This window comes from Impatiens glandulifera, chromosome 1, assembly GCF_907164915.1.
Source record: "Impatiens glandulifera chromosome 1, dImpGla2.1, whole genome shotgun sequence".
Classification (NCBI taxonomy): Eukaryota; Viridiplantae; Streptophyta; class Magnoliopsida; order Ericales; family Balsaminaceae; genus Impatiens; species Impatiens glandulifera.
This window is the reverse complement of record NC_061862.1, coordinates 69524440-69596160: the sequence shown is the minus strand read 5'-3', so window position 1 is coordinate 69596160 and position 71721 is coordinate 69524440. Positions and strand designations below refer to the sequence as shown.

At 33.6% G+C, this 71721-nt stretch overlaps 8 protein-coding genes across 8 annotated transcripts; 1 reads left to right on the top strand and 7 right to left on the bottom strand.

Annotated features, from left to right (window-relative positions):
* The first annotated feature begins 15729 nt into the window (after nt 1–15729).
* LOC124918831 (lipid phosphate phosphatase epsilon 2, chloroplastic-like) lies at nt 15730–16894 on the top strand. The gene is made up of 4 exons (XM_047458890.1): nt 15730–16018; nt 16121–16346; nt 16437–16510; nt 16601–16894. The coding sequence occupies exons 1-4, from the start codon at nt 15884–15886 to the stop codon at nt 16838–16840; spliced, it is 675 nt and encodes a 224-aa protein (XP_047314846.1). The 5' UTR covers nt 15730–15883; the 3' UTR covers nt 16841–16894.
* Nucleotides 16861–18620, bottom strand: LOC124918830 (mannan endo-1,4-beta-mannosidase 7). Its single transcript, XM_047458889.1, has 5 exons — nt 18254–18620; nt 17971–18165; nt 17783–17905; nt 17476–17684; nt 16861–17395 (listed from the first exon to the last, which is right to left on the bottom strand). The coding sequence occupies exons 1-5, from the start codon at nt 18575–18577 to the stop codon at nt 16993–16995; spliced, it is 1254 nt and encodes a 417-aa protein (XP_047314845.1). The 5' UTR covers nt 18578–18620; the 3' UTR covers nt 16861–16992.
* Nucleotides 18621–23115: 4495 nt separating this feature from the next.
* LOC124918829 (GTPase ERA-like, chloroplastic) lies at nt 23116–27334 on the bottom strand. Its single transcript, XM_047458888.1, has 9 exons — nt 26835–27334; nt 26581–26726; nt 25982–26122; nt 25785–25898; nt 25165–25290; nt 24812–24910; nt 24630–24731; nt 24218–24298; nt 23116–23579 (listed from the first exon to the last, which is right to left on the bottom strand). The coding sequence occupies exons 1-9, from the start codon at nt 27280–27282 to the stop codon at nt 23493–23495; spliced, it is 1344 nt and encodes a 447-aa protein (XP_047314844.1). The 5' UTR covers nt 27283–27334; the 3' UTR covers nt 23116–23492.
* Nucleotides 27335–28743: 1409 nt separating this feature from the next.
* Nucleotides 28744–32646, bottom strand: LOC124918828. The gene is made up of 4 exons (XM_047458887.1): nt 32443–32646; nt 31450–32249; nt 30135–30578; nt 28744–29130 (listed from the first exon to the last, which is right to left on the bottom strand). Exons 2-4 carry the CDS (start codon nt 32240–32242, stop codon nt 28934–28936), a joined length of 1434 nt encoding a protein of 477 aa, XP_047314843.1. The 5' UTR covers nt 32243–32249; nt 32443–32646; the 3' UTR covers nt 28744–28933.
* Nucleotides 32647–37049: 4403 nt separating this feature from the next.
* Nucleotides 37050–37742, bottom strand: LOC124922332. Its single transcript, XM_047463065.1, has one exon. The coding sequence runs from the start codon at nt 37701–37703 to the stop codon at nt 37290–37292; it is 414 nt and encodes a 137-aa protein (XP_047319021.1). The 5' UTR covers nt 37704–37742; the 3' UTR covers nt 37050–37289.
* A 5918-nt stretch (nt 37743–43660) lies between these two features.
* Nucleotides 43661–44173, bottom strand: LOC124922400. The gene has a single exon (XM_047463133.1). The coding sequence runs from the start codon at nt 44137–44139 to the stop codon at nt 43756–43758; it is 384 nt and encodes a 127-aa protein (XP_047319089.1). The 5' UTR covers nt 44140–44173; the 3' UTR covers nt 43661–43755.
* Nucleotides 44174–45771: 1598 nt separating this feature from the next.
* Nucleotides 45772–46223, bottom strand: LOC124922721. Its single transcript, XM_047463436.1, has one exon. It carries the CDS (start codon nt 46212–46214, stop codon nt 45840–45842), a length of 375 nt encoding a protein of 124 aa, XP_047319392.1. The 5' UTR covers nt 46215–46223; the 3' UTR covers nt 45772–45839.
* Nucleotides 46224–47426: 1203 nt separating this feature from the next.
* LOC124918827 (gamma carbonic anhydrase 2, mitochondrial-like) lies at nt 47427–51533 on the bottom strand. The gene is made up of 5 exons (XM_047458886.1): nt 51290–51533; nt 50805–50948; nt 48395–48520; nt 48147–48298; nt 47427–47930 (listed from the first exon to the last, which is right to left on the bottom strand). Exons 1-5 carry the CDS (start codon nt 51399–51401, stop codon nt 47634–47636), a joined length of 831 nt encoding a protein of 276 aa, XP_047314842.1. The 5' UTR covers nt 51402–51533; the 3' UTR covers nt 47427–47633.
* Nucleotides 51534–71721: the final 20188 nt, after the last annotated feature.

Below are 71721 nucleotides of genomic sequence, written 5' to 3'. Positions count from 1 at the left end.
TTTGTCAGTCTAGAGACTCATCACCACTCACCAGTTCAGCACTCAGAAACTAGCCAGCTAGTGATCATATTCACCGCTTTAGCCTTCAGCTATCCGTAATTTGAGGCGGCGAATGTAATCCGAAGCTTTATTCTCTTCAGGTATTTCGTATTTAAATAGTCGAGCAATAACAATGGTAGACGAAGAAAAAAATGAGAACTCATCACTAATTTTCATCATTATCGCGTATAATTTTTTTGTGAGGTATTATAATAAAGTTATTTTTTTTGTTTATTATTAATTTTATCATAATTTTGAATTTTAATGTTAGGTTGTTGATTTGATTATGTAAGACATGAATAATCGTTTTTAGAAGTTAATACGGAATTTCTTAGTTGCATATCATGTCTTCATCCAAAAATTCATTCTCCCAATTTGATGTTCGTAAACTCATTCGTCTTGCTGAACTTTATCCCAAAGATTTTAAAGACACTGATTATTTGTTTTTGAAATATCAACTTTGGCTTATTTATTTAATTTACGGGATGATCCTCATTTTTTTTCAATTGAAGACTTGAGAATCTTTCTCAAACACTTATTGCAGCAGAAAAAGATTTAGGCTGTGTTTGATAAAACTTAAAATTAAGATCTAAATACTTAATACTAAATTTTAAGTACTTAATGACTTAAATATTAAGAGATAAAAAATTAAATTAACAATCAGAATCAGAAACATCTTAAATTTAAGTATTTCTGTTGGTTTGATAATATTTAAAACTAATATCTGAACAAATACCTCTAGACTATTATATTCTTATATAATATTTATATTAGTTAATAAATTTAATATAATATGTTGAAGTATATAATTTAATATATTAAATAAAAAAAATTAAAATAAATATTATATTTTATTAACTAATATATATTAAATTATAATTTGTTATTGTAATTAGAAAAAATTAGAAAATTAATACGACTTTATATTTATATTTATATTTATATATATATATATATATATATATATATATATATATATATATATATATATGTATATATATATATAAAAGAGACTAACGAATAATAAAAAAAAATATTTATCACAGAAGGAAGAAGGAAGTTTTGTTTATTAATAAGAAAATTGAAAAATTAATACGACTTTATATTTATATATATAAATAAATATAAAAGATAATATATATATATATATATATATATATATATATATATATATATATATATATATATATATATATATATATATATATTCCTCTTATTTTTTATTTTATAATTAGTTTAGATATAATCCTATTTTTATTCGATAATGAAAATGTAATCTCGTAAAAAATAATTAAATGAATTATAATAAGGAAAATAAAAAAAATGAGAAAGTAATACGAATTTATAATATATAACAGTAATTTTATTAAATTTAAAAGGATATATTGGTCTTTTGATGATTTTATTTTTAGAGTAACGCGCTAAGTTTTTTCCCTCTTTTAAAATAAACTTTATATTTGAGCTTATTATTTTTACCGTGTTTTCACTTAAGTCTATAGTAACAAGTGATTATAAATATGTGTTATCAAACCTACTTATTTTAAATAAGTCCTTAATATATTCAATTAAGTTATAAGTCAATAATTTTTCCATTGCAACTTAATTTTTTTACCAATAACACATTATTAAAAGTAAAATTACTATGGACAATATTTTCCTTACCCACGATTTTACCTTTCGAGTTATCACTGAAAGTGATTTTTGGTCTAGTACATTTTGATATGTCTGTCAACAGTCGGTTGTTTCCTGTCATATGCCTGGTACTGTTATTCTTCTAAGTTGTTGTCCTGTTTTACCTGCATATATAAACATTGACAACTTTGGTATTATTAGATTAAGTTAAATAAAGAAATATGTAAAATTAAATAAAAGAGAAATAATTAATTAAGTTGAAATAAGAAAAATTCATTTAATTGATTAAAATGAACTTAGATGAATAAAATAAGTTTAATCAATACGACATAGTTTTAATAATGTGTTCGTGAACAAAACTAAGTTATGCAAATGTTCAATGCGCAGGTACTGTTCAAGAGGCGCTGTCAGCAACTTGAGGAAGCGCGAACAGACGTCTAACTTCATCAGCAGAGCTGAAAAAGCGCGAGCAGACGTCTCACTTCATCAGTAGAGCTGAAGAAGCGCGAGCAGATGTCTTGCTTCAACAGCAGCCTAAGGAAGCGCAAGCAGACGTTTCACTTCATCAGTAGAGCTGAAGAAACGCGAGTAGACGCCTTGTTTCAAAAGCAATCTGAAAAAGAGCGAGCAAACGCCTTGCTTTAGCAGCATCTTGAAGAAGCGTGAGAGACGTCTTGCTTCAGCAGTATCCTGAGAAATCACGAGCAAATGTCTCAATTCATCAGTAGAGTTGAAGAAGCGCGAGTAGACGCCTTATTTTAGCAATAGTCTGAACAAGCGCGAGTAGATGCATTGCTTTAGCAGTAGCTTGAGGAAGCGCGAGCAGACGTCTCTCTTCATCAGTAGAGCTGAAGAAGCGCGAGCAAACGCCTTGCTTCAATAGTAGTCTGAAGAAGCGCGAGAAGATGACTTGTTTCAGCAGTAGTCTGAAGAAGCACGAACATCAGTCTTACTTCAGTAGCTGTCTAAAGAAGCACTTGCTTATTTGCATATCTCATCAACATAACGAATAACAACGTTCGTTATCAGTAGTCTACCAAGTCAACTTAATATGCCAAAATTATATAACTGCCACGTACTCACTTATTCCACTAAGCCCGTGCAGTACCTTTCTAGTACACCACGTTCCAACGAATATTCCGCGCACTTCCATCTTGTACGCCACGATTCAACGAATATATTCTTGTGTACGATCCCGTACATTTGGCGTACATCTAACGGAAAACTGACACATATCCAAGACTCAGATTCGACCGTTACTACGCTTCAATATATAAAAGAGCAGTAGAGTAGAACGTCGAATTTCTCTGATCTCTTCCGAATTCTGAATTAGTGGCTTAGCTCTTTGACCTACACTCTATATAAGATTATTCTGTAATTTAATAAGCTAAGTTGAAATATAGTTTACTGGTCTACATGAGTGTATTTTCAGTATTGTAAGTTGAACAGAATGTTGTTTGTTCAACAGAGTGATAACTAGGACTTTAGAACAGACAACTGTTAAGTCTTGTTCTCTGACTGAGTTTGTGTAGGCGTTATATAAATCAAAGTCTTCTAGTGAAATCCTTCTGAAAATAGAAGAAGGGTGACGTAGGAGTTTTATCTCCGAACATCTATAAAACTCTTGAGTTATTTCATTTCTGCATCTAACAGTTCGTAATCTGCCGCTTCAAATCTAGAAAGCATTTTCGCACTTGAATTCGTTCAAGAGCTTGCGACGATTTGTGAAAAATAAAAATAGATTTTCAATCTCTAACTAGATTAAAATTGAATTAAAAGTGATAATTAGTATAACAATATTCAACCCCCTTCTATTGTTGAAGTGGTTAATTAGTCATTTGGGGATCCATACTTGAGTTATTTTTATGGATCTCTCATTTTGTGTTTTTAATAATGTGTATGTTTTAGAATTGGCAGATTTTTTTCTGCCTACTGATGATCTATTAATTTTAGAAAATGATTTTTGATAAAAATATTATTGGTTTTCTGTCAGGTTTGTGCTTACCAGACCAACTAGCTGCCCTATTTTTGGGCTTAAGACAGCTTGACTTTTAGTTAGTTGGCTTAACATATATAATTTCATCTTAAAAAGTCAAATTATTACAGTTTTGATTAGTTCGAATCTCAATTAAATTTCTCTTGACGAAACTTATGAAATTAAGTTTGTCTTTTACCGGGTTCAACTTGTTGCAGGACTTAGTTGGATTGTCCCTAACAAATCCCAGACCAGATTTGCAACCGGCATGCCTTTACTGCTCATGCAATTTCTTGAGAGCATTTCCAGACTTAGTCCATGAACCAATCACATAGTTTAATCTTTAATTTTCAACAGATAAACGCTGAACTGTTTCTTTGAGCTTCTCATTCTCAGTTGATAGCTCATTCATTTTATTTTTCAAAACTTCTGGTTCATTATTTTGAGTTGAGAAATTTGTATTATTAGATTTTTTTTCAAATTTATTTCGTTAAAAAGATAGGACAGTTTCTTGTACTCAATGATCATGTCATTGAATGCAGTAATTAAATCATTTCTTGTGAATTCATCAGGGGTGACATCAAATACCTTGTTGTCATCTTTCATGAGATATTTGACAATTTCTTCCTCACTTTCACTTTAGGAGCTCTCATTGGAATCACTTTCAGCCCATTTGATCTTGCATTCCTCAGCAAGCAGAGCCTTTTGTTCCTTCTTGTTCCTGGAAGATCTGCGATCCTCCTTGTACTTCCTCTTGAATGGCTTCTTGTCATCCCTTCTGGGTTTCTTGCAGTCATCCATGAAGTGACATGGTCTGTCACAATTAAAACATTTTAAATTAGCATTAGACTCATTTTTATAATTATTTTGTTGATATTAGAGTTAAAATGATTATTCTTCATGAATTTGCCAAACTTTTTGACAAATAATGACATCGCGATATTGTTGATCTGTTCAGAAGACTTGGCAGATGTCGAAGCAATTGACTCTTCAGCAGTCATCAATGTTTGTGTTGTGATGGAGGTGGACGACTTCTCCTCATTTCTTGAGTTTATCTCAAACGCATAGGCCTTCAGATCGACAAAGAGATTATGCAGCTCGATCTTGTTGAGGTCCTTGGATTCCCTCATAACCATCGTTTTGATATTTCATTCTCTGGGCAAAGCTCTCATAGATTTGATAGCAACTTCCTTGTTATTATATACATTTCCCAAGGTTGAGAGTTCGATGACTATGTTGTTGAATTTTTTGTCGAACTCAGTCTAGTCTCACCCGGGCGCATCCTGATGCTGTCAAACTTTTGTGTGGAAACCATCAACTTGTTTTCTTTTGTTTGGTTATTGCATTCACAAAGTTGAGTCAGCTTCTCCCAGATCTATTTGGCAGAGGAACATGATTTGATCTTGCTGAACATGTTCTTGTCCAAAGTTTTGTAAAAGATGTATTTGACCATGTTATCGAGGTTGTCCTTCCTCTTGTCTTCAATAGTTCACTCGTAACTGGGTTTCTCCGTCATTTGATGAGCACCCTCAGATGTATTTGTGGTTGTGTTGACCTTTAATATCTTAATGGGATCATCTGTGATGACACACCACATGTCATCATCTTGTGACGATATATGTAATTGCATTCTGATCTTACAGTCATCATAGTCTTCATCATAGTCTTCATTTGAGAACATTATAATCTTGTTTAGGTAAGACATGATTCAGATATCTGTAGTAGCTTAAGAATAGAAAACCTTCTCTCATACCACTTATTAGAATCGAAGACAAGAGTAGAAGGGGGTTGAATACTATTGTTTTTTTACTTAAATACGATTTTAATCCTGTTAAGGATTAAAAATCTGTTTCTATTCTCGGACAAATCGTAGCAAGCTCTTGAACGGTTTCAGGTGCGGAAAATGTTTGCAGGATTTGAAGCGACAGATATAAGAATGAATGAAATAATGAAAAGATAACACAAGATTTTATGGATGTTCGGAGATAAAAACTCATACGTCACCCCTTCTTCTGTTTCTAGAAGGATTCCATTAGAAGACTTTGATTTGTATAGATGCTACACAAACTCATTCAGATCACAGGTCATAACACTTGTCTGTCTGAACTTTTAGCTCTCACACTTGTTGAATAGACGACTATTTGTTCAACTTACACAAGTAAAATGATTATCGAATGATACAAAAGATTATCGAGTAAACTATCTTGTGTGACCGTCGTGTATGTTCTGCGAACTACTTTGTATATCATCTTGTGTATGCGTTACGTAGTGACATTACCAAAGAACTAGAACCCTGAGGTTTCACCGTTTTTTTCTGATGCCTTTTTATACTTGAGACATGGCAATGGTCGAATCCATTTTGTCGATACGTGGCAATGGTACGTTCGTATGCCTGACGTATGAGGTTTTTGTGCACAGGGGAATGGAATATTCGTTTATCATTTTACGTGTTAGAATAGAGAGTTGGTTGTACATTTTTTCGTATTGCAATTTATGAGTGCTCAGCTATTTGGCTTATCTGATAAGCATTCAGCTGATGTGGAACTTAGCTTATAGCGAGCTCTACTGATGATCAGCTTTGCTGATGAGCTACTTTGCTGATAGCGAACTCAGTTGTTGATCAGCTCAGTTGCTAACGAACTTTGCTTATTGAGTGACTCTACTGTCAGCGAACTCTACTGTCTGAGCAACTCTACTGTTTGAACAACTCTACTGCCAACGAACTCTGTTGTTTGAGCAACTCTACTGCCAATGAACTCTGCTGTTTGATCAACTCTACTGATGGCGAACTGTTTATGATCAGTTGCCTAGAGCAAATGTCTTTGATTTTACCTGTGCATTAACACATTGCTGAACTTAGTTTTATTCATTTATCAAAACCATGTGTGTTCATTTTAATTATCCTAAGTTCATTCTAATCAATTAAAATGTTTTTCATAATTCAACTTAATTTAATGATTTCCTCTTTTAATTGAAACGTTTGGATTTGAATTTATTGAGAAATCGAGAAATAAATTTGATACATTTGTATTAGTTGAGAAAAAATAAAATGAGTTTGTTTGTTTATGGTTTGGATTTGAATTTATTGAGAAATCGAGAAATAATTTTTTTTATATGTATATATTTTTGGCTAATTTAATATTGAGTATGATTGGATATGGACGCTCAAATGACTCTTTTCTCTTTTTAGAAAAATAAACTCTAAGAAGGCCAAATTTTCTTATTCCTTCTGATGGCTTTATTAGCATTCTCGGATTTGAGTTGATGTTGCATTTTCGATCTGATATCCTGTTTATTTGGATCTGTTTTTTCGTCTCAAATTTTTATAATTCGAATAATATTTTCCATCATTGGTTGGTTGTTGACTGGTTATACCATTCGATTATGTCGGTGATCTTTCCTCGAGTTCACATTCGTTCCCTCCTTAGCAGCAAAGTAGACAAAATAATCGAATTTATAGTTATTTTTCATTTTTTCAATAAAAAGTTATCCGATTTGATCTTTCCTATAGATGACCTCTTACAAGTATTCTCCTATGATTTATATAAATTTCTCACTATTTCAACTTTATATGTAAATGGTCAATTTTCACTTACCATGACATTTTCTGGCATTAATTATCAACCATTGGTTAAGGATAGTTTTAATTAATGATTAAAACTTTTGTTAGAGATTCTTTCAACACCGTTTCATTAGTTCATTCGATTTGCTCTACTTCAACCTTCATTGTTTTGTCTTCGAAGAATCCTTAACAAATCACATGAATCATTTGATCTTTTCTATTGGGAGTTTTATTTTTGTAAATTATTTATGCAATTTGATATGTAGATCATCAATTATATTTTTTTTTTAAATGTTATCTTATATTATTTATTAATTAATTTCTCATATTTAATTATTATTTGAATTTATTATGAATTAATTTCTTATAAAAAAATGTTTAATTGGATAGAAACATTACTTCTAAAAAATAATTTTTAAATTTGAATATATATTCTTATTTTTTTAATTAATCTTTTTAATTGATTATTTATTATTATTATTTAATATATAAAATACAAAGGATAATATTATACTTTTTTTTTTTAAGTAAGGCGTATATTAAGTTTCTCATATTTGACATGTATGCTCTTTTCTTTTTTTTTTCTTTTTTATAATATTATCATTAAATTTAGATTTTTCTTACAAAAATAAATGATGTAGATATAAAATTTGACTAAACTCGATAGACGAAAATTAATTTGAAAAATATTTAATTCTTATTAAATGAAATAAAAATTTTAAAAACAAAGTTTTTTATTATTTTATTATAAATTTTAACAAATTTTTTTTAAAATTATTATTTTGTCATAATTATAATTATTTTTAAAATTTATAAAAGTAAAAAAAAAAATAATTTATCATAATTATCATCATAATATTTTTTTTGAAAATTATCAAAATAAAAAGTTAAAATATTTTTATTTATATTTAATTGATAAAAATTATGATGATATTTTGTTTATAAAGTTTTTCAACATGAGTAGTGATAGAAAAATTTGATTAAATGATCCTATTTTTATATTTAACCTCCAAAAACACTATTTTGATTTTTTATTTTTTTTATAAAAAATTTCTAATTTTACCCTTACTAAACCTTTTCCCTTTTTTTTCTTTTTTTTTCTTCCTTCCTTTCCCTCTCATTCACGAGTTGGTCCTCACATTTCCCCATTTCCCAAACCCAATCACTTTTCTCTTCTTTCCACTGCGACCCCACCACCCTCCCTTCCCCCAACTGCCATCCACCGAACTCCGAGGGAGACCCAACTGCCATCGCCGCCACCGTCGACAACACAACTCCGCTAAGACCCAACGATGATACCTAAGACCCAACTAAAACCCCGCGACGAGACCAACCGACCAACATCTAAATTGGTACGTTCATTTCTTTCATTCTCATTTCATTCACGTTGAAATGCTGTCAAAATGTTACGGTTGAAATGCTAAGAAATTCTACGTTTGAAATGCTGTCAAAATGGGTATATTACTATATGCCCCACGCCCACGCCCAAACCCAAGTCCCACGCCCACGCCCATGCCCACGCCCACGCCCAAGCCCAAGCCCAAGCCCCACGCCCACGCCCACGCCCACGCCCACGCCCACGCCCACGCCCATGCCCCACGCCCAAGCCCCACGCCCAAGCTCAAGCCCCACGCCCAAGCCCCAAGCCCCAAGCCCCAAGCCCCAAGCCCAAGGCCCACGCCCCCCACGCCCCCCCATGTCCCATGCTCAAGCCCCACGCCCAAGCCCCACGCCCCACGCCCAAGTCCCACGCCTAAGCCCCACGCCCCACGCCCAAGACCCACGCCCCCCACGCCCCACGCTCAAGCCCCACGCCCAAGCCCCAAGCCCCACGCCTCACACCCAAGCCCCACGCCCAAGCCACACGCCCCCCCACGCCCAAGCCCCCCCCACACACACATCCCACGCCCAAGCCCCACGCCCCACGATCCATTTATGGTAGGTTTTGTTTACTACACTAACATTTAAATTTCTATCAATTGCAAATTCCAATTTATATGTTAGTTGTTTTGTCCTATATGATGGTGAGTAGCTGAAAGATGATGACGGTGTTAGTTCTTTTGAGTCAAGTTCTTTAGTAGGTGTGCATCTATCCCGAAATACTACATATGAAGAATTAACTGAAAATTGTCTATGATGCTATTCGTGTGGACAAAGTGAGATATGATTTAGTGTTGAAAGTGAAGTATAATTGTCTTTTTAAAAGAGCTCATTCTGTTGTTATTCAATGTGATAAAGATGTGATGTTCTATGTACACCATATTTCGACTTCACCCCAAGAGCAAAGCATGGGGCGTGGGCGTGGGGCTTAGGCATGGGTCGTGGGGCTTGGGCGTGAGGCGTGGGTCGTGGGGCTTGGGCGTGAGGCGTGGCTCTTGGGCGTGGGGCTTGGGCGTGGGGCTTGGGCGTGGGGCTTGGGCATGGGGCGTGGGGCTTGGGCATGGGGCGTGGGGCTTGGGCATGGGGCGTGGGGCTTGGGCATGGGGCGTGGGCCATGGGGCTTGGGCTTGAGCGTGGGGCGTGGGGCGTGAGACTTGGACGTGGGGTTGGGCGTGGGGCGTGAGACTTGGGCTTGGGGTTGGGCGTGGGGCGTAGGGCGTGGGGCGTGGGGCTTGGGCGTGGGGCGTTTACATATTATTCTTTGAATTAATTTAAGGTTTTGTTATACATATTATTCTTGGAAAATCTCAGTCATTTGAATCCAACAAAGACAACAATAATTAACTAATTTAAGAATGAAACTTGAAGCCAACAAATTAACTAATTAACTTTTTATATTCAATTTAGATTAGGGGTCTATAATTTGGTGGAATAACCTTACTGCCCATTTGTTTCTCCAAAAATTCATATTTTTAGTGACCACATTTGATATATCCAATGAGGCAGTAAGGTATTCCAAATGCATAATAGTAAAAACCCCACAGTCTCCACTTTTGGTTGTCTTTGGGACTGTTGGGTGTGGTATTATGAAATATGACATCCTATCCAATTTGATCTGTGGAAACCTTTCCTTATCGCCTATGGTGAACCCCTGATCAAGCAAGTACGGCACCATTACACACATCGGCTTCATGAAGTCGTCATATTCATCCTTTGGGAACATATTTTGTTTGTAGTCATATATGTAAATGCACCAATCTTGTAGATGAATCTTGCACAGGACCCAGTGCTTCTGCTTCAGGTTCAAAGGTACATATATCATATCAACAATATTCTAAGGATTACTTCCTTCACCAATTACGTATTCCATGAAATCTTCGAATTGGTAGCCTGTAGGATTCGGGGTAAACATATCATAGCGATTCTTCATCTTCTGAGAGAATTTAGAGTCAACAATTGAGAAATTTCTTGGATATGTCTTAGGGAACTCCGCAACCCTTCGTCTCATTAGATGACATATTGCATCTATCTCTTGCGAAAAAAATTATTGATTAAGCAAAATTATTGGGCGTGGGGCTTAGGCGTGGGGCGTGGGGCTTGGGCGTGGGGCGTGGGGCTTGAGCGTGGGGCATGGGGCTTGGGCGTGGGGCTTGGGCGTGGGGCGTGGGGCTTGGACGTGGAGCATGGGGCTTGGGCGTGGGTGTGGGGCGTGGGGCGTGGGGCGTGGGGCGTGGGAATTGGGCGTGGGCGTGGTGCGTGGGGCTTGGGCGTGGGGACACAAAGAACAAAAACAATGAACAAAAATACTTACCATATCGTGTAACCATTCTTGAGGCTTGAGCAATTTGTTGAATAAAGAACGATCTCCATCGCAAACCGTCAAATCCATGAAATCCTTTCCATCACTCTTTAACCATTTCTTCAAAGTCTTCATCTTTTCCTCGTCAATTCGTAACAACGGATTAACCTTAACCAGATCATTTAGTTTAAACCCTTTCCCACCAAGGTTGGTGTAGTCCCCCAATTGTTTCGACTTCATCTTCTTTCTCCGAAAATTTTTACAAATAAATTGTGATGGAGTCAATTGTTTCACATCATTCACCTCCTTCTCCTTATTCTTCTCTTTCTTCTTCTTCTCCTCCTCAGTCTCCACAATCACCTCCTTCTCCTTATTCTTCTCCTTATTCTTCTCCTTCTTCTTCTCCTCCTCACTCTCCACAATTACCTCCTTCACAATCTCCTTATCCTTGTCCTACACAATCAAAAAATCAGATAAATATACATTGTGGAACGTGGAGCGTGGGGTGTGGTGCAATACCTTGTCATTCTTAGTCTCTTCCTCAACCTCCTCTTTCTTCTCTTTGTCATTCTTAGTCTCCTCCTCCTTCTCCTTATTCTTCTCAGTTTCCACCTACACCTCTTTATTCTCCTCCTCCAGCACCTTCTTCTCCTTATTCTTATCCTCATCCACATCCTTCAATTTGGGAGAGGATTGGGGCGTAGAGAGCGAATCATCGTCCTGCACATCATCATTCTTCTCCTCCACCTCCACCTCCTTCTCCTTATTCTTCTCAGCCTCCACCTCCACCTCCTTCTCCTTATTCTTCTCAGCCTCCACCTACTTCTCCTTATTTTTCTCAGCCTCCACCTCTTGTGGGCGATCCTTGTCATGCACATCATCATTCTTCTCCTCTGGATCAAAACTCAATTTGTGAGAGGCTTTTGGCGTGGGGCGCGAATCATCGTTCTACACAATCAAAAAATCAGATTAATATACATTATAGAACGTGGGGATTGGCATGTTCTATACCATACTTTGTTATTCTCCTCCACCTCCTCCTTAGTCTCCTCGTCCTCCTCAGTCTCCTCGTCCTTCTCCAAGTCTCCTCCTCCTCGTCCTCGTCCTCCTCCTCATCGTTCTACACAATCAAAAATGAAATTAGATTAATATACATCAAAAATAAAATGAGATTGGGTTGAGCGTGGGGGTTGTGCATTGAGCGTGGGGGTTATGCGTTGGGCATGGGGGTTGGGCGTTGGGTGTGGGGCTTGGGCATTGGGCGTGGGGGTTGAGCGTGGGGCTTGGGCGTGGGGCGTGGGGCTTAGGCGTGGGGGTTGGGCGTGGGGGTTGGGCGTGGGGCTTGGGCGTGGGGGTTGGGCGTGGGGCGTGGGGCTTGGGCGTGGGGATTGGGCGTGGGGCGCGGGGCTTGGGCGTGGGGCTTGGGTGTGGGGAGTGGGGCTTGGGCTTGGGGCTTGGGCTTGGGGCTTGGGCTTGGGCGTGGGGCTCAAGTGTGTGCGTGGAGTTGTGCGTGGGGTGTGCAATTATACCTTTTTTGACTTCCTCTTCTCAGCCTCCCTCTTCTTGGCCAACTCATCAGCCTTCCTCTTCTTGGCCAAAAACGCCAGCCTCTCTCGCCTCTCCTTCCTCTCATTCCTCTTTCTCTTAATCTCATCATCATCCTGCTTACTCTTCTTCATCTCCTCGTCATTATTCCTCTCAGAGTTCATCAACTCATCATTCTTCCTCTTCGTCCTATTCTTATTATCAACATCATCATTCGTCCTCTTCGTCCTATTCTCATTAACAACATCATCATTCTTCCTCTTTGTCGTCCTCTTCTCAACAAGTGCAAGATCATTATTCTTCCTCTTTGTCGTCCTCTTCTCATTAACAAGTGCAGCAGTACCTGCCTCTTCTTTTTCTTCTCCTCCACCATTCTTTTGTTCATTTATTTTCCCCAATAATGTGATTATAAGTTGTTGATTCTCCTTCATGAACTTGATTTTACTTTTAATCTCATTCACATCATTTGTCACTCATCAAGTTTGGCAGTTATGGCTTGAGACACTTGATTGGGTGCACAAGATGTAGAATTGTCTTCATCAGTTGAAATAGGAGTCGTCGCAGAAGGGATTTGATAAGAGCTTTCTTGGCTAGTTTCATCATTAACTTCAGGGACCTTGGGACTAATATGTCTACTCTTCTTGGCCGGCGGTTTGGGAGTCCTTTCATGTTTCTCTTCTTCTTCAAAAACTTCAATCTTTCTCTTCCTCGTATCAAATTCAAAGAATTCATCATAAATGTTGTCTGTCATATCTTCAAAGCCGTCCCTAGAGTACATCCGCTTCTCCTCTGCAGACTCATGAATTTTTTTTCAAATAGTGCACTTCTGGATGGCTGTGGATACCTCAGGTCCTGTATAACTCCTAAAAGATTTATAGAGCACTATCTTTGGGCTTGTAAGATCATCTTCCAGTGTCTTTTCAGCAAAATTGGGGGCAATATATTGATAAGCTCATAGGTCCACACTTGGAATGCTAGTGCGAACCCATGTAAAGTATAAGCGACATCACATATGCTTTTCTTGTTCCAGTTTTTCTTCTTGGCGAGATATAACCCACGGAGGTGTTTCATATCTTTGTCAATACTCTACAGGGTTGCTATGAAGGACACCTTTCCCCATGGAAATTGGAGGAACGTCTCCATGTCTTCCACCATGTGTAAGATTCTCAAACTTATCTTCCTCCTATTATCAGATGCGAACATATACTGGTAAATGAGAAATATGAGCCTCGTCTTCCATGAATCCTCCTTATCAGAGCATCCGACGAAAATGTCTTCAAGCTCTTTCAGTCTAACATCCTTTTTACCCTTAAAATATTTGAGGACAAGAGGTGGACATTCTTCAACCTCCCACCAAAGAAAATCTGTCAAAGTTGAGGTTTGTCACCAATGCATAATCTTTCATGCCCCAGCAGACCTCCTTACCATTGACCAAGAACCTTATCTCCTTCGAATCTGAGTTGACTTTTCTGATAAACATCTGATGGAGTATGGTTCCTAGAAAAAATAATGTCGGAGCTTGGAATATATACTTGAATTGGGTCTGCAAAGCCCTATCCAAAAGATCATGGTGAGTAAATCTCTCCTTTATCTTTGCCAAGCTGGGACCGGTGTATTTCCATGAAACACGGCCATTAAAATCATTAAGAATGGTTTCGTTTGGTGTCATCTGCAAAAACAGTCATTAAAATCATATACACAATTTTTTGTGGATCAAAAACAGTAAAATCATATTAATAATTGCAGCCACGCCCCACGCCCACGCCCACGCCCCACGCCCCACGCCCCACGCCCCACGCCCAAGCCCCACGCCCCACGTCCCACGCCGCACGCCCCACGCCCAAGCCCCAAGCCCCACGCCCAAGCCCCACGCTCAACCCCCACGCCCAACGCACAACCTCCACACCCAAACCCCATTCACGGCCAAGCCCACGCAATTTAATTACCCCACGTGAAAATGTTCCCGTAGTCATTTGATCAAATTTCCCGTAGTGATACAAGGAATTTGGGAGACAATACAAGGGATCACTAGTAGAAAATAAAATAAAAGGTGAGGAGAGAGAAAATAGAGAAATTTTGTTATTTTTCGGTATCACACAATTCTCTCCCCATTTTCTCTCTCAAATTCCCTCATAAAATCGTTTCTTTTTTTAAAATTGTTAAGATAAAATAAAAATCATTTTATTTATATTTATTACTAATGATAAAAGTAATTGAAATTATAGTAGTTCCAATATCAAAAAGTGTGTATATTTTTTAAGTTCCATTTTACTTATAATATTGAAAATTGTGATGACACACCAACCATGATCTTCATTTTAACTTAAATCATATCTTGATTTTAACTTAAGACGGTTTAAATCGGTTTAAGTGAGTATTGAACTCGTATGATTTGATTTCTTAATAACAACTCTGGTCACTTACCTACCTTAGTGGGTTAGGTAACGCCATAATTTTATTTCATTAGTCGGCACAAGTTACCTTGTCGATCATGAAGATTTTCGTCTTTGGTTGAAGGGCCCGGTGTACCTTTGATCCGTTGAGCGAGAGCCATTTCACACGAGACTCCTGGATCACTATGGCCGACTTTCGTCTCTGTTCGACCAGTCGATCTCACAGTCAGACATATCTATACCATTACGCTCACGACTCACGAGCTAAATCTTAGCTTGAGCCTACCTTCATACACTTCCATTACTTTTTAGGAGTTTTATTTTTATTAATAAAGAATTAAGTAAAGGTTAGAATATTAAATTGAATTCCTATTAAATTTAAAATTATAATAATAAAAGTAGAAGAAACCTTTTTTTATATATAAAAAGTGAATAAAAAAAGAAAGGGATAAATTTTTTATTTAAGATCTTGTTATTTTTAGGTTTTTAAATAACTTTCATAAAATTCATTTTCCAATCAATCACTTCCACCAATCACATTACTCATTTCATTAACCAAAATATTAAAATACATTTTATTTAAAATTATTATTTTTTATTTTATTTATATAAATCAATATCATTTAAGTCTTTTTATTAAAAACAATCATCACTCCCTCAAAATTATCAATAAATATTATTTTTTTCCTTTTCTAAGTTATTTAAATAACCCCAATTCTTCGAAGTTTTTTTTTTTTTTTAGGAAATATATGATAGAAATTAAGTTTGAAATGATAATTTTTTAACAAATGAATGAAATAAATTAATGAGAGATTCTAAAAAGGCCAAAGTATTCATTTTCTTCTGTAAATCCTATTTGTTTGTCTGCATTCAAAATCCCACTGATTTTGTGTGTTGTTTGTTATCTATTGCTCCATTTCTTTCTTCCCTCTCTCCGCCACATCTTCAATTTCTTCAACTTGAATTCTTCTCTCGCAAGACCCAAAAGTCTTCTTCTTCTTCTTCGAAACCCCATTCATTCTGCGCCGGCTTCGATCTATCATCGATTCATCATCCTCATGCCCAAGTCCAGTATTATTAGACTACACGCTTCCAACGGCAGCAGCGCTCTTCAGCAAACCGGCAATGATTTCTCCTCCCACAGCTTTATTAGTACTGCTCCCACTGGATTCCAATCAACTCTCAATCGTCTGGTTCGTTTTTTCAATTCTTCTATCGGGGATTTTTTTGATTATTCATCCATCCATCAATCAATCAATCAACTGAGTTTTTGTTTTGGTATTTGGTCTTATCAGAGCAAATGGGTTGTGGTTATATTCTTCACATTGGTCATCATCATCAGACACGATGCAGAAGCTTTGTGGGCAACAATGGGGTCAGTCTTAAATTCATGGCTATCCACAAAACTCAAGCGTATTCTCAATCAAGAAAGACCATTTTCCAATTCCAGATCTGACCCTGGAATGCCTTCTTCACATTCCCAATCCATCTTCTTCATTCAAATCTTTGCTGTTATCTCATGTATGTACATCCATCCATCCATCCATTCCTTCTATCTGTTTCTCAATTTCATTTATATATCTTTGTTTTCTATTCACTCGATGATGACAGTGACAGAATATTATGGCCTAAATATAGTCACCATCATTCTTTCTGCATTTACCTTGGCGTTTGGCTCATATCTGGTAACCATCCAACCCTTTGAACTCTCTTTTAATGAATTCTGATCATTTCAATTCATTCATTCATACCCATTGTCTGCATTCAATGCGCAGTCGTGGCTACGAATTTATCAGCAATTTCACACCATTAGCCAAGTGGCGGTTGGAGCTATGATAGGTACTGTTTTCGCAGTTCTGTGGTTTTGGTTATGGGACGCGGTTATGCTCAATGCTTTCGAAGATCATTTATGGGTTCGAATATTGGTGTTCTTGACGACTGTTGGAATGTGTTTAGGTTTTGTTGGGTATATAATTCGGTATTGGTTTATGTATGATATTGAACCATTTGTATGATATATTCAATTCAAAGCAGCTCAAAAGAAAGATCAAAAACATAACTTAATACATATATATGTGTTCATATTTTGCTCCTGGATGGACAAATCAATCCAATCCATCTCTAAAAAAAGCATCAAATCTTTGGGTTCATGATTGTGGTGCACCCCTTAGAATAAACCAGGGTCATTTCCTTTCTTCCCCCTACCTTCGAAGATCTTACGAATCAGATAGAGTTTTCGTGACTGCTGCCTGATAATATTTGCAGTTGAAGTGCTCTGGCTAAGGACAACATCATACCCGTCTCTAAAAGAATCCATTCCTTCGGTTAAGAGCTGCCAAAACATCGCCCCAGCTGCTGGTCCTCCGCGTTTGGCAGACAAGTATACCTTAAAGTATACACTAGAGAATAACTGGTCTCTCTGATAAGTACTATAACCGGGCTTCTTCCATGATTTCCCAAATTCAGCGAGCAAAATTGGCTTCCCGAGAATGTATTGAGCATCGTAGATGTGGCTGTCGATCCATTTGTTCATGAACGATAATTTATACTGATCGTTTGAACCCAATAACCTGTTTCATATAAATATTTTTTTATCATAATTCTGAAACAACCCAAATCAGATCGAACAAGACATTAGATTATATGTTACCATTCATCTGGATAGGAATGGAGAGTCACGAAATCGATGTCGGGGATTCGATTATTGGCCAAGAAATCAGTTCCGACATTGATTCCAGATGGGTTTACGGTGTTCTTCTTCTGGGGAGTTGAGTATCCATAGAAACCTTCTAAACCAGCTTCAAGCAAATGATTCCTATCAATGGATTTCACATATGAAGCCATCTCCATTAACCATGCCTACATCATTCATTCATTCATTCTACATTTAATCACACCATTACTTCTTGAAAGCTTAATTAATCTATGATAAAAAAAACAAAAACAAAAACAAAAACCTGGATTGTTCTTCCAGAAGGATCTGATGGGCATCTGGGTTCATTCATAAGTTCCCATGCCATAATTGTTGGGTCATTTTTATACATCACTCCAGTTACAGTATTATACCTATTCAGAATTCTCTGCCAAAAGAAAGAACACAGTGAGGCGGATTTAGAGAAAGAAGAGAGTTTTGTGAAGAAATTACCCTAATATGATTCTTGAAATAGCTTCTAACAACAGGGTTTCTGAAGAAATCATCTTCAGATTGAAGATATTGCCCTTGATTCCTTGCCCAATTTACATACTGTTTCTTCCCTCCAAAACTGTCATAATTGTTAACCAAACTCAATATAAGCTTAATTCCATACCTTCTAGCCTCAGCAATGACGAAATCCAGTCCCTACAAATCAAATCTATAAATCAGTTCATAAATCAAAAACAGAAATGGGTTAAAAAAACAGAGAAAAAGAGAGAGAAGAGAAAGAGACCCTGAAAGATTGCTCACTGTAGGAGCCAGGAGAATATTGAAGAGACCTGTAACCGCCGTCATTGAAAGCCCAAGTTCTAGCAACGGTTAAGCCATGGGTAGAAGCTTCTCGAAAAACGGAGGAAACTTTAGATTTCTGAGATGGGTCGGAAGCCATATACATGAGCCAGTAAGCATTGAAGCCATTGGCGTAGTAAGGGCTACCATTGAGCATCAAATGAATACCGTTTCTTCTCACGAAGCTATCGATGGCTTCGATTTGAAGAATGTGATATTGTTGATGGGTGATGAGAGCAAGAAAGAGAAAGCATACCCAATTCTTCATTACTGATAAGGAAAGAAGGATGAAGATGAAGATCTCTCTGTTTGTAAAAAACAGAAGAAATAAGGAGGAATAAGAAGAGTGTTTGTGGGCCATTTTAGACATTGCCCATTGTCTCGATTTAAATAAAAACTGGAAAATTAACTTTGAAAACAATAAACGGTAATAATATTTCTTTTATATCATCTAAATTTTATTGTTTCTTAATATTATTATTAGGTTGAATTGTCATTTTTTGTTTGTATACTTATCTACTTATATTAAAATATACAAAAATAAGTTTATTTTTGTCTTAATAGTTCAAATAGAGTTAACTTATTTATTATCTAACCTTTATAAATAAATAAAAATATCAATGTCATTTATTTAACTATCCAAATTTTAGCGAATTGAGAGTTTTAATTTCCGATTCTTTAAAATTCGATAATTAAATTAGTGACATTTATCATTTATTTATTTATAAACATCACGTATATAATATGTTAACGGTTTTCGTTAAGACAAAATCTAGTTTGGTATAACTGTAACAATAATGAGGCTCAAATTATAAGATTGAAAGAAGATGTCTGAAATCTCAATTGGCTCTCAATCAGTGTCGGACCTGAGATTTCGAGGCCTGAGTCGAGCACAAAACTTGGTGCCCTCAAAACTTAAAATTTTGATTAACCAGCATTCTATGAATCTATGATTAACGATAATGTTGCACTTCCGCTATGCAATAATGCAATATACAGTTTGTGAATCCACCATTCTACCAGACAAGTTCTCAACAACAAAAAATAATCAAGTAAATCGAACCAAAATCTCACCGAAATCGGAGGAAAAACTCTAATGGGCAGTGGCACAGTGCCGAGAAATAAGGCTGGAATGAGCGAAAAAGGCCTAAGAGCCCATGAATTAAGCTGGAGAATCGAAATCGGGGAAGGAGACGACCGAGTTTTCTGCTCTAATTCCGACAAGTTGGAGGATCGACGACGGGCTTGGGGTTTGGGGGAAGTGTTTCCTTTTCTTTTTTCAGAATGCTTGTTCTTATTTTTTTTCCATTGATTTTGTTGATAAATGGGAATCGAGTAAGATAGTGTTTTTTTTGGATACAAATTAAGTTAGGGCTTATCATTGATAGGTTATCAATTATTATTTATGGGCTTTTTAAAAATAAATCCATGAACATATCATTATAATTTATTTATTTTTTGAAGATTTTAGTGCCCCAAAAACATTTGAGTCTGAGGCAATTGTCTCACTTATTACACGGCAGGTCTGGGGGCCTGCTCCCAGACCTGCTCTCAATAGGGAGCTCTAATTTAATAATTTGGTCATTATTATTATTTAGAGCCGGCAATTTTGGAACCGAACCGGAAAAAAAAATAGATTATGGTCATGTATTTTTTTTGTTTATGTCAAAATCAGGTTGATCTGTTTAATCTTATTAATAAACCTATCAAAATTGGATCAACCTGAAATGACCCAGTGAGTTTTGTGTTATTTTTTTTCTATTTAACTTTATTTTGGTTTTGTGTTGATGACATTTTAATTTGAAATAAAGATATTTTAATTAATTATATCGGGTTTTGTTCGAGTTAAGTTAGACAAATCAGATCAGGTTCGGTCAATCACAAATAAAAAGGTTAGGATCAAGTTAAAAATTTATTACTAAACATTTTATATTCAGGTTATTATCGTTTAATTCGTTAACCCATTATTTCGAACTTGCCAACTTTAAACACTCAAATTGTCACCCATATTATTATTATTATTATTATTATTATTATTATTATTATTGTTGTTGTTGGGTGAGGTAATATTATTTTTATACAAATATTATTTTTTAAATAATATTAAAAAAAAAACTAATAATTAAAATTTAATCGTTATAACTCCAATTATATAATAAAGCTAAAAAGAGGTAATAAAGAAAAAGTGTAGGAAACGCGCCGGCATTCACGCCAGTTAATAAGGTAAACTAGCAGTCCATTAGGACGCGTTTGGATATGACTTTTGAGAATTGTACATTAAAAAGAGATTCATTCATTATTTCAACAAAAACAATCATAACCCTTTTGAAAGTGTAATATAGGTAAAGGAAAAGCAGTCAAATTAGAGACTTTGATCTTTGGTTTTTTTTTAAATATTGTTTGATTGAAGAATAATTTATTTGGATGTTTTTAAATAAATTATTAAAATGTATTTTTGTATTTAAAATTAAAATTTAATAAAAGTTAAATCATAATATTTTGATATTTTAATTATTAAATTAAGTAATTTAATAATAAAAACAATAATAATTTGATATGTAAGTTTTTTTATAAAAAAAAATAAAAGAAATCAAAACCTTTCAAACTAACTCTCCTCGATATTTCATACTAGTTCTATGTTTTTGAGTTTAAACTGAGTTAGTTAGGGGTATCATATTAGTTCTATTTTAATTTTAATTTAAAAATTTTCAAATGTGGAAACTTGCTGTTTAGAAGGTTTATGATGTATAACTTAGTCTAATCATACATTTATTGCATTTATTTGACTAAGATCCAATAATCATACCTTTATTGTTGAATTAAATGATGCTAAATTAATAATGAATGTAATGTAACAATGGTTCAACTAAGTTAACAAATTTTAAATATTTAATTTAAAGATATTTTTATGGATATTTTTTTAATTTTGGATCATTGGTAGGTATTTTTTATTATTTTGAATATATATATATATATATATATATATATATATATATATATATATATATATAAATAGCTGTTAATTTATAAAACTTTGTTTTTTTCATTGCTTATCATCCTTAATGATAACTAGCAAAATTTTCGTGCGATTCACGCGAATAAAAATAAAATAAATTAAAAAATTATAATAATATCTATTAAATGTTTAAAATTATTAATAAATCACGAATAATATATTAAAATAAAAAATATAACGCTCTCCTTCCAAATTTTATTCAATTCGGTAAAAAACTTATTTTCTCACATATTTTTTTCCGAATGAATCTTTTATCTCGTGACTTTACATTTTGTCAATCAAACATTTGATTCATATTTGTTAAACCACTTTCAAATGATGTCGGTCTATTATCTTTCGGCAAACCACATCTCAATCACATTTGGTAAAAGGTTGTACTTATTTTGTTAGGTTGCAAGTTCAAAACATACAAATAATATTTTTAATTTAATTTTTAATTGTTTTAAGTTTATGGGTGGGTCAACCCACAATCCGACCCAAGTATCCATTTACTCTCACATATATATTCATATTAATCACAGTTCTCGACCCGGCAATCCGGACACTTTAAAAATTAAGCATCATTATATATATGGATTAGTTAGTTAAAAATTTGAACTTTTATTGTTAAAATGTCTCGCGTTCATCAAATTGGGTGTTGAATCTTAAATATAAAATGTTGTTAGCCTAGTTGGTTAAAGGGTTGTATTTATTTTGTTAGGTTGCAAATTCAAAACATACGAATAGTATTTTTAATTTTATTTTTAAACCGTTTTAAGTTTATGGGCGGGTCAATCCACAATCCGATCCAAGTATCCATTTACTCTCACATATATATCCAAATTAACCACAGCTCTCGATCAGGCAATCCGAACACTTTAAAAATTAAGCATCATTATATATATATATACTATATTTACTTAGACTATTTGATAAATATATTTTAAATACAGGTTGATTGGTTTGTTAAATTTATTATACTTTATCATTTATTGTTGTGAAACTGTAATGAATTTTAAAAATTACTTTAAAAATATGTATGATGTTTGGTTTTAATTTTTGTATTTTTATTATACTATTTAACATTTATATTTTTATTAATTATTTTAATTTTATAGATATTATTTATAATCAAATTTTTTTTATTAAAATGAACTATAATCAATTTCTTTTATATATTTAAGAACACTGGGCCAAGTTTGTTTTCACCCAGAGATACTTACTCTGACGGCAAAGTTATATTATTTCAGGCATGCCGACATTCCTGCTGTTGAAGTAACTAATCTTAAATATGAAAATTGATTGAACGATAAAAAATTGCATATAAGATCCCATCTAATAATTAATAACTTCTTTCATTAAATTATTCATATTACTTAAAGTATCAAAGTATATTTATTTTATTTTAAAATAGAACTGTTATATAAAATAAATATTGGTTTAAAAAAAACAATATATAGATATTGTCAGGCAAATGCCATCCACAATATGATGCCACGTGGGTGGGCATGTATAAAAAATGAATGATAAGTGTTTATTTAGCCATTCCTATTTACATTCATATGTTCCAGAATGAACAAAATGGTCACGTGGGATGTCCTGCCAAACCATATTATATAATTTTATGATTTATTTGAAAATCAGATGAGCACTTAAATAATTCACATTCTCAGAACCTGAAAGAGCACGAAAAATGACAAATCAGTAGAGCAATGAAGAGTACTGAAATCTTGTTAGGGAACATTGTCCCCTCATCTGTCATCATCATATATCATACTCATATACCAACTAACAAATTTATAAAAATATACAACACAAAACAATTTATTCAAATTCATATAATAAACACATTTACACAACCATCTCAAATAGATTTAAATCTAATCAATGTATTACAAAACGTCGTTTCTAAAGAGTGCTCACGATCCCTAAGGATACACCATGATGCCCAGAAGCTACATAATACAACACTATTTATCTCATCCTTTTAGGCAATTGAACTCGCGTAAATTTTAGGGCTTTTCTCAATGGATTAGATAACAAGATCAAAGAACTAACTTGGTGTTGCTATTTACTATTGGTTTTTGCTAATCTTTCAAGTAGTTATGGTTTCTGCATTAACCCATAACTCAATCGCAAAGGAGAGATCTGATTGTTACCTTTTATGCTTAAACAAAAAATTTACCGTCTATAGTGCTTTGATTTGACCACCATAGCCATATAGTTTTAGAAGCCCTTCATCTTGTCTCCAATTCTCTTTTACCTTCACCTCAATCTGTTCAAACAAACAAACCATGGAATGGATTACTACTAGATTTCCCTCCAACATAAGACTCTTAACTAAGTAAATCCATAAATAAACCCTCAAAGCATTTTACCTTAGGGTAGGTTTGAATGTGTATAATTTGGAATTTTATAAGAATTTGGGATTAAATTACAGTTCAATTATTATGTTTGGAAAAATCACAGAATTGTAATTAAATTGAAATTTAATAAATCATGTACGAAATTGTATTTTTAATTCCTTATTTTAAGTCATCAAGTTCAAACAAACAAACAAAGGATTCGAAATTTGACCCTAACCAAACATAGTCTTAAACTATTCTGTTTTGGTATAAGCCCTTTAACTATATGAAAAATTAATTCTTTTGAAATATGATTTTTGGGAAATGAGGTTTTCTTTTCCTTTTAAGTTAAATAGGTGTTAGAGATGACGAAAATAAGTGAAAGGATTCAGTTTTGAGAAATAGTCATGAGTAGCTAAAAGATTGAAAAAAAAAAATCTCATTAAAGATTGGAATTTAGAGAACCTGTTATAAAAAAGTTAATATTTCAAGTGCAGATTTCAAAATTGGCAAAGACTATGAAAGCTACAATTGTAAGTTTAGGCTTTCCGGAACAACAATTCTATACCTCCAAGAACACCTTCTTCTGCAAAAAATCCTCAATATCAAGACGAGCAGCTGTTGCCAACAATTTCAAGGCCTTCCCCTCCTACAAGGACTCTCAAGATTAAAAGAAAAAGATATGCATCTTATCTTTAAAAAGAACAATGTCTGTATACCCATTTGGAAACACTTCTGGAGTTGGAGCTGGATTTGGGTCTCAACGAGAAAATGTCAATAAATTTATAAACATGTGTTTAATTAAATTATGCTCTAAAACTATGTCTCATATAAATCAATATTCAATTAGACAAAAAAAGTATTTTCAAGGAAATTTATTGACTTTTTCTCGTTCAAACTCATGCTCAACTCTAGGAAGTGAGTCCAAATGGGCCTAATATTATGGCCTTCCTTGTTTATGAGGGGGTCAGGCAATTCACCTTCCCAATGACGATGATCTTTTGTGTGTTTTTCTCCACAAGTATTTCAACTTGGATGAAATCCTTTGCAGCTGGTCTACTTTTGTAGTTTATTACATTGACCTGTTGGACAATTCAAACTTTACATTATCATTCTTACAGATTTTGGTGAAATGGAAATGAAAAGAGGATAAGAAAATTACCTGGCATGCATATGGGACTTCATTCTTGTATTGCATGAATATCTTTTCTCTAACGATTTCAGCTACAAAAAACCGTTCTGGATGCTCGCTTGTGATATCCTGTGAGTATTTTCTAAGTGCATGGGTATTTTCATCCCAATTATAAAAGTTTATATGCAAATTTGCCTTTTTTTCTAATGTAAATACCCTCACATATCATATTTACTAAAATGCTAGAAATCAAGATAGTGTCTCTTCAAATTGACAGTGTGACAGGATAGTTAATTTTACTTGAACTAATTTTTAATATAGTTCAACTGATGGAAATTTGTCATTTCTGATTAGAAAGATTTAAAACAAGAAAATCTGACTACCTTTGGATAATAAGCAGGCCCAAGAGGTAACTTTGACAATATCCAATCCTTGACATCATCTACCCCTTGACCATATTTGGCACTCACTGGTATAACCTCATCAACACCTGTAAATTTCTCATACCACTGCAAGGAATGAAAACTTTTGGAGTAAAATGAACGATCTTTCAAGACATAAATTAGACATAAATTATAAGCTTCTGAAAAGCACTTAAGATATATGACGATCATTAATAAAATGACACTTCGGATCTGTAACGGGCCCTTTCAATTTCCTAGTACATAGAACAGTTCAGAAGAAATATGGATGTTGGGTTCCAGGAATGATGAGAAAAGAGAAAAATAATACTAGTAATATTATTAAATTGACCTCGGCCTTGTTTGATGCAGGTTATTTGAGATTATCTTCAAATTAACCCACTATCTAATCAATTATATTACCCATTATTCACATCATTCATATAATCAACTACAATACCTTGTATTATATATTTATACCCATAATGTCTTTTTACTCAAATAACTTGATTACCTCCATCAAACAAGGTTACATAGAAATAACTCTAGATCAAAGCCCTATAGTATAAGCATTCAGTAATAAATCTGGATGAAATCCTCACCTGAAGCCTTTGTGCAATTTCACCAGGTTTAATCTTGTCCTTCTTATTCAGTACCAGCAATGTTGGCACTTTATATTTGAGGTCTCCGACGCCCTCTTCTAAGATGTCATCAATCTAAAAGTAAAAGTTAAATCATCATTTAGTGATTTCTACTTATTATTTATTTCCACGATTAAGTCCTGACTTTTGGAAGGGACCTTTTCTGGCACTCTACATGCATCAACAACAACCACGACACAGTCTGCATTGATAGCAGCACTGCGGACATTCTTCATCATCATAGAATCCAACATGTGCATCTTCTTCTCGATTACACCAGGTGTGTCATAAAGTATCATCTGTGTGAAGAATCCACCCGAAATAAAGGTAAAACATGTATACAAACAAAAAGATATCCAATACTCATGAGTACTTATGTTTGATTTAAGAGAAATTTGTTGACTTGATTGGAGAATGACAAGAATTATGACCAAAATGTATCTATTATGCATTCAAACTACTATGGTCTTGAGTTAACTATAATCATGTAACCTAACTTCACGGATGCCATTATCAATTCGATATCACTCCTCACTTTCGTCGTGAATTCCAATCTCCTACTTTCCATTCTATACATTATTGAATTCCGATTTGAATAGAGCTCTTACGAGCTTGCTTCTCATTATGCTAGTATATTATGTTTCTGTTGAAACATTTTGTTCAGGTTAAAGGTTTCTTCTTGCATAGACAAGGACCAAGTTGTTCAGAATTAGATTGATGCGAAAAGTCAAAATAAGAAGAGGAAAAGACATCAAACCTGGTGATCTTGGCCAGAGCATATACCAAGAATTCGATGTCTTGTAGTTTGAGGCTTATCTGTAACAATTGAGAGCTTCTGCCCTATCATTTGGTTCGACAATGTGCTTTTCCCAACATTAGGCTTACCGAGAACAGCCACAAATCCTGAATTAAAGTAGACAAGACTTGAAGTTCATTTTAAAAGAGAATGAGAATTGACAAGTGGAACTGCTTCAGTTTAATTTTCGAGAAATGAGAAACAAACAAACAAACCGCTTTTGTGGTTAGGGTCCGGAATAGAATTCAGCTCTTCCATCTCATAATCATCAAGCAAAGCTATATTCCTGTCCGGCTTTACACTCAACGACAAATATCCAGAATAGGATGTCTCCTGGTTCTCTGTGCCGTCAGTCAAATCGTTAGCTCCAGCAGCGAGAATTTCAAATTGATCGTCCTTATCGTGTTCTTCTAGTTCCAGTACGGAAACTCCAACTCCTTCGGAAAATCTTTCACCAGAAAGAGGTCTTCTACTGCTTCCATTTGTGGTATTGCGAGCGAGAGAAGCGGCTGTCCGGAAGTTGAAAGGCAAATGAGCATAGCCAGGCGGTGAACACCTGAGATAACGCTGGTCTCCCGTCGACGACGGAATGTTTCCGGCGAAACAATGACACCGTGGGATAAAGTGGGACTGTAATGGAAGGTAACGGAGGCAAAACTCCATTCTTCTTTTCTTCTCCGGCGTTGGGTTTAGTGTACTCTATAAATAACGGCCGCTTATCTACTCGAAAATCTTTTCCAGTTCCTTTTTATGAAGGAAGACCCTAAACTTTCTCAAAATGAACAAATACTCTCTTAAACATAGGTCAAAAATAACTTTGGACCTTGCTTTATTTCATATTTAATTTAAATAAAGTAATATTCCATTGTTATTTTTATTTGTTACATTTCTAACTAAACATATTTGTCTTAATTCCTCCAAAAAGTTATTTATAATTTTCAAAAGAATTGATGATTAAAAGTTTCATATAATTAGTCTACAATTTGTAATTAACTTCGAGTAAAGATCTAGCAATAAATTTTGTAGAGCCAAAAATGATCAGGATTGTAATTGTATGTACCCCAAAGAATTCAAACCTCGTGACGATGATTGTGCTCGTTGATGATAACAATCATGCACCACCTATGTCTGTTTTTGAGGGCACCCATCTTTTTCAAGAGACTTCGTGACATGTTAAGTCACCCATCTTTTTCAAAAGACTTCGTGACATGTTAAATCCCGGTAAGATTTTTCGCTTTACATCAAATTAAATCACATACTTGTACGGGCCTCGTCAAATCTTTTGAGTTTCATTCTTGCAAACTTACTCCAAGGAGTTTACAAGCTAATTCTGATTGTTCCATTCCATGTATGATACTCAATATATGTTAAGTGGGAGTGAAGTGATTGTATGCCTAAGGCTTCCTCCTATACGGATCAACTTGATCTTTGTTTGTAAGTGTATAATTTAATATTTTCAATCATATTATTTAAAATATTCTTATTTTTATTATAAATATATTTTTTTTATAAATAAATATCTTAATTAAAATATTTAATACTAACTTTTAGCCTTTATTATTTATATATATCTTAACTAAGTATAAATCTACAAATATTTAAATCATCCTATTCAAATAACTTAAATAAAACAAAATATAACCTAGTAATGTTGGTAGTTAAAATTCAAGATTCAATCTCAATAATAACTACTTCCATTTTTTTAATTCGTGAAAGTCAAGGGGAAAGCATGTAGACTGCTACTATTGAATCAATTGTTTTTTCATAGCTGCGCATGAATCTTATTTTTTACCCGTGACAAGCTATTGGTCCTAAATCTCTAACAGCGAAAAGTCGAAAACCCTCAAGTTAGAATATCCTTTTGACTGTAACGGGTGCGCCATAGAAGCTCAAGTCGAACCCCATACCAAGACTCCTAGCACATAAAGCGAATGTTTATAACTACTACTTATATGTAGAATGCACTTTTAAAAGATTCAATCATCTTAGCAGACATTTTCTAATAATACATAGTGTAATCCTGCAAGCAGCAAGCATCCAGTTGTTAAGTTGTGATCTTAGTAAAGGTAATAAGCCCTTTCTTGTATAATCTTGAAACTATATTCTATCAAATATACTCATATGTAACACAAGAAAATACCAATTCAATTATGTATATCATCACCTAATTCGGCAATGCCAGCTGAAGGGAAATTTAATTTATTCGTTGACGCACTTTTACACTAAGAATGTTATTATCAAAACCTAGTATATGGTTGGTTTTTCATTTATTTTTACTTTTTTTTCAGTAAAGATGAGCTATATGGTGTGTGTATTACTTTGTTGCAGGATGTTGATCTGCATCAACTGATGACTGGTTACTAGAAGAAGACAATCCATTGTTTCTTGAAGAAGAAGATAGATAAGACCATCCTAAAACACCAGTACCAATTACGACAGTAGCAGTCGCGAATGACCCCCAAATCCATCGATGTCTTCTTTTCCTTCTTTGCCTAAGACGTCTTGCTATCTCTGCATCATCAAATTAAAAAAAATCCATGTTTGAATTTTGTAACGACAATATCAAACAAAGACTGAAATTCAACATCATTTTGTTAGATTCTCATATGATATGCAAGGCCAATAATATCACAGTTATTTCTATCAGTTAATTAGTCCAAATCAACTTATGCTTTTCATGCAAACTAAATCTAGCTTAAAATTCAATTTTAGTCATGTAGATCGTGACCCGAAATTTACATTTGTATGATCTAGAAAATAAATAGTTTGATTATGATCCATAACAAAATCTCTATACTAAATGAAGCAACAAAAATCACATTGTATCCTCTATCAAGATACTGAAAAAAAACATATACCAGAAGAAGAAAAAACACTTTCAGTTTGAAGTTTGGTGATTTTCTAATGGAATCCTGATTGTAAGACAGATTGTGACAAAATAATAAAATACCAATTTCCAAATAGATTAATATATCTGTCTCAGCCACAACTTCATTTGTCAAATGAAAGTTGTGATCTCACTAAACTAGATTTTTTTTGACAAACAAAGAAGAGATAATCTAGGTACAACTACAATTTAGGAGAATTCTCATTTCAATTAAGATAGAGTCAAAATTTTCTAAGACCTTGTTCAATCTGTGGGTTATTTGAATTTAATAGCAAATAACCCACTTTCCCATCATCAGTTCCCTCATCCATCACATATTATTCACAATCATCAATCAAAATACATTTGTTCTTATACCCTAATGTATTTTTCCCCAAATAACCCGATTTTCAATAAACTTACACCGAGCAAGGTTATTTTGAAATAACCTACTACTTATCCAAATAACCCAAGATTGAACAAGGCCATAGGTTCTTGAACATGAAAATGGACTATTTGCTAACCTTTACATTAAATGGGCAGCTTAAAAAGGTCAACTGAACATGAACATGATCTATTATAATACGGTGTACCAAGATGAATCATGTAAATGAGACTAAACAGCATAAGAAAGTAGAGGAAATCTTACCCACGGCTTCCTGGTTCCTCTGAGACATCTCATGATTTACACTCTCATAATAACGCAATTTGTCCCACAATCTCGCAATCTCAAAATTCTTCAACTCCATTTGAGCTTTTGTCTCATTCTCAACCTCGGCCTTAGCAGTAGCCCGACCAATAGAATTTGACACAAGTCGAACAACATATAGTTGTTGACAGAGGTCTTCTGCAGGATCAACACCCAATTGCTCTTGGTCTGCCTGGGAAGCCAAAGGATCAACTGGAAGAAACAGACCCGCACAAGATAACTGTTGCTGCAGTTTTTTCCACTGAATTCGCATATTTTCTGTGGCTTCTTCAGCTTGTTTTCTTTTTTCAGTTTCCATAAGTAAACTTGACCTGATATCCCGCAGTTCAGATTCAATGTCTAGTTGAGATGATAACTGTTGTCCACTACCCTCAGAAGCTAATTCTAAAAACAAACAAAGAGCAAGAGAACATAATATATAAGGAGCAAAATTAGCAAGAATAATATGACGGGTACAAAAATCTAGGGATAGAGATGAGAAACCAAGAGTATTTGAAAGAGGAACTAGACTTCTCCATAATTCATTATCTTGTTAACTAACACAAACCTAACCATCCCCATCATCATCTGGTGGACTATTTGGCTCAAATGAATCAGAATCCTAAAGTGCTCGATCCCCACAGTCCCCACCCTAGTTGAGGCTCTCTCAGGTTCCCCTGTTTTCTCTGTCGGGCCTATCATCGACCTTATCGAGTAGCTGAGAATGAATTAGACTATCGGCTACCTTTGTTTTCATTATTTTCTTGATGCTCATTAAATATTTTAATTCTCATTTTAAATTTACTTGACTTATTTTGTTCGTTGTCTCAATGTCGTCTATAAATGACCCTTCATTCAAAAAAATCCTGATAGAACTCTTCTTAAATTGAATCGTCTGAAATGTTTTTTTGTGAAGTAGTTGAAATTATCCCAGGACCCGAATTTCTTGTTTCAAAGGGCATGTCTATTAAATTTGATCAACCATTAACAAGTAATCCTAATGTGGATGAATTTGGTCAAGGGGATGCAGAAACAGCAAGTATTATTAATTAGCTAATGACAGAATTATCTATTCATCATAAACTATATAGCTCTAATATTTAGGCCATATCTCTACTTTTGATTAGCCACTTGAAACCCTTAATCTCTGTCTAATTCTGTGAATAAAACTTTCATTTGATTATGGACAAGGGGAAAAGTGCAATGGAGTTAAAGACAGCTTATAACTAGCAGCAGCAAAAATATAGAATGTATAGTATTAGACAACAACTCTTACCATCCCAAGCATCGTAGAATTCGGCTGCTGGTGTAGTAAGACTCAGAGTCGAGTCGACCTCAATGCCCTTTTCTCCAACATTCATCCTAGAACTCGTTGGTTCTTTGGAGTCTTCAGAACCATCAACCTCGATTTTATGTTCTGAATGAAGAACTGGAGCAGATTCCAGCAAAACATTTTCCATGGGTAAATGATTTTCTGAAGAGGAAGAAAGATTCTGTATTCTCAAGACATCCCATGAATTCTCCAAAGAACAATTGGCAGTTAAATTATCCTTCTTTGTAGGACTACTAGGCAAAGAAACAGATGAGATCACATCTTTGGCATGATCACCAACATCCCTTTCTTCACTTCCCATGCCCTGATCTTCCTTCTCTCCTTCTACTTTCCTAATCGAGACATCATCCACCGATAGAGACTTAACCAGGCGCGGGCCGCGTCTCTTGTGATTGATAATATACGGTGACGGAGGAAAGGAAGATGAAGGGGTGTCAGGAACTGGCGTAGGGACTGGGGTGGCGTAGAGAGCAGGGGTTATCTGAGCCCAATGATGCTTCTTATCTATAGTAGAAGAAGAAGCAGAAGTTACTGTGTTTGTTGGTGTTGGTGATGGAGTTGGTGTGCTAGATCTTCTTCTCCCCATCTTAGGGTTAGGAGGTGGAAGCCCTATATCAAGAGTCTTATCAGGAACAGCGTTTCTCCTCTCCATTCTGAAGTCACTGACAGATTTCATGGATTTTGAAGTTGCGGGATCAATCAACCTATCCAAAGCTATTGCTGTAAATGTCGGCATGATTCTTCTGCATGGTCAGATTGAAACAATTTTAAGGATCCAGTCATAATAAGAGAAGATAGTTGAACAGTAAAATCTCTTAGATATACATGTAGAGACCTTCGTCACAACATCTCGATGACGATAAATCAGATCTTAGAGATCTAAATCGTCTTCTAATGAATCAGAAGTAGATACAGATATCGAAAAGGAGTACGCACCTTTGAAATCGATCTCTGTAATCAGGAGAGGATCGAGGTATGAATAATGAAGAAGAAGAAGAAGGTGCCTGTGAGAAGAGACGTCATTTGTTATATGAGTGACTTCGTCTTCTCCATGATCCTTGGAAGAGGGGCAACCCCAAGCCAACCCTTGATGGTATTTCCATGTCCGCCTCTTCTTCTCACCATTTCCTTTCCTGTGGCAATCCTTTTCTCAGTGGGGTCAAAGTATCAAAACATACCCTTTTGCGCACCTCAAGATTTTATTTTATTTTAATATTGCCCTTTATAACTTTTAAAAATCTTTTTTTCTATCTCACCACTATATTTATAAATAATTATGAGTTACAAGTCCCATAGACATATTTTATAATAATATAAATTTTTTATTTTTATTTTATAAAATTTTATATATATTAAAAATGATGAGAATTATTTGAACACAACAATAAAAACATAACAATAACAAGAAGAAAACTAAATAAATAACTAAAAAATAAAAAACGTTACTCAATAGATTATCGACCTCGTAAGTTCTCGAGAAGAACAATTAACTCTTCGACAGACTCTAGCGACTTTCCGAAATGAATATAAAAAAACATCACAATAATAAAATGAATGATACGCATCAACGACTACGATCAATAAAAATTTGACGATTTCTCTCCAACCAGATAGCCCACCAAAAAATAGTTAGGATGGTAACCCAATTATGTAGGTCTCCCATATTAGTCGCATCAATCCAAAATTCAAATACTAGTCGACAATGCAAAAATAAGTGAGTTGTCGATTCAACATCCTCGTGTTACATATGACTAATCATAATACAACTTTTTTCATGCATATATCATCCGTAAGAATTCCACAGTGAATAACGCTTAATCCAAAGAACGAGATCTTAGATGGAATCTTCGACTCTCAAAGTTTATCTCAGTAAAAATTATATGAACTCATCTTAGTGAACAACTTGTAACAATGTCCTACATGGAAACTATCTATGTCTTGTCAACACGTCTTGTTCAGACGGAGACACTTGTTTGCGTCCTACCAAAAGTAAAACCCTATTATAATACGAATTATTTATAATGTTTAATCTCCTTTCATATATAATTCGGCTAGCGAAACCATTAGATCGAAAAATAATATGAAATTTTAATATATTAAAACTATATAAAAAATATAATTATATTTCTTTGTTATTGTCATTTATAATTCTAATTAGAAAATTAAAATATTAAAATACATTTACTCTCTTTATGTTAAATTAAATTTAATGAATATTTGATAATTAATTATAAAAATCTTATATTTACCTATTTTCTAATAAATAATTTAAAACAAAAAACTAAGATCAAACAAGCTCCAATTTTATTTATTTATTTTCTTTTACTAAAAGAAAAATAAAATTTTCTCATCACAAGCATCAGTCCTAATCTTTCACAACTAACACCTAATGAAATTTTATCATCACAAGCATGTGACTAATTTTTAATTTAGTCACAATCTTTCACAACTTACACCTAAAAGAAAAATGAAAATTTCTCACCACAAGTATGTGACCAATTTTTAAATTTAGTCACAATCTTTCACAACTTACACCTAAGAGAAAAAAAAAATACATATAATTTTTCGGTTAGACGAAGAGTCAAATATATAATTTTGAACCCAATTTATAATTGACATAGTTCTTGTTGTAATTGGACTTTCTTTTCCTTCTCATTAAAAGTGTTTTCCTCTTACTGTATTTTATTAAATCTTTTTTATGATTTTAAAACGGCAATTTACATACCTAGTTAGAATAAAATATGTCAAGTTATTGATTATGCTATTTGATAACAAGAAACATAAAATTAAATCTATCATGTCTAACAACTATTATATTATAACTCTCTATTAAATTCAAAACGATAAAATAAACTAATGATATTTTTAAATATAGTAACACAAATAACTAAATGTTTTGTGTAACATTTTTTTGCGCTCTCCTCTTCAATTCTCTAAGTAAACAAAATTTAGGCATTCAATTTTTTTAACATAATTTTTTTTTTGAGATATTAAAAGTCATAAGTTATCAAGTTCATGTTTTTATTTGTTAAGAGTCTGTCACTTAATTTAAATTTTAAATATAAATTACGAAAAGAAAAAGACTCCGAATAAATGTTCCCATTTTTTTATTTTAGGAAACCTGGGACCTTGACTTTTACTCACTTATTTTGAAATCATTTAATTATATTCCGAACTCAAAAGTCAAACACTTTTTCTCCTTTGTCAAGCTTTCTAAAAAAAGCGATATGAGAATATATTCTTTTATTTAAGCTTATTTCTTGTGCATTAGTTCCCCATCGTAGATGGTTTAGTCACGTCCGATGCCACGAAATGATTTAGAATGCATGTCTTTCTTCGTTTATGGTTCGTTATTCTGGTGTCCTAGGCGTAAAGGAACCACACCAATCCATCCCAAACTTGGTGGTTAAACTCTACTACGATGACGATAATGTAGGTAGTGGCATACCTACTAGGGGGGCCTTGGGGGCCCGGGCCTCCCCCAACTTAATTTTTTTTTAATATAATAATTGGACTCCACCTTTTCCTCTCTGTCGTATGGCCCATCTCTGATCTCTCATTCTCTCTATTTCCTCGTCTCTTTTTCTCCCTACCCTAATTCCTATCCATCTGATCTCTCATTCTCTCCAATCTCTATTCCTCATTCCTCTAGGCTCCAGCGAACAACAATCTCCCTTTCTTCTCCAGGAACTAGCGACAGCAGACAAGAAGTCCAACATCATTTCATTTTATTTCCACCATCATTTCAGTTCAAGCCTTCAAGCTTCCCTTTCAAGCTTCCCTACAGTTTACGCTTATTACGGTTTTTTCCATTGTCGACTTGTTATTTGTGCATTTTTATTTCAACTTATTGCTTACCATTGCAATTTGATTATTGAATGATTGATTATATGGTCTGAAATTAGATTTTATTTTTGAGTTTGTTGAAATCTGGTCTGAACTATATTTTCTTATAATTTTGATTATTATATAGATTTTGGATTGTAATTTGTAAGTAATTTTAGATAGTTTTTCCAAACCAATAGGCAATAGATAATTTTTGGTGAGGCTCATGTGCAACAAATAAATGTATTTGCTAGATTTTATTTAGGAGCCTAAGGTTGTGAAACATATTTATTTTTAGTTATTTATTTTATGTGGGATATGGAATAATGGAGAGATTTTATAAACGATTTTATACTTCTACATCACATGACCAACTTGAGTCTTCTCAATCAATTAATGAGCCTACTAATGAGTCTAATGTTACGTGCTGAATTAAATTTGGATGATATTATTAGTGAACTGTGATTAAGGAAACAAATTGAGCAATTTGATATTGCTATTCGAGATCAAGCTCGAAGAGAATATATACTTCGAGGGCCTTGTCAATTAAATGGTCATTTGTATCTGAAAACATCTTTTGGTAATCATGAAAAGAGCTTCAAGAAAATTGGTATCCAAAATATACATGGTTAGAATATAGCATATCAAAAGATGCAATATTTTGTTTTTTGTGTTATCTTTTCAAGCCTTTAAATAGAGAAAACGTAGATGATACCTTTATTGGAGTTTTTTCTGCAATGAAGATCGTGAAGACTGATTTGCGTAATCGAATGGGAGACGAATGAATGAATGATAGTTTAGTTGTATATGTTGATAAAGATATTTTCTCAACAATTGAAAATGAGCCAATATTGCAATATTTTCAATAAATGGAATCTTGTAGAATAAATTTGTCTTCTTTTGTACCGACTCATGGACAAGAATAATTTAATAATTGTGCTTGTTAGTATTTTTATGTAATTAACGAGTAACATTTTAATTAAAAAATGCATTTATTTGATCGTCAAAAAAATGCTACGCTACTATGTATTTGCCGCCCCAAGAAAATATTTTTGGGTCCGCCACTGACTGTAGGTAGGTCCGTTAGGTTTAGTAAATGACTTAGACTACTTAGTTTGTCTACATGTGCACCATAATTGTCAATTTAAATGATCTTTATACATTAAATATATGAGTTTAAATTTGTCCATATCTTGTAATTAAAACTAGGGGTAAACATTGGACAGATTAATTCAAATTATCTATATAAATTGGATTGAGATCGAATAGTACAAATTAATTATAACATTAAAATTTTATTAATATTTTTTATAATTAAATTAATTAAATAGTCAAATAAATCGAAAATTAAGTTAATTTGTATTTAATACGGACCATTTGTTCACCCATAATTAAAACTTGTGATCCTCAACTATTTTTGATATTTTAATATTTATAAAGAAAATAATATAGGAAAATGAATTAAGATAAATTATGTGTGAAAAACAAAAGTTAATATATTTTATAGTTATTTTTGTGGGCCTTTAATTTCTTTGCATTTTGATAGGTTCGAAGAGGCTAATCTATTAGGGTTGTTAAAGTGACCATATGTTCCATTTTCGTTAAAAACACTTATACTGAAGTGGGCATGGAGTATTAAATTTCTTAATAAATAAATAATTATAAAAAACCTACAAGTAAAAAATGACAAGTAGATGTAATTTCAAACATTTTTATAGAAGAGTAATAGTGAAATAAACAAACCAAATTCCCATCCTTTTTATCAATAATTAATATTGATTACATATCTCTAAATTCCTTCAATTCTCTCTTAACATAATTATGATTCCTTTTTTCCTCACAAATTTAAAAACAAAAACTAATTAAACTAAATTAAAAAAATTCAATCGAAAACAATATTCAAGAAATTTCCAATAAGATTTGAACCTTAAAATGATAAAAAATGAATATCATGATCACTAGTAAATTGATGGCTTATCAGATTTGGCATCCCAAACACCTCCTTCCTTGAGATACTGCAAGTACCTTGCAAACTCCGGCTTGGCCGTCGCCTTCTTCCTCCGCCGGGGATCCAACAGACTCAATATAGGATGAACCTTCCCCGCCGCCTTTTTCGCCGCCGCCGTCGGTTTGGCCGGAGAATTAACAGTCGGCTTAGTCGGAGAATTAACAAAATTGGAATCCGACCCTACTTTTCGGGATGCAGATGTGAGAAATTTGACCGGCAAGCTTGTGACCCTTCTCAACTTGGCATTGAACATATCGCCACCGCCGAGTGAAGACGGCTGGTAGTGGTGGTGGTGGTGGTCGATTCCTCCGTCGCCGGCGCCGCCCAATCTTTCATATCTTCTGGTGCTGAAAGCTCTAAACATGGTCTCTTGAATAGTTTTGATTGAAGAGAAATAGATAGATAGATAGATAGTGTGTGTGTTCATAATTTAAATTAGTCTATATATAGAAAGAGGTTGAATTAAGTAAGACTTGGCGGCTAGCTATGTTAGGTGACTAGATGACTTATTTAGAGCACAAATAAAAGAATTTTTTTAATAAAATAATCTTAATATTTGATATTTTAAAAATATTATAAATAAATAAATATTTTTAAATTAATGATTTAATAAAATAAATAAAAAGTGGGGTTATCTGAATTTAATTAATTGAAATAAACCCATATCAAAACAAAACTCAAGTCAAGATAAGAAGCTTCAATGTTTCTTCCCTTTTGGTATTTTAGTGATAATATTATCATCATGTGTTTTTCATTTAGAGATGTTTTCTTGCTATAAAGTATAATTAATATTTAAATAAAAATCCAATGTTGACTAAGAAAAGAGGAATAGTCTAGTACTAATTAAGCAACATATTTATTTGGGTTAAGTAAATTTTAATTATATCCTATATACTGTACTCCATATCTAAAGTCTAAACACTCATTTCACTACTCATCTAAATTAAAAAAAAAAAAATTATTAGTTTACTTTGGTGATTTATGTTTTTTCTTGACATGGAAATGAAGTATCATTTATAACATAGAAGGAAGTTTTGAATCAATTTAATAATATCAAATGATTTTCTATCATTTTTATAAATATTAATATAAAGATAAAAATACGACTTTATAAGTTCGATAATTAATATCAAAATCATTCGCTTTTCCAAGACAATCATATTTCTTGCATTATAAATCATTTCATAGAAATAGTTAAAACAAAAATAAAAACTTATGCAAGTGAATTCAATTGGTTATTAACACTCTTCAAAACATTAAAAAATTATTGGTCTCAACAATTTCTACTACAAAAATAAAATAAAATTGATGAAGCTTCATGACTAGTTAATAAGAAACTTTATTAGCAAAAGAAATGTAGAGGTGGAAACAAAATGAGGTCGGAAAATATTTTTTTTTATTATTTATAAGAGTGATATATATTGAATTTGAGAAAATATAATAGTTCACCAACAAATAGATCGTGTATGTGATAAATAAAATAACACAATAAGACTTAAATATTTTAGTCGCATAAATGTCGTCACCCAAAATTTTGCGTTTCCCTTTCATTTTATCAATTGAGTTATCTTGATTCAGTTCAATTGTCGAGAATTATATTCGGCAACAACTCGCTCAAATTCACAAAATAAAATAAAACTATGGTAAGTGCGAAATAGACCATGAGTTGAGTTATCTCTTAGCTCAAGCTATTTTGAAACCTTTATTGATTTCTAGACATTTAAGAATATTTATTATGATCGATCTCGCAATTCAGTAGTTGTTCAACTTTGACTTTTGAGATTTTGAATAGTTAATTAATAGTCAAAAAAATATGATAACATCATTGAGACGTAGTTCTTCCAACATTTTTATTGTCAGTTTTAAAACTTTTATTTCAGCAATTGTGACATCAACATCCTAAACAAATTTAGTCTTTCTTGTAACAATTTTTCCACTTGGTAGACAAAACACTCGTCACTCTAAGAATCCACCAAAATAGTTTAGAGCAAGATAAATAGAAGATAACACTTCTAGACAAGCTTAAGAACTCAATGTAATTATTAATCACTGAATTTTATTTCACGATTACAAAAAACTTATAAATAGGCAAGACTAGGAAGTTGGAACAACTCCTCCAAAAACAAATACATAAACTTTAATACTATATAATTAAATACTAGATAATTAAATACACGACTAATCTCTAATAAATAACTATTTGAATACTTCTAGCTATTTCCCAATTCCAACATCATTCTCCCCCGGTTGGAGAAGATTTAACCTCAAATCTTGAACATGTTCGTCGTCAATGTATGGTGAAAGATCAAAAATATTGAACGTGGTTGAGACATCATAGTTTCCTGGTAACTCCACCTTGTAAACATTATCACCAATCTTCTTCAAAATTTAAAAAGGACCATCAGCTCTAAGTTGTAATTTTCCATGCCGATCTCGAGGAAAATGCTCATTTCTTAAGTGAATCCAGACCTAAGTCTCATTCATTGAAAACATAACGCTTTCTATACTTGTTCGCCACCCTTTGATACTTCTCATTCTGCTTGATAATTTCTTATCGAACTTTCTCATTCAATTGCTTGATATACTTAGCAAGATCTTCTTCATCCTTGCTTATATGATGAGTAATAGGTATTGGAGCTAGATCCATGGGAGTGATGAGATTCTTATCATAAACAACCTCGAATAGACTCGATTCGGTAGTTTAACTCGATTATCGATTGTAAGCAAACTCTGCTTGAGCTAAAATCTCATCCCATTGGCAATGATTCTTTCCAATCAAACTTCTCAAAAGGTTTCTCAAGCTCCGATTCACAACCTCGACCTGTCCATCACTTTGTAGATGGTGAGAAGAACTAAATTGAAGTTTAGTTTCAAGTTTTTTCCAAAGCGTTCGTCAGAAATGACTCACGAATTTTGAATCCCGAATAAGAGGTTGTGGTCTTTGAATGCCATGAAGCCTCACAATCTATTTGAAATAAAGAATAGTCATGTGAGTGACATCCAATGTTTTGATGCAAGGAATAAAGTCTGTCGTTTTTTAAAACCGATTAACAACCACCATAATCGAATCTTTGTTTCTTTGAGTGCATGGCAGGACAACAACAAAGTCCATACTCACATCTTCCCATGGACATAATGGTATCAGTAAAGGAGTGTACAAACCCTTATTTTGCCCATGACTTTTAGCAACATTACACACTCTACACCTCTCAACGTACTTCTTGACATCTCGATCCATATGTGGCCAATAAAAATTTTCTTGTACGAGTGTAAGAGTCTTTTCTCTTCCAAAGTGTCCCGTAAAACCTCCATTATGTGCTCCATCAATAATTGTTAGCCTTAATGAACAATCTAGAATACATAATAATGCACCTTTAAAGAAATAATCATCATCAATCAAGAAAAACTTGAATTGAGCTTTTGAATATTCCTCCCAAATTCTGCTGAAGTACAAATCATCCTTGTAGAGATCTTTTATCACCTCAAATCTAAGCACTTGCAATCGCAACATAAACAACAAAGAATGTCGTCGACTAAGAGCATATGCCACTCGATTTAGCACACCAGACTTGTGCTTGATCATAAAATTGAATGTTTGTAGAAACTCGACCCATTTTCCATGTCGTGGGTTCAACTTTTGTTGTGAGTTCAAGTGCTTCAAAGCTTCATGATCCGAGAAGAGAATAAACTCATTGTATAGTAGATAATGTTGCCAATGATCCAAGGTGCGAACAAGGGCAAAGAACTCCTTGTCGTATGTAGAATAATTGCGTCGAGAGTTATTCATCATCTCACTAAAGAAAGCAATGAGTATGCCTTCTTGGCTAAGAATTCCTCCGATCTCCACATTGGAAACATCACAATATACTTCAAATACCCTTCTGAAATCTGGAAGTTGCAAAATTGGAGCTTCCGTAATTTTTTTTTGAGAAGTTCAAAACTTTTTAATGCTTCCTCCGTCCACTTGAAACTTCCACCTTTCAAACATTCAGTTATTGGAGCAATGAGAGTGCTAATTTTTTTGATAAACCTGCGATAAAATGAAGCCAAGCCACGAAAACTCCGAATATCATGAATAGTCTTAGGGATTGGTCAACTTAAAATAGTTTCAATCTTGTCCCGATCAATCTTGATACTATCGGAAGAAATATTGTAGCCCAAAAGACGAGACTGTTAGTGAAGAAGTGATATTTCTTCAAATTGGTATATAACTTCTATTCTCTTAGCACCCTAAAAACTTGTCGAAGATGATTTAAATGCTCTTCTGGGTTGGAGCTGTACACAATAATATCGTCAAAATAGATAACAACAAATTTCTTAATAAATGGTTTAAACATGTGATTCATAAGTCTCATAAATGTAGAGGGTGCATTAGAAAGTCCAAATGGCATAACCAGCCACTCCTAAAGACCGTCTCTTGTCTTAAAAGCGGTTTTCCACTCATCTACAGGCCGCATTAGAATTTGATGATAGCCACTCCGTAAATCAATCTTATAACCAATTTTGAAGCCATGAAGTTGATCAAAGAGATCACAAGGCGAGAAATAGGCTAGCGTTATTTGATCGTGATTTTATTCACCTCCCTGCTATCAACACACATACGCCACGAACCATCTTTCTTGGCACAAGAAGTGCTGGTATGGCACAATGACTCTTACTTTCTTGTATAAGACCTCTTGCCAACAAGTCTTCAACTTGTCGCTGCAACTCTTCATATTCCTTAGGATTCATTCTATAAGCATCTTTATTTGGGATCGACGCACCAAGGATTAGATCAACACAATGTTGAATGTTTCGCATGGGAGGAAGACCCGTAGGAATATCTTCAGGTACGACATCAACAAATTCTTGTAAAAGAGGTGCACTTGTAACAGAATGATATTATCTTCCTTGTTTTCTTCCAAAACCACCAATGCAAACGTCTCTAAGGATTCATTCATTACATCCACAAATTGTGATTTGGCGAGCAAATTATTCCTTCTTCCTTTGATGGTTTAACAATGTCTTTCATTTCTAAAGGTCTCAAAATTATTTTCTCGCCATTTTTTTCAAAAGTAAAGGTGTTTTTGAATCCATCATGTTGCGTTTTCCTATCAAATTGTCAAGGTCTTCCAAAAGCAAATGACAAACATCCATAGGGATAATTTCCTTTTTATGCCAGAATTGGGAAAGACAGAGCTGTTCCAATTTCCTAGTCTTGCCTACTTATAAGCCTTTATGTAATCGTGAAAGACAACTCAGTGATTAATAATTACCTTGAGCTCTTAAGCATGTTTAGAAGTGTTATCTTCTATTTATTGTTATCTTATATTTATCTTGCTCTGATACCACTATACGTGAAATAATTTGGGTTGGGTGAATATATTTTTGTGCTTCTTTTAACTCACTTCCTTTTTACTTTCAAGTTAATCATATGTTCGAAATTCTTGTGCGGCGATTGTAATAATTCGATTCTCGTCCATATTTTGATTTCTGAATGTAAAATTATTTTTTGTCTCCCATATCTCCTAGCATGTCCAACGCCATTTTTTTAACTGGTCCTCCTCTCGTTTTCTAATGTTTTGCAAATTTAAGAGTAATCATTTCTAAAAAAAATAATTATTATTACGAGGATACTTGATTTGTATATTTGATTTAAAATATTTTTGATAAAATCACAATCGAAAATAACGTGTTTAGTTGTTTTATGTGAGTTTTTACATTGACTACCCATTACCATGATGTCAGTGGTAACATTTTGTTTGTTTGAAATATTCACTTTTGATGTCTCTACTTCATTAAGAATTCTCCCCATAACTTTTTATTATTATTTTGGTGAACACTTCAGGTTTCAAATTTTTTTGTCAAATATTAAAATTATTTTACAAATTATTCTCATGGTTGATCTTAATCTAAACTAGATAACCAAAATTAACATTATATTGTTCATCATTAGATCAAGCCAAATTTTAATATCATATTCCTCTACATCCTCTAAAGGGATTGACAATATTTTCTTTTTTGACAGCATTTCATTAATGAAAATTTGTGACATAGAAAAGGACTTTTTTCACTTGACCCACTTCAATTTCATCAAGAAAAGTAACTTATGGATTTCAATTTTCTTTAAAGACATTGCCTGATGCAAGATTTCCTGGGCAAGTCGAGGTTGATCAAGAAAGCTACCTTCAATGTGGACATAAATGAATTGCATGTGTAGTAAGTAAATCTGCTCAAATGAGTGTTTTTTTATTCCTTTTATTATTAATAATCATTACAAATCTCTAATTCATGTAGATTCTCTCTAAAAATAATTAGGATTTCACCACTTAGTCCACATCCAAAATAAAAATTACATAAATTAATCCAAAAAATATATATATAATAAATCAAAACAATAAAATCCTATTTGAAGCTTAAAATCATCAAAATTAATTTCATTTGTAGTAAATTGAAGGCTTATCAGATTTTGCATCCCAAACACCTCCTTCCTTGAGATACTGCAAGTACCTTGCGAATTCCGGTTTGGCCGTCGCCTTCTTCCTCCGCCGTAGATCCAACAGACCCAAGATAGGATGAACCTTCCCCGCCGCCGCCGCCGTCGGCTTGGCCGGAGAATTAACAATATTGGAATCCGTCGACCCTAGTTTTCGGGATGTAGATGTGAGAAATTTGACCGGCAAGCTTGTGACCCTTCTCAACTTGGCATTGAACATATCACCGCCGCCGAGTGAAGACGGTTGGTAGTGGTGGTGGTCGATTCCTCCACCGCCGGCGCCGCCCAATCTTTCATATCGTCTGGTGCTGAAAGCTCTAAACATGGTTTCTTGAATCGAATTAAATAGTTTTGATTGAAGAGAGATAGAGAGATAGATAGATAGTGTGTTCATAATTTAAATGAGTCTATATATATAGAGAGAGATTCAGAGATTGTTAGCAAGATTTGGCTGCTGATGTTAGTTGACTAATGACTAATTTAGAGCACAGATAAAAGATTTTTTTTTTAATTTGATATTTTAAATATATTATAAATAAACAAATATATAATTTTAAATTAATTATTTAATAAAAATAAATAAAAAGTGGGGTTATCTAAATTTAATTAATTCAAATAAACCCATATCAAACAAAGTTCAAGTCACGAGAAGAAGCTTCAATGTATCTACCATGTGTTGTTCATTTATAAATGTTTTTTGTTTTAAAATATAATTAGGAATCCAACGTTGACTAAGGATTTATTTAGGGTTATTTTAATTTAAATGTATTTAAATAACTTAACCGGTTAACATCATTTCAGATCATTTCAGGTAAGGATGATAATTTGAAATCATCTCGTGCGATAATTTGAATTCTTCTATTTGAGACGGTTTTTTCGGTTTAACTGGGGATTAGGTCAGGGATGATATTTGTGTCTCCACCCCGATCTCTATTTTTGTTTCGAACACTATAAATACAATTAAATATGTAAAATTACCAATATAATATTTATTAATTTATTATATTTTATAATATTTTAAGTTTATTTCTGTGTAATAATATAATTTTCAATATATTAAAAAATTCGTTTTATAATTTTGTTATACATTTTTTTTAAAGAATATAGTATAAACGGTGCTTCGCGGGTCAAATTAAAACGGTGTGGGATGATAAATGCATTCTCCTCCGTCTCATTGTCATCTCTAATTTCAGTCATTCTATCCTCCATCAAATCATTTAATTTATTAACCAAAATACTAAAATATTTTTTTATTTTAAATTATTATATTTTATTTTATCATTATATATTAACATTTTTTAAAGTCATTTTATTATAAAAAAAACATTCAAAATCATTACTCATTCTTACTTTTTAAATAATAAATAACAGATTATTTAAATATAGTACTAATTAAGGTAGATATTTACATGAATTAAGTAAATTTGAATTATATTCTATCTACTCCATATATATATATATATATATATATATATAAACACTCATTTCACTACTCATCTAAATTTAAAAAATGAAATTTTAGAGTTTACTTTGTTGTTTTATATTGTTTCTAGCTCACTCAAGACAATTTCATTTATAGTATTATAGATCATTGATGAGTGAGTTAAGAACAAAATAAAGGTTAAGCTATATACAAAATTTATTTCTTATGCAAGCAGTGTTCAATCTGTTGATAACATGCATTCTTCAAAACATTAAAAGTTATTTGTCAACTTTTTCAAGCAAAAGAAATGTAAAGATGAATGCAAAATCTCTAATTGTGAGTTTTATCATTTTGTACAAGTGTAAGACTTAAAAAAGAAGTTACATTTAAATTGAGAACTACAGCACAAAAAAATGAGTTTCTTTTATTATTAATATTCATTACAAATTTCTAATTCATCAGATTCTCTCTACAAATAATTAGGATTTCACCATGCCCAAAGAAAAAAAAATAAAAGTTACATACATTAATAAAAAAAAAGAAAAGAAATTAAAACACTAAAATTTGAACCTTAAAATGATAAAAAATGAATATCATGATCACTAGTAAATTGATGGCTTATCAGATTTGGCATCCCAAACACCTCCTTCCTTGATATACTGCAAGTACCTTGCAAACTCCGGCTTGGCCGTCGCCTTCTTCCTCCGCCGAAGATCCAACAGACTCAATATAGGATGAACCTTCCCCGCCGCCTTTTTCGCCGCCGACGTCGGCTTGGCCGGAGCATTATTGGAATCCTGCCCCAGTTTTCGGGAAGTAGAGGTGAAAATTTTGACCGGCAAGCTACTGACCCTTCTCAACTTCACATCGAACATATCGCCTCCAAGTGAACAAGGTTCGTGGTGGTGGTGGTGGTGTTCGCTTCCACCTGCGTCGCCCAATCTTTCATATCTTCTGGTGCTGAAAGCTCTAAACATAATGGCTTATTGAATTTGATGATTTAATTATTAGAACATATATGTGTAGTATATATATATATATATACATATGGAATGAGAGGTTGAATTTGCAACACTTGGTGGCGGTGTTAGGTGGTGACTAGTGACTTTGGAGCATTACAAAAAGATAAATACATTTCAATTATTGATCAAAAGCTTGTTTGATGTATATATGTTATGTGATAATCAATTAGTTTTAATATATATTCAATTAATAGCTAGTCTAATGATTCTATTTGATTTAATTTAAACTTTATAAAAGGACTTTTCAAAAATCACTATTTTCTTCAAGTGAAAGAAAACAGCCTTTAAAGTTTGAAGGTTGAAATAAATTAGTTTAATTAATATTATTAGGCAATTTACATGCATCTAATTACACCCCCCAGTCAAGAGAATGGTTCTTCCCTTTTGTTATTTTAGTCATCATAATAATATCATGTGTTTTTCAATTAACTATAGTTTTTGGTTTCAATAAAGTATTAGGATTAAAATAATAATCCAATGTGGACTAAGCAAAAATGATTTTAATAGTACAAAGACTATTATTTAAACTTTTTATTTTGTCACTCAATAAATACTTAGTTCTAAGGGCCAGTCTTGGCATTGGGGCTGCTTTAGTCCTGAACTAGAATATATATATATATAAAATATTTAATAAGTTTTTCACATAAATAATATTATGCTTATAAATATAATTGGAAAGTTTAGCCATTTTCTTTGACTGAAATGTGACAGTCACACCTAACATCAACTAAATTATTTGAAAACTCTGTAATTGAAAAATGAAATTCTAACAACTTATAATATATCTAATAAATGCATAACAATGTCTCATCCAAATCAAAAAAAATGTTCACAAATTACGACTTTATTTAAAAAAGGAGTTAAATCTGAATTTGAAGAAAATTTAATATATAAAATATACCATAAATATATATATTAACAAATTTAATAATATTTATTTTCCTCTCAAATTCAACTCCTCACATATTTTAAATTACAAATATTTATTCCTATTAATAAATAAATTAATACAAAAAGGCAAAGAACAAAAATCAACAAGCTGGCAAAAGAAAAGAAAAAAGCAAATTTTTCTTTAAGAAGTACATTTTATTTAAAAGTCAGGCACAACTAGAGGTAGAGCAATTGAGCTCTATCAATCAATCTACTAAAAACAACACACATGGATAATGGACTAAATTTCATGACATAAAAAAAACGAAACTTTAAAACTGGGCCACAGTTAGGGCGACGCCAAACCGTGTCCCTAGAATTTCAAAAGGATCTTTTCTTATTATTCGGAACGAAATTCTTCAAAGTTCTCAAAAAGAAAGAATTACCCATTAAAGGGAAAGAAGACACCACAACCGCCACAGGATGTTAATATAGGTGATTTCCTTAACTCAAAATCTCTTTCTTGGATGCGTTTCGAGCTTCTTCGGGTAGAATATTGTCGGGAAGGATAAGCTCGGGAGGTGTCTCGCGAACAATGCCCAACATAGAGTCGTATTCTTCATCCTTGTTGGCATGCTTCTTTCTCAGCAACTTTTCCAACTCAATCTCATCGAAGCTCTTTGAATTCTCGGCTGCATGAACCTGAGCTAAGTTTGAATAGTTTAAGGCTGATTGGGATATGGTGGCTATCTCTTCTTCCGTTAGCTTCCTCAAAAACTTAGCAGGATTTCCTCCCCATACCTGAGAAGAAAGTCAAGTAGCCTGTTTGATCATGAAATGTAAATCGTTTGTCTTTTACACTTTTACCCTCTATGTAAATAGAAATGAAATTCATTTTTGCCAAATATTAATGAATTAGTAGATGTAAAGGCATCTATGGTCCAATTCTTTGACATAAATGGCCCTTACCTACCACGAGAAAAACAAAAGACGAGGGAAATGATATTTTTTACAAACCTCTCCAGAAGGAATCCTTGAATCTTGCTTAACAAGGGCCCCAGCAGCAACCATGGCATGTTTCTCAACAACCACTCCATCTAGTAATGTTGCCCCCATACCCACAAATGCCTCATCTTCAACAGTACATCCATGTAAGACAGCACTATGGCCTATCCAAACGAAAAAAAAAAAATCAGAATTTTAAACCAATATATTTAAGTGATGCATCTAACTGAGAAGTGTTGGAGACTGGGCGGTATACTGACCTATGGTAACATTGTCGCCAACAATAGTGGGCAAGACCTTTCCAGCAAGGTTGGTTTTCGCCACATGAACAAGAGAGTTGTCTTGTATGTTTGTTCCAGCACCAATGCTGATGCTGTTTACATCACCTACAAAGATAAGAAACACGTATAAAAAAGCCAATAAGCTCCTTGTTCAAAAAATCATGGGTAAAGTTTTCTCTTTAAAAGAAACAAAAACTTTCATTACACAGCATAGTTAACACGAATGTCGCATCTTCCGTGGGGAAATAATTAGTTAAATACATATCAGGACAAGGTTTGTCGTGAATTACACAAACAGAAAAGGTTATGCAGTAGCAAACTAAAGCCAATCAATCCCCTATGTCCTCTTCAATGATACATCTCAAGGTTCTCATCATGGTGGAGACAGATAACTTTAAAAGTAATGGATATTATTTGTAACTTATTCTAGATTGAAAATAATATATACACACTGTTATCGCAAAAAGGTAATAATCACTAACATGTGAAGTTGGAAATACAAACTTAATCCCATTTGGAAACACTTTGAGGAGCGGGTGTTGGGTTTGCACGAGAAAATGTCGAATACATTTTCTTGGAAACACTATTTTTGTCAAAGTATCTCATCCGGATTTAGATGAGATAATGTTTTAAAACACAATTAATTTCATAAATTTATTGACTCTCATCCAAACCCAGCACCAACTCCAGAAAGTGTTTCAAACTTGAAGTAATGATATCCTTCAACGTGGAAACAGTCCAATCTCACATCCATAAATAATGTGGCAAACAGACAAACGATCACAACACTTGCACTCCTAAGAAAAATTTGCAACTTCTAGGAGTAAAGTTATGGATATTGGTTCAGAATAACAGCAGGGAGCTCTGAGATGTGAATTCAATAAAAAGCCAGGTGAAACATTTCCCAGGAGTAAAATCAGCACACTGGTAAGCAACAATTCAAGATTCCAATCATAGAAGCAACAAACAATAGAAGCACCATCCATAAGAAGGGTGTAGTTTGAGCTATGCAAGTGTTAGGGGAGAGATACAATAACTATCACAAGCACTCTCTTGGGCGGATAGTTTAAGGGTGCGTTTGATAAAACTGAAAATTAAAAGTTAAATACTGAATTTTAAGTGCTGAATGAGTTAATATTTACAAAAATAAAAACTGAATAAACCAATGAAAATATTTAAATTTGAAGTACTTGAAATGTGAGTTGATTTGATCAAATGTGGAACTGATGTAGGAAAGTACTTAAAAGACTACTCTATCTTAATAATGACATAAGTTGATTAACTTTCAGGGTTAAAGTTGTCGATAAAATGTGCCTACTATTACCGAATTAACGTCATTCATCACCAACCGAATTATCGCAAATTTTATAGCTTAATCGAAACAATTAAGTGATTTTGAATGAATGTTATCCAATAAACTTAATTCAAATCCACACTTAATCATTTAGATAAGATAAATTGTGTTATCAAACAAAGCATAAGTTTCCACAACTCCATCTTGCCCATCTTTTGAAGGTTTCTCTGGCACATTACTAATACATATACCCGTTTTTGTTCTACATCTGTGGCGCCCATATTGGGTAAACAATCAATCTACTAGCTATCTGTTCTGTATTGAACCATTCCAAAAAAGTAGCATTTGTAATCACATGGAAACACTTTTATTTTTGTATTCGTATCTAGAACAAAAACTGTGAATAATTATTTTAATTTATGTTAGATTAAGTTTACTTGTCAAATGAGATCTTATATCAAGGCACAGATGTTTCCAAATGAAGATATTACAGAATTTCATAATATATCCACCATCAATAACTTATCCCTCCAAAAATCTATTAAGGCCCTGTTTGAGCAAAACCAAGAGGTTATTTCCAAATAACCTTGTTTCATAAAGGTTATTAAAAATCCAGTTATTTGGGTTAAAAAAAACATAGGGATATGAATATAGAATTTTTAAACAGAGGGTATTTTGGCTGATATAAATGATAAGTAAAATGTTGATTGGATATGGGGTTATTTGAAATTAATCTCAAATAACCACATCAACAAGGTCTAATTTTAGTATAGCTTCAACACTTAGTGCATGGTCAAAAACTCACTAGTAAGGTCACCTTCATGAGTGCAATTTCCAGCACCAGTGGGTTTCAAACAAAGTTATACGTACAAAGAATTTACAATTCCTAAAATATCTTTGATCTAGTTAATTGGACATCCAATCCACTCAAGTATAATTTTCAAAGAATTAGAATTTGAAGTGAACGGATAAATGAGTGTGCAGATGTAATCAGCTCCACTGACATTCACATGAGGAAAACAGAAAATCTGAAGAGGCAAAATCAAGCATATGTAATAATAATTTCTGGAAAAAGAATTTGTATATTATGCTCACCTCTCAAAACACAGCCATACCAAATGGAGGAACTTTTTCCCACACGAACATCCCCAATGATAGAAGCTCCAGGAGCCACAAAGGCATCTTGATCAACCACAGGAGCCTTGTCAAATATGTTCATGAGCGTCCTATGCCTGGATACTGAACACAATTGCTACAAAGTTGAGAAAAGTTGCAAAATATCCAGATATATAGATAATTGATAATAGATTCTAAAGATGCAAACACATTCTCCAAACAGAGCCAGATATATAACCCTAAAGTGATCTCTTTGATTCTAATAATGAAGCATTTGCCTTTGTCAAGAAAGAAATGAGCTTTATCATCAGGTCCCGGGATCGTTTTTTAGATAATGAGGGAAAACAATTAGTCAAACCCTAAAGTGGTAAGGCAGCAAAAGAGAGCATAGATAGATAAGATCGAATCGGAATGTGAAATAAGAAATAAGAAATACAAAGGTTAGGTTTGTAGTTGAATCATACGGTGTTCCTGAGGATAGGTGCCTTGAAGGCGGACGCCGAGTCGATCGAGGACTTGGCCAGTTCCACGGATCCAGAATCCGACGGTGTAGATAACTCGTCCTAGAGTCCCCATATTCTTTCTATGTACTTCGTCTTCTTCCTTTCTCTCTCTCTCTTCCGAATCAACAAACAGGGTTTGCTGGTGTCTAAGCTGCGACTGCGAAAGTGCGGAGAAGACGATTGTGGATGCCAAAGTTCCTCAAACCATAATCTTTACTAATAAATTAACCTATTTACCATCAAACATACATTTATTATTTTCTTTTACAAAAGGATGAATCTCTTATTAAATAAATTTAATTATGAACCAAAAAAAAATATAAACTATTAAGAGTTAATATTTTTTGGTAATATTTTTTTTATAATTACAATCACAAATTCACAATCAACATTTTGGATATTTAATTTAATTTTTATTTATGTATAAAAAATGTGTATACCTTTTAGATGATGTTTTTTTATCCAATTAATATTTTTAAAACTTTTTTTTAAATTGAAAAATTGACATACCAAATAACTTCAATTATTATGAAATCAAACTAAACATTTTTTAATACAAGTTAGTTAATCATTTACTATTTTTGAAATATCAATAATTTAGTTCATAATAACTTATTACGAGTAATATTGGTTAAAAGGTTAATAATTTTACAAATCTTTTCGTCTTAGTAATTGATTTGATTGTTTTTTATAATAATAATTGAGTCGGCCTTTTTTTAACAACAAATGAGATGTAATAACTTCTATTACGGGTTTGATTTTTACTCCGAATGATTTAAATTGAAGTAATTGGACTAAGACCATGTTAATTTTTAAAAAAATTTAAAAAATATTTGGAATTAATTTGCTAATTAGAAGTATTCTTAATTAATTATATGTAAATACAATTTTCACCGTATAATATATAACAAATGATTTGGGCAACGAAGTTATAACGAAAATAATATCAAGGATCGAAGTGGTCTGCCACATTTGCAGGAGAGAAAAAAAATTAAAAATTAATTTATTATTTTATTTTATTTTCTCTCTGCCTGGCTCTTCAGTTTTTTTTTTGGTTACTTCTTCAGCGATTTCGGCGTTTCTCTCTTTCGCGACTTCAACTATTTCTTCCTTCTTCTGCGTTTTTTCTTCAGCTTACAAGTTTGAAAATGATAAACTTTCTTGTTCCCGAACATAATTTGAGTAACCCTAACATGACACTTACATTTATCGTCTATTCGTTTCTTTTACTTTTCAAGTGAATGAGATTCCTACAACTGCATTCAAGTCTGTCAAAAATACTAAAAGAATGTAAGTTTCTAAACATTATCTTTTTAGTTAGGTTTATCCTGAATATGGCCATGTTCGAGAACTTGAAGTCATCTTTTGGAAACATATTTAGATATTGAAACAGTAATGGGGTCACACCCTCAAAACATTGCATATATCTAGTTAGTCCAAAACCATCTTAAGTTTACAAAAACTCTTATTTAAAACATATATTCAATACACAACTGCAAATTATGTTACATTTTAATAATAGACCCTAATAATATTATTACATTTGAAGCAAGTTAGGTTTTATTTTGGCAATTACATGTTAAAAATGAGTTGAAGTGAAAACTGGCCATGCCATTTTGGGACATTTTTGTGTTCAAATAAAATTTGAACTTTCAGCACTTTTGTATATGTTAAGCGGTTCATTTATCTGTATTTTAGAGTATATAAACGGAATCGTCGGTCCTCGACAACAAATTTATCATTACTGGCCACAACAGCTACAACTGATGAACAAGGGTGTGCAACTCCCTCCCCCAAAACACCAAAATTTAGTCAAAATATATTTTTGACTAGGATTTTGTCAATGGACATTTACAATCTACTTCACCAATTATCGTATGAACAAAAATAGGCTGTGAAGGACATAGGCTTCGGAGGGTTTCTATCACTTTGTCTTTCAAAATGTCCGGGTGAACTCTCTCGATATCTCGTCAAGTTATTCCACTACAGTATGTGTGCGATCATCCTTTGGAATGGTGAAAAAGACAAAATAGATGAAGATGATGTTCAGTGCGTATTGGACATCCCTAAAGGGGAGATTGAAATTGTAGTGTAAATTAGAAATGAGATAATGTACCCTGAATATGATGTCCAATTGATGAAGTGGAGGAGACGATGGGGAATCAAACAAAACATCGGCGATCCTAAAACAACCAAAATGCCAAAGAAAAATTTAAAATTCGAGCAACTGACAATAATTTTAAGATAAACTTTGCAGTTTATATTGTTAACAGCTTTCTCTAGACCTCACAGAATAAAATAATACAAGTATAGAGTTATTATCAAAAACTTACATTTCAAAGCATCATTCATTTATATACATTCTCTTACCCAATTTTTGTATATGCATGTATAAAATCCCGACATCTATATTTGATTTTAATAATATCTGAAAGTTGAATTGGTGCCAATTCACAATTAATGGATCAGTTGATGCCTGCAATAAGTGGCAGATAAATGGAAAAAAGTCATTTCTATAGATTGTAAACATTTCTCCTTTTAAGTAATCTTTGTCGAATATTAGGACTTTAATTTGGTGGTTTATTCAAATATAAATGTAAATGTTCTAACATATTGAATATTATTTTCAGTTGTTCTACATGGATAAAGTTGCGAACCCTGAACTCCAACTATCTTACGAACAACTATTTTCGATAATGTGATGTTAGAATGACAATAAGTTGAAAAGTAGGATGAAAATGGAATTAAGACGAGGATGATTCAGATTTGGAAAGGATGTTGAACGTAATTCACTTCCAAACACCCACCAAGATGAGCCTAATAACGTGGCAGATAAGGACCATAAGGTGGAGTCTCAAGTGGCAGATGAGGTGGAGCCTCAGGTGGTAAATGAGGTGAAACCTCAAATTTAAGAGGTGGTGCCTCAGATTGCAAAGGATGAGCCTCAAATTATAGTGGAAGGTCAATGTTAGCGGGAGAAAGATCCATCTGCATCGGTATTAACCTCCTTCATTGTTAAGAATGAATTAATATCTATTGTTATATCTGTAAAGAATATAACTATATCTGCACAGAATATGACAAAAGTCACACAAGTGTTGACTGATATAGTAACATCAACACAACAACATAAAATGAACACATTTGTCTTATTTGATACCTCGATCCAGGTCTTGTACGAGGCTATGAACAAAAATAATTTGTCAAGGATGTCATGCACAAATACTTCACAAAGACACCCCTGCAGAAGAACCTCAACTCGTGGATGTTCGAGTTGAAACATCACCCGAAGTGATGGTTGGAGTAGGAAAAGATGCCCCAATCAGAATAAAGCCTAAGAGGAAGATTAAAAAACTTTTGACAGTTTGAGTTGAATCACCACCCAAAGTGGTGGTTGGAGTAGAAAAACATGCTCCAAATAGAATACAGTCTAAGAGGAAGATTAAGAAACTTCAGACGGTTTGAGTTAAAACACCACCTGAAGTGGTGGTGGTTGACATAGATCATCAACCTATAGAGGTTCAAGTTGAAACACCACCCAAAGTGGTGACGGTTTCCATAGAACCTCAATCTGTAGTGGTTCGAGTTGAATCACCACTCAAAGTGGTGGTTGGAGTAGCAAAAGAAGGCCAAATCATAACACAATCTAAGAGGATTAAAAAACTTTTGACGGCTCTTAGCCCTCCATACATGGAAATAACTTCAAAGAAATATATCAAATACTTCAAAACGATTAGAATATCCAATAAAGATAAATTCATTGCAAAGTTAATTTTTGTAGGTTTGGACTTAAGGTAATATCTTTAGAACTATTCATAGTCATTATAATATTTTCTTAACTCTTATCAGGATGTGTTTTCTTCATTTCCTTTATAGGGAAGTTTTAATTCGAAATGAGCAAACCATGTTGACTAAAGACCATATGATTTCGATGAAAAGTGAAAGCTATGTGAGTTGTGGAATAATAGATGGTTTGGCCTTATTTATCAATTTCATGAATAATAAACAATCTAGAGAGGACATCTAGAGAATTTGCTTCACTATATTGTCATATGTAAAACAATTGATCTTCAATAGAGGGTTAGGGTCCTCTAATTTTATAAGATAAGATGCATGAAAAAATATAAAGTATTATAAAGAGAAAGTGGGAGTTGAAGAGACAATGCCATTGGTGATGTTTTTTTTAGATTCTTCCTTTTAGTTCTTGATGATGTGAACTTTGTTATTCATATCGTTCTAGTTTCAGTTCATTATCTATTGGTATAATCTTTGTAAGATCATATTATAATAGTTTGATATGAGGTTCTTCTTTTTGGTTTATAATGATATGAACTAGTGATTCTCTTATAATTCTTGTTTCAGTTCAATATCTTAGTTATCATCTTTTTGAAAGAGTTGATTCAAATCTTTTGTGTAAGATCAATATTCAGTTATTTCTATTATATTATCTATAGTTCTTATAATTATTTTTTTTGGAAAACGACTTAGCATCATTTAATTAAAATAAACCCCAAAAGGGTAAAAAAAACTACATGAGTTTATGAATTAGAGAAAAAGAAATATTTGCTCTAATTTATAAATAACGGAATAACAAAACAAATGAACATCACAAACAAGGCATACAGACAAACAACTCAAACATATACAATTAGTTTATAATCTCGCCTTAAACATACTTCATCGTAATCCATGCTCCAATTTCAACATAAAGATCAATTTTGCTCATTCTTTAGGACCTCCAAGTACGAGTGAGTGAATTGCAATCAACCGTAATACTCCTTCATACATCCTCAACGTTATATCGCACCCTAAAAAATGCTCTTGAAATTCTTATAAATTTGGATTGGTTATTAGAAACAGTTCTTATAATATTTTGGTAAGGGTTCATTTGAAATTTATGTTTAAACTTCAATGTCTTTAAAACTGATGTTCTTTAAGTATATTCATCCATATTTGTCATCATTAATTACATGTACCAGTATTTAGATATTGTTATTACAATTTTTAAATACCAAAAAAATATGTGCATGTCTAGGATCTAGAGAATAATTGGTTAAAATAAAATGGTATATAATCAATTTTCAAAATCCAAGATTTTATAAAGTAGATACTTTTTAATAGGAACGAAGGATGTAGCGCGAAGCCCTTTCCGGAGTATCAACAAACTACGAACCAAAACGAAACTCTAGTTAAAAATATGTTTGTATACATATACCTTTTATTCATTTTAAACTAAAAATTAATTAGCGACTCTTTATCAAATGAATAATCTTTTAAATTAATTATTTTTAATTAATTTAAGTAAAGATTTCTTGAATCAAATTTTTATTTGATTATTTCAAAATCTAAAGAATTATTTAGAATTTGATCAAAAATTAATTATTATTATAATTAATTTCAAAAGTCAGGACATATTTCTATAAATCTTTTAAAAATATTTTTTTATTTAAAAAGATACCTGACACGCATACTGATTTTGAAATTTCTCGAACCTCAAACTTTTTTCGGGATAAGAGTTTTCCAGGGGTTATAATGATAAATCGATTTTTTTTAAATTTTAAAGGAAAGAATGATAATTTTATACACAAAGTTGGATAAAGGTGTCAAATTTTTTATTTAAATTATAAAATTATATATATATATATATATCGGTAAAACTGTGTCAAATTAATCGACTTAACCAAAAAAATGTAAGTATTTTCTCTTATCCTGCAAATGACTTTTGACTTTCAAAACGACTAAGGAAACTCAAATTGTATTTATATAATATGTTTTAGTATATTATTCAATAGTCAGTGTTTGTTTATTGAAAACAATATACGTTTTGCTAACAGAAGAATAACCTAGCATTATGCCAACATCTGACTTGACATCAAAAGCAGTCAAATGAGTTTTGTCTTTGTTATGAATAAAACACTTACAGACAAATATCCTAAGGTATGATATTTTAGGAATTTTGCCATAGAAAATTTCATATGGTGTTTTATTAAAACGTTTATTAATCATTGATCTGTTTTGAGTATAGAATGTTATGTTAATGGCTTATGCCCAAAGTTTTTGAGATAAATCGGAATCAGCTAGCATTGACCTAACTGCTTCTTTTAGTGTTATGTTCCTCCTTTCAACAACACTATTTTGTTGTGGAGTTCTAGTACTAGAAAACTCGTGTCTAATACCAGATTCCTCAAGGAAATAAGACATATTCTTGTTTGTAAATTCAGTTCCTCTGTCACTTCTGATTTTTATAATATTTAAGGATTTTTTATTTTGTAATCTTCTAAAAATTTGATTAAATTTTCAGCAGTTTGATCCTTAGATGCTAAAAATATTACCCAAGTAAATCTAGAATAATCATCAATTAAGACCAATGTATATCTCATTCCCCTTAAATTGGCTACTAGAATTAGACTAAACAGATCCATGTGCAATAATTCCAGGCACCTGTCGGATTGGATAATCCATTTGTTTTTAAAAGTTGATCGGACATGTTTGCCCATTTTACAAGCTAGGCAGACCTTATCTTTATTAAATTTTAGTTTAGGAATACCCGTTACAAGACCTTTTGAACAAATGTTATTTATTGTTTTAAAGTTTAGGTGATTTAATCTTTTATGCCACAACGAGTTTTGATCATTTTAGAAATCATGCATACATGATCAAATATTTTATTCTTCCAGTTCATCTTATATGAATTTCCTATTATACTTCCTACGAGAATGGAGTCAATCTGACTTCTAATCTCGTTAGTTGCTCAGAACAAATTATTAATTCTACAAATGGATGTGAAGTCAGCCTTTTTAAATAGAGTGTTGAAGGAGGAGGTGTATGTTGAACAACCACTCAAGTATATGAAGAGAGGGGATGCGAAGAATGTACTGAGATTGAGAAAAGCCCTTTACGAGTTGAAGTAGGCTCATCGTGCATGGAATGAGAGAATTGACGAGTATTTCAAGAAAAACGGATACGAGCAATGTTCATATGAGCATATTTTGTACACAAAGAAATCAGAAAATGATATGATGGTAGTCGCTCTTTATGTCGACAATCTCATATTCACTAGAGCAACGCAAAACTGATTAAGGAGTTCAAGGAGGTAATGAAGAAAGAGTTTGAGATGACAAACTTAGGTCTGATGAAATATTTTCTTGGCCTAGAAGTGAAACAGTCAGAGGAAGGGATTTTTATATCCCAAGAGAGGTATGCTCTTGAAATTTTAAAGAAGTTTAAAATGGAAGAGTGTAACCCAATTTCTACTCCAATGGAACCAGACACTAAACTCTCAAAGTTTGATGGTGGAGAACAAGTTGATGCTGGGAGATATCGAAGCTTAATTAGAAGTCTAATGTATCTTACAAGCACGAGACCCGACCTAATGTTGAGTGTTGAGATAGAAACAGATTCATGGAGGATCCAAGCTATACACATTGGAAGGCCTTGAAGAGAATTATGAGATATGTTTGAGGAACCCTTTCACTTGGTCTTTTCTATTCAAAATCAGATTACTACTAATTAGTGGGTTACTCGGATAGTGATTGGTATGGTGATGTTGATGACCGGAAAACTACATCGGGTTATGTATTCCTACTCAGGAATACGACTTTTACTTGGCTATCAAAGAAGCAGCCTATTGTAACTTTATCGACCTGTGAGGCAAATTATATGACGGCCTCTTAGAGTGTGTGCCATGTAGTCTGACTTTCAAATTTACTAAGGCATTTAGGAGTGATCCGAGATGGACTTTGATCCGAGTTGATAACAAGTCAGCGATCGAGTTGGCAAAGAACCCGGTTAATCACGGAAGGAGCAAGCACATCGACGTCTGATTTAATTTCATCCGAGAACAAGTCAGAGAAGGAAAGGTTGATCTAGAGCATGTTGAAAGTCGAGCTCAAGTCGCTGACGTATTCATAAATCCACTACTGACCATACTGTTGGAGAGTTGTAAAAGGCCGATTGGAATGAGATGAGAAGAGTATTTAAGTTTAAATGGGAAATTTGTTGAATAAACTTAAATTAATAAGTTTTTTGGTTTTCAATGTTTAAAATTCCTAGAGTAATAATAATGATTTATGGGTGAGTGGGATAACCAAAAGATTTGGGTAGGAGACCTATTCAACATGCACAATAATTTATTTTGTCATTTGAAGAGTCAAACATATGAAATTATATATTTTCTTATAAAAAGTTGTAAGAATTCATTTGAGATGAATAAGAAGAAATATATTTTGCCCTCTTGTTACCAAGAGGGCAGCCTTTGGCATTTGATGCACACAATCTCCCAATAATTATCTCTGATTGCCAGTTGTGCTGTAGGGATTGAACTTCTTCAAGTCGATACAATTCAATTCCAATCACTTACATGTACAATTCTATTACTATCCTAGATTATTTTTGTTTAATGACTGCAGAACTGGAGGACTTTCCATCTATCCTTAGGATTTTAAATTCCATTCTGCAACATCTCTTTTAGATCTTCTACCTACTTTTAAACTAATAAATCTGATGGAAAATTTCTATATAATCGTTTGTTAATTTGTTGGGAAGATGATCAGGTATTCTTTATACCTCTCCTCAGTTAGTAATCGTTTGATGGCTATTTCAATTACTTGATTGATGAGAACATTTTTGCATTCTAATTTTCATCAGATAGTAGATATAATGTTTAATCCATTGAATGAATGTATAAAAAAAATAAGGTCATCCGCCTTTGCTTATTAATTCAGAGGATTTTTCGGTTTTTGGGTTATTTAAATAATTCATTTCAAAAACATCATCTAATTTTCCTTCTCATTAATCTAAAATCCTAAATTTCCCTCTTCACAAGTTCACTGTTAATTCAAATCTTTTCTAAAGGAGGTTTAATAATATATATATATATATATATATTACATGTAATGTTTTCTATCTTTAATACATAAATTTACATATAATCCTTATATTATCCTTCAATTGTATGAGTCGAGCTTGATTGGATCATTCAGTAATTATCTTATCGAACTATATATAGTTTTGTTGTCTATTTGATAAAAAAAATGGTTTTTCTATGAATAGTGATTATGCATTTTGCGCTGGATTTAGCTGTTGGGGTTTAGGATAGGGTTCTTCTTTACAATATTTGATGGGCAGAATCTATTCTCACCTATGAAGATCATAATTAGAAGAATTCAATCACTCATGCATGTGTTCATCATCTCTTTTAATTTTTTACAATCTGATTTCTATATCTTTTAATATTTCAAATTTTATCATCATCTCCATGGCATCTAATAGAATATAATGGAATTTATTCATTACCTTAATTACAGTTAAACTCATTTTATCATTTGATTGAATATTAAGATATTTTCATAATCACTGTAGATGAACATGGCTATCATTGCTGATAATGAAGAAAAGTTCTCTCGAGTTAGAGATGAGTACTAAACTAAATTCCCTTCACTAATATCACGATCCAAATGTATTAGTAAAATTAAGAACAAATTTAATGCTAATGTTGTTGATTTGGACTCAACTAGCGATGGTTTTTTAGGCAAAATAGAAAGGGAGAGTCTCCTCCCAGTCTCTATATATTTGGGAAAGATTTACGCAGATAAGGAAGTTTTTAGGATGCGTCATAATCTCATTCTACTATAGAAATAAATTCTACGAGAATGATGAATATCATAAATGGTCAGATTCCAAGAAAGTCGAAAAGGGGGAGGTGTTTTTAGGAAAATGGATTTTCAATGGCTTTAGATTGAAAATATTGTTGTCTCATTTGTGTATGTTAGAAAAGCATGAAAAATCAATATCGTAGGTAATATTTACATTTTTATGCTTGTTCTTGATAAATTATTCTAGTCTCTAATAACCGTTGTGAAACAACAGACTTCTAAATTGTTCAAGGATAAGAAGATAACATTGTTAGAATTCGTCTCAACCTTAAAAGATATAATTGGTACGAATAGTTTGTTTGAAGCAATGGCGATAGGAGAAGGGAAGAAATATATAATGAGAATTTCAAGAGGGCCTCAAAAAAAGAAACTAGATCTCTCGAATGGAATAACATGTTTATCTTCTCTCACGCCTACCCAAATTCTGGATTTTCTAAGTAGATCAAATATCCATAAGAGAAAGAGTGTGCGAAATAATGGTTTATAATGGGAAGTTGTTTGGCGTTCTCGAGAAGAGAAGGGAGATTTGTAAAAGGAATACACTATTTTAATTAAGTTCTGGATGTCTTGAATAAGGTTTCGTCGGATTCTATCCTTTTAGAGACTTTTTGGGAGGAGGAGTCGCTAAAAGAGTGTGAAAATCATGATTCAATGAGCCTGTTCTATAATATGGTGAACACTATAAGTCATATAGATTTTGAAAAGGGAATGGATCCTAGTCTTCTAAAGGATGATGGGAGCAGTTCTGATCCTACTAAGAAATGATAGAAGAAGATGTTTGAAGAACCGCGTCCATTATTTGACCTTAATTATCCTCCTCTAGTGTTGTTTGACCTTAATTATCCTCCTTTAGTGTCAGCCGGTTTCGATCCATATGACATTTTTCTAACAAATGAAGAAGACGACCTGGATTGTAATGAACTGAATAAATAATCGGATGAGGAGGAAGAGGAGCATCAGGCGATGGTTATGGCGGCTATTGAGAATGGTGGCAAGCAGAGGAAGAGTCCTCCAACAACAAGAGTAATAATGGAAGCTTTTGTCGATGGATCTTTGATAACAGCAGGTCGTCCTAGAACCAAATGAGCACAAACTTTTAGTTGAATTTCTTTATTTCTTCCTTCCTTAATTTGTGACAGACATTTTATTTATTTATTTGTCTAAAGTGGACAAATTGTGAATATTTTGTTTAAGTTAAGAGGATTTTATTTAATTTTTATACTTATAATGTATGAATTTAGGATTTGATGAAGTCCTACATATTTATAAAGACTTTTCTAATTTATAGTTTTAAATTCTAATCATATATATATATATATATATGATTGAAATGATCATGATAGAAGAAGTTGATTGGTTGGGTTCCGCATTGATAGATTTTCTATGAGTAACTCGATTTTCTGTGGTGTATCAAATATATTTCAGAAGGTCTTATCGTGAAGTTGTTCTAATCATTGCCCTATCTTTTCTGTGGTTGACTATAGATGGTTTTATCTCGAAGGTGGAAGGGTGGTGGCGAGTGGGGTCGTGTTTGGCTCCTCATTCTTTAGGCTATTTATTAAGCTTAAAAATCTACAAAAGTTGCTAAAAAGTTGGTTTGTGGGAGATCATGCATTATTTGGTCCAAGGTTGAGGTTTTAAGTCATGAAATTTTAACAATTGATGGTGCAGATAAAGTTTGTGATCTCTATATTACAAAAATTTATACATGGATTAATTTAGTGAGCGAGTTGCTTGAACTATGTAAAGAGAAGGAAATTGGGAAGAAACAACGTAGTAGAGCGATTTAGTTGCGGGAATGTGATAAAAACAATAAGTATTTTCATGGCATCTTTAAAACACAAGCACGAAATAATGTTATTAACTCGATTTCCATTATTGGTGTTGTGCATGAGAACGAACAAACTATATCTAATAGTATTATTCAATTTTACAATATTTGTTTCAGAAACCATTTCGGGTTAGACCTAAGCTAAATGACATTAGTTTTGCATTCATAAATGCAAATGAGAAATGCATGTTGGAAACTCTTTTCTCTATCGAGGAGGTGGAGACGACAATAATGGATTGTGGTAGTGATTAGTCCATCGTAAGTGACGATTTTACTTTGAGTTTTTTAAAAAAGGTTTGGGAGTCCTTAAGGCTAATATTATGGAGGCCATGAATCATTTCTACCGATTTTCATATTTTGAGAAAAGTTGGAATTCTACGTTGATTGTCCTAATTCGTAAGGCAACCGCAACTATCGACGTGAAAATTTGATGACCCATAAGTTTGGTTACATAATTTTATAAGATTATCTCGAAATGTTTGGTAAATAAAATGCATGGAGTTTTGGGTACGGTTGTCTCTAGAAATCAGATGACTTTTGTAGGCACCCCATTTTTACACCCTAGGTATCCAATAAATAACTTGGTCTATTGCAACGCTCATGCTTGTTTATTGAGCTGAGAGAAAAAAAACACAAAAATGTCTTTTGAAAACCAACTAAGAAAAGTCTAAAAACAATGATCCAAATGTCAAATTTCAAAAATACTTGAGTCATGAGTTCCCTTAAATATTCAAAATGACCGGCATGAAAAATCGTAAACTTTGAGTATAATATTACTGTTGAAGAAAATGTACTAAAGGGTCATTTTGAAGCCCATTTATGGGTCAAAACGTTATTTTTCATAATAACTCGGTTTCCAGAACTCGTGACATGTTCATATCCTTCGTTTTGAAAAATCATAAATTTTGAGTATAATATTATTTTTTGCAATTATGTGAAGAAGATATTCAAAAGGACAAGAAACCTAAAGAACGAGTCGAACTAGCGAGTCAACTCGCAAACCAGCGAGTCAACCCAAGTCAAAGAAGAGTCAAACGTGGGTCAACCAACTGGGGGTTTGACCGCCCATTTGAAAATTCGAATTTTTGTGAAAAGTAGGGGTTTATTTGAAAACAATTATTCAAAAAAGGTGAACTTGAACCATTTGAGGTATCATTAAGTTTTGGATATGTACTTCAAAAATTCACCCCGTCTTCAATACTTAATAGAATCCGATTATTTTGGGTATTTTGGAAAGGGGAATGAGTCCTATATAAACGCTATTTCAGCTCAATTTTGAGTTAGGATCCCCTAACTAGACAAAATATCGACATGAAGAGAAATTGTTTAAGTGAAGATCAATCTGGAAACCTCTTTACTAAAAAATTCATAACTTGAGTTGTAGTTAGTGGATTTGAGTGATTCAACTTATGTTATAAAGCTAATCCATACATCTTTCGAATGGTGTCGGTCCCGAGCCATGGTTTGACGTTTAGAGCACTTGCAATGTCGAGTCAATTGAACCCATGCTCTAGGTTTGAGTTTTAGGGGTTAACTGAAGACAAACTTCATTTAAAAAATGTATCTCTTTCAATTCATTTGGTCATTTTGGGTGAATGAGCTATCATTGGAATTAGTTTAGGAGAGACATTGTTAGATTAGAATTAGTCTTTAATCCAGTTATTAGTTTGAAATAATCTCCTACTAATCAGGAGTCAAGTAGTTTTCCTATTATTTAGTTAGTTTCCGTAAGTTTTTGTCAAATTGATTGTAGAAGACTAAGTATTCATTTTTTGGCTATTTAAAACCCAGTAAGTTATGCTTAATAAAGTATCGATGTATTTTCACTTCTGTTTGAGTGTTAAGTAAATTTTCTGAGAACAACAAATTTGGTATGAGAGCCCTAATTACAGGTGAATGAGATGGCAGAATCAAGCAACTTTGGGCAGTCGTGCATTCTTAAGTTCGATGGAGACTATGATCATTGGAGTCTACTCATGGAGAATCTGTTGAGGTTGAAAGAATATTTCAGTGTAGTACAAGATGGATTTGTTGAGACAATCAATGAAGAAAAGTTGTCTAAAGCACAAAAGAAAGCCATTGATGAAGCAAGACTAAAGGATCTAAAAGCAAAGAACTACATCTTTAGCTCAATCGAAAAATCCATTCTCAAGACGATCACTCTAAAGGAGACTTCCAAGCAATTGTGGGATTCGATGAAGACTAAGTACCAAGGAAATGCAAGAGTAAAGCGCGCTCAACTACAAACGTTACGGAGGAATTTTGAGTTGCTTGAAATGAAGAAAGGAGAGTTTGTTTTATATTACTTCTCAAGAGTGATGGTGGTGGCAAATAACATGAGAAATTTTGGAGATCACATGCAAGATGTCAAGATTGTGGAGAAAATTTTATGCACATTAACTAAGAACTTCAATTATATTGTTTGCTCAATTGAGGAGTCAAACGACATCGATAGTCTTTCGGTTGATGCTCTGCAAAGCTCGTTACTAGTGCATGAACAAAAAATGAGAAAACCAAGCTACGGTGGAGATGATCAAGTGATGAAAGTAACTTATGAAGATCGAGGTGGTAGAGGAAGAGGAAGAGGTAGAGGAAGATCTTTCAACAAAGCCACTATAGAGTGTTTCAATTGTCACAAAGTCGGATATTTTCAATATGAATGTCCAAGCTGGGGTGGAAAAGCCAAATTACGCAGAGGTAGATGGCAAAGAAGGTGACATGTTGCTGATGGCTTATAATGCATTGTTAATAGAGCTCACAAGAGATGAGAAAAAGGAAGAAGTTTGGTTTCGATTCAGGTTACAACAACCATATGTGTGGAAACACATCTTGGTTCTCCGCACTCGACGAATTTTTTTTTCATTTAGTGAAGCTAGGGAACAATTCCCAATTGAGAGTGATGGGGAAAGGGAATGTGAACCTACAATTGGATGGAAGATCATATACAATCACAGATGTTTATTATGTACATGAATTGAAAAGTAATCTATTCAGTATTGGATAGTTTCTCGAGAAAGGATGCAAAGTTCGAATGAAGTATGGAGTCCTCAAGCTATTTCATCCCAAATTGGGCCTGGTTATAGAGTCAAAGATGAGAACGAATAGACTGTTCAAGATCATAGCAATCAAAAATCAAATGAATATCGTGTCATAATGCTTACATACTACCGCGACAGATGAGTTTCAACTTTGGCATCGTAGGTACGGGCATCTCAACTATAAGGGGATGAGAACACTAAAGTATCAGAATATGGTGAAGGGTATACCGCATCTAAAGAACATAAAGGAAACTGCAACCTATGTCAGTTGTTTAGTTGGAAAACAACATCGACAAACCATTCTAAAGAAGAGCTTGTGGCGCTCATCTAGGAGATTGTAATTAATACATTCAGATCTTTGTGGTCCGATATCTCCAGTCTCAAACATTGATAAGAAATACATCCTTACTTTCATTGATGACTACAATAGAAAGGTTTGGATCTATTTCTTATCAAACAAATCTTAAACGTTCAGTCTATTCACAAGATTTAAGAGGCAAGTTGAGAGAGAAACCGAAGAAGCATTGGTTTGTTTGAGAATTGACAGAGGAGGAGAGTTTATATCTAACGAGTTCAAGTTGTTTTGTGAAGAGATGGGGATAAACAGACAGCTAACAACCGCATTTACAACACAGCAAAACAGAGTAGTTGAGCGTAAGAATCGTACCATAATGAACATGGTGCGATGCATTCTAAAGGACAAAGAAGTCCCTAAGAATTTATGGGCCGAAGCAGCAAGATGGGCAGTGCACATCCTAAACAAAAGTCCAATATCAGTTCTTAAAGAAAAGACACCTGAAGAAATGTGGAGTGGAGTAAAACCAATAGTGGATTACTTCAGAGTGTTTGGTTGTTTGGCTCATGTACATGTTCCAGATCAGAGAAGAAAGAAGTTGGATGCTAAGAGTATTACATGTGTACTAATCAGAGTGAGCAATGAATCGAAGGGTTACCGGTTGTACAATCTAGTCATAGAGAAAGTTGTGACAAGTCGTGATGTGTTTGAAGAAGAAAAATGTTAGAATTGGAAAAAGTCATTCCAAGAAATAAATGATGAGCAGCTGATCTGGAAAGAGTGTGAGTCAAAGCATAAGGAGGGTGAATTACCACAAGACGTAGCTGAAACACTAAAGGAGATACCACAAGATGTAGCGGAAACACCAAAGGAGATCCATGTACCACAAAATGTAGCGGAAACACAAGAGGAGATCCCTAAAATCCCTATGACTCGAAGACCACCCACTTAATTGCAAGATTACATAACTGGGGAAGAGATTTTTGAAGAAGAAGAAGAAGAGATCACCAATATGGTCATGTTTGTTTCTTTTTCAGATCCAACCACATTTAATGAAGCTGAGGGAGATGACAAATGGATAAAAGTAATGGAGGCTAAACTGGATTCAATAGAAAGAAACAAAATGTGGTCACTAACGGAGTTGCCTAAGGGAGTAAAGAAAATTGGAGTGAAGTGGATTTATAAAACGAAGTTAAATGAGAATGGAGAAGTAGACAAACACAAGGCCAGACTCGTAGCCAAAGGCTATGCACAACAACAATCGGTGGATTACAATGAGGTGTTTACTCCAATAGCACGATGGGACACTAAACGCATGATCTTAACATTGGTTGCTTAGAAAAGTTGGTATATTTACTAGTTGGATGTCAAAAGTGTCTTTCTCCTTGGTGAGCTATCTAAAGATGTGTATGCTGCGCAACCACAAGGGTATATAAAAGGAGGAGAGGAGCATAAAGTATACAAACTCATAAAGGCCTTATTTGGTCTAAAGTAGGCTCCTCGTGCATGGTATAGCCGAATCGAATCATACTTCACTAAAGAAGGGTTTCAAAGGTACAAATACGAACATACTCTATTTGTCAAAACTGAAGAAGGTAACAAAATCCTCATTGTCAGTCTATACGTGGATGATTTGATCTTTACGGGGAATGATTTGTCTATGCTTGAAAAGTTCAAATCATATATGAAAGAGGAATTCGACATGACCAATTTGGGAAGAATGAAGTATTTCTTAGGGTTTAAAGGGATTCAAGATGCAGAAGGGGTTTTTATTCATCAAAAGAAGTATGCTGGAGAAATTTTGGAAAGATTTAATATGCAGTGTGGAAACACAGTTAAGAATCCAATTGTGTCGGGTTCAAAACTCTCAAAGGAATGCGAAGGAAACAAAATGGATCCAACACTACATAAGCAATTAATAGGAAGCTTGATGTACATCACATCCACAAGACCAGACCTGATGTATATGGTATGCTTACTTAACAGAGACATGGATGCTCCTACAGAACAACACATGCAAGCTGCAAAAAGAGTGTTTCGTTATCTAAAAGATATGTTATCATTCGGTTTTTCTACAAGAAGGTAGTTGTTGGAGAATTAACAGTCTATACGGATAGTGACTATGCTAGAGACATAGACGGTAGAAGGAGTACAAGCGGATGTGCATTTCTTTTGAGTGGAGGAGTTGTAGCTTGGGCATCTAAGAAACAGCATGTTGTAACGTTATCCACTACAAAAGCAGAATTCGTTGCAGCCGCTTATTGTGTTTGTCAATGCATTTGGATGAGAAGAATTCTATAAAAGTTTGGGTTGGGACAGTCGGGAAGCACTACAATAATGTGTCATAATAGTTCAACTGTCAAATTGTCAAAGAATCGTGTTTTTCATGGTCGAAGCAAACATATTGATGTCAGGTTTCATTTCTTGAGGGATCTTACTAAAAATTGAGTTGTCAAGTTAGTTCACTGCGGAACAAATGATCAAACTACAAATATTCTAACCAAGCCGTTACGGTTAGAAGTCTTCGTCAGATTGAGAGAAAAACTTGGAGTTTGCGTAAGGATAAACTGAATGCACTGCTTTCAGTTTAGGAGAGACATTGTTAAGTTAGAATTAGTCTTTAATTCAGTTATTAGTTTGAAATAATCTCCTACTAATCAGGAGTCAAGTAGTCGTCCTATTATTTAGTTAGTTTCCGTAAGTTTTTGTCAAATTGATTGTAGAAGACCGAGTCTTCATTTTTTTGCCTATTTAAAGCCCAGTAAGTTATGCTTAATAAATTATCGAAGTATTTTCACTTTTGTTTGAGTGTTAAGTAAATTGTGTGAGAACAACATAGAAAAGTAGATCAAGCCAGTATTCATTCTTGGTCTATGAAGACTAAAATCAACAGATTGAGTTCGTCTAGAGAAAACGAAGAGCATATCAATCGAGAGAAGAAGTTGTTCTTGAGGAAGACACCAAATCAAGAATAGGTAAAGTCAATTCCGATGGAGCGTCATTCCTCCGGCGAGCTCTGATTCATCCTTTCATTCTTTCATTCATCGCGGTTTAGGTACAGTCATCTTGATCTTAGACTTCGTTTTCCATTTAGGACGTCAGTTTTGTTCACCGACGTCGACTGATTGTTGAAGTTGGAATGGTATTATTGTTTGATTCATAGTTTGTTTATGATTTCTGAATTTGATTGTTTGCTAGTTAACCATTATTTGATAGACATCCTGTTTAGGCTTAGTTTAGATCCAAAATAGAATTAGGTTTCTGTTAGAAATTAAAGTAATAATAATAATAATTAAAGTGTTTTTTTGTTATTCAAGAGCCTCTTGGATTGTCCAAGTCTCTTGGTCTTATCTAGTAAATGAGACTCTTCATGTCTCTTAGTTATGCTTAACTTTATTTAAGTTTTGTAATCGTGTTCTTATTTTATCAAGTTCAATAGACAAATTTTCATTCAAGGTTATTTTCATTATCTAGAGTTTCTATTCACTTTCTAATATATTTCTTCATTGTTCGGTCATCGAGGTCCTGATTGTGACTTCGTTACATGGTATCAGAGTTTTGGTAGTATTGTTGAAGAAGATATCGTTGTTATTCGATATGGAAAGTGGTGGTCGTGTAGTTGGACTCAGTTTGGAGTTATTAAACCAGTCAAACTACCGGATATGGAAAACCTGTATGGAATCGTACCTGGTTGGGGAAGATTTATGGGACATCATCGTAAACGATGATGATGTAGCTCTTAAGGATGTTGTTGAAAATGCGGAAGCATCGAAGAAGCGGAAGAGACTCAACGCAAAGGCAGAATTTGTGTTGAATAGGTCAATCTCACACAATCTGTTCGAACACATCATCGGTTGTGAATCTACTCGTGAGATTTGGGAAACGCTTGATCGTCTTTTCAATAAGAAGAACGAGGCTCGTCTCTAGATGCTTAAAAACGAGTTGGCAGCCGCAAAGAAAATCGGATCTGTCTCGAAGTTCTTTCTTAAGGTAAAGAACATATGCTCAAAATTTTCTTTGTTGAACCCAGATGAGAAAATCTCAGAGGCACGAACAAAAAGGCATATTGTTCGAGGACTTCGACCTGAATATACACCATTCATCACCTCAATTCAAGGTTGGGCTCAACAACCTTCACTCGGGGAGTTTGAAAATCTCTTTCCATCTCAAGAGTCGTTGGCCGCACAAATGGTTGAAACGAGTATAAAGGAGGAGTCGAACAGTGCGTTGTTCGTGAAGAAAGAGAGCTGGAAAAAGGGAAAGTCAAAGAAGGAAGAAACAGGTCAAGATTCTTCAAATATTCCTAAGAAGTCCCTTAAGTGTTTCAGGTGCGGCAAGACTGGACACTTCAAGAGAGATTGTCGAGTAAATTTGCATGAAAATTTTGTTAGTTCAAATCTCGGAGAAAAGTCTAACCAGCGTTTTAAGGAGGACTGGGACAAGGCTTTTCATGTCGATGTGACGACTTCGAAGGAAAAGCAAATAGAGGTTTCTCATGGTAAACAAGAGATCGATCAAAGGTGGATTGTTGATTCAGGGTGCGGACATCACGTTACTAGAGATGATTCCGTGTTCTCGTCGAGTTGAGTTCATAATGGGGGCGGTGGCATTGTCACGGCAGATAACTCGGCTCACAGAGTTAAAAAGGAAGGATCGATTGTCATTGAAAGAAATAAAGGAGAATCTATTACTCTGAAGAATGTCTACCATGTTCCAGGAATTCGGAAGAACCTTTTCTCAGTTGCAAATGCTATAGATGCTGGAAATCTAGTATTGTTCGATCCACATGATGTAAAGTTCTTAAGGAACGTAAAAGAAATCAAGGTGGATGTGGTTCATACTGGAACTCGGGTAAATGATCTCTTTGTCCTTTCAGCTTCAAATTCGTACATAGAAAAGGTGAACGACAAAAACACCTCTTTTATATGGCATGCAAGACTTGGGCATGTCAATATGACTAAGCTCAGTGTTATGTCTCGAAAGAAACTTGTCGAAGGTCTACCTGAAGATCTGAGAATTGAGGAGGGAAGTGTGTGTGAAGGATGTCAATATGGGAAGGCTCATCGACTTCCATTCGACAACTCTGTATCGAGAAGTAAGGGTCCTTTGGATCGAGTTCATAGTGACTTGATGGGACTAACTCAAACTGCCTCATACTCGGGAAGTAAATATATGTTGTTGTTCGTGGATGATTTTTCTCGATTCACTTGGGTGTACCTTGTGAAAGAAAAGTCTGAAGTGTTCTCTAAATTTCTCGAGTTTAAGGAGACGGTAGAAGGAGAACAAGAAAGGAAAATTCGAGTATTGCGGACAGATAATGGTGGGGAATTTTGCTCAAAAGAGTTTGAATTGTTTTGTAGACAAAATGGCATAAAAAGAGAACTCTCATGTTGTTACGCCCTAAATTCCTACTTTCATGCACCTAAATCAAGGTAATTTCGGACATAAATGCGGAAACGCTAGGGTGCCTATATGACCCAATCATTGAAAAGGTTGATAGAAAATACGGTCCTACGGTCTCGGTCCCTCCTTCCACACACATCTCCAACACCACGCTTCCGCTCCAACTCTTCCTT

Coding starts and splice junctions, on each gene's coding strand:
- LOC124918831 (XM_047458890.1), top strand. CDS start 15,884: ATGCCCAAGTCCAGTATTATTAGACTACACGCTTCCAACGGCAGCAGC. Junction 16,019..16,120: donor AATCAACTCTCAATCGTCTG/GTTCGTTTTTTC, acceptor TGGTCTTATCAG/AGCAAATGGGTTGTGGTTAT. Junction 16,347..16,436: donor AATCTTTGCTGTTATCTCAT/GTATGTACATCC, acceptor CGATGATGACAG/TGACAGAATATTATGGCCTA.
- LOC124918830 (XM_047458889.1), bottom strand. CDS start 18,577: ATGAAGAATTGGGTATGCTTTCTCTTTCTTGCTCTCATCACCCATCAA. Junction 17,685..17,782: donor CTTCTGGAAGAACAATCCAG/GTTTTTGTTTTT, acceptor TGAATGATGTAG/GCATGGTTAATGGAGATGGC. Junction 17,396..17,475: donor CATTCCTATCCAGATGAATG/GTAACATATAAT, acceptor TATATGAAACAG/GTTATTGGGTTCAAACGATC.
- LOC124918829 (XM_047458888.1), bottom strand. CDS start 27,282: ATGGAGTTTTGCCTCCGTTACCTTCCATTACAGTCCCACTTTATCCCA. Junction 25,899..25,981: donor CATGTAGAGTGCCAGAAAAG/GTCCCTTCCAAA, acceptor TTTTACTTTTAG/ATTGATGACATCTTAGAAGA. Junction 24,732..24,811: donor AAGTCCCATATGCATGCCAG/GTAATTTTCTTA, acceptor ATTGTCCAACAG/GTCAATGTAATAAACTACAA.
- LOC124918828 (XM_047458887.1), bottom strand. CDS start 32,242: ATGCCGACATTTACAGCAATAGCTTTGGATAGGTTGATTGATCCCGCA. Junction 30,579..31,449: donor ATTCTACGATGCTTGGGATG/GTAAGAGTTGTT, acceptor GTTTGTTTTTAG/AATTAGCTTCTGAGGGTAGT. Junction 29,131..30,134: donor GAGGAACCAGGAAGCCGTGG/GTAAGATTTCCT, acceptor TTGATGATGCAG/AGATAGCAAGACGTCTTAGG.
- LOC124922332 (XM_047463065.1), bottom strand. CDS start 37,703: ATGTTTAGAGCTTTCAGCACCAGAAGATATGAAAGATTGGGCGGCGCC.
- LOC124922400 (XM_047463133.1), bottom strand. CDS start 44,139: ATGTTTAGAGCTTTCAGCACCAGACGATATGAAAGATTGGGCGGCGCC.
- LOC124922721 (XM_047463436.1), bottom strand. CDS start 46,214: ATGTTTAGAGCTTTCAGCACCAGAAGATATGAAAGATTGGGCGACGCA.
- LOC124918827 (XM_047458886.1), bottom strand. CDS start 51,401: ATGGGGACTCTAGGACGAGTTATCTACACCGTCGGATTCTGGATCCGT. Junction 50,949..51,289: donor CACCTATCCTCAGGAACACC/GTATGATTCAAC, acceptor AATTGTGTTCAG/TATCCAGGCATAGGACGCTC. Junction 47,931..48,146: donor CAAGGATTCCTTCTGGAGAG/GTTTGTAAAAAA, acceptor CTTTCTTCTCAG/GTATGGGGAGGAAATCCTGC.